The following is a 72,089-nucleotide window of genomic DNA, read 5'->3' as shown; positions in this document are numbered from 1 at the left end:
TAAGAGAGACAGCAATAGTTCCTTTTAATCGTATTTATTGTGTTAAATAAAAGTGATATACAGCTTTCTTTTTTTGTCTTGAAGTGATTTGTCTCATACTTAATTATAATTTAAGTACCAATGACTGGAACAGAAAAATAACAGCCCACCTGAAAAACACCGTAATCTTCAGCGACCTTCTGCTCTGTAGGCACCCAAGTGAGCCAGGTGGCAAGGCCAAAGTACTCCCACTAGCTCTATGCTGGACAGCTTCACTGCCTGTGAGCTCCTGTAGCTCAGTTCAGTATAGCTTAGCTTGCTGAGCAAGGAAGCTGGTGAGGGAAGTGTCACCAAAGGTATGTCTGCCCTGGTTCCCTCTCAGCTGGAAACTCCCCTCTGGACCAGGCCCTCAGGAAAAAAGGCAGAACAGAGTATGGTTTTCTTACTGCCCTGTGTAAGAAGAAGTGGATGAATCCTCTTGCCTGTTGAAGAAATGTCAATGGCTAAATTTATTTTTAGTTGCACATGGATCATTTCTGTGCACTAAATGGGCCAGTAATCCTGGCAAGACAGAGTCCCTTGTTAGCTCAAACTGTTTTTCACTGTCTAGATGGTGAAGCGTGTAGGGTTGCATCATTTACAAATGACAAAAAACTATTAAAAGGTGTTGCATGTACAAAGATAATTTCTTATTAAAGCATATTAGCAGCAAAGAGTTCTTGATGGTAGATTGGTAGATTATTGTGTCAGAAAAATTCATTACATGGCATGTGTGGTAATTTTGATGAGTGAAATAGGAAAAATATACATGCTCTTGAATGATGAACAAGATGGGGAATAGATAGTCTCCACAAATGATGCATCTCCTTCAAATGAGAATATTATAACTTTAGAATAGACAAGAAAAAATGATGCTTCCTCAGTTCTCAGGGACTGGATGGTTATGATTTGAATTAAGCAAAACATATTTTATTTGTACTTTAAGTCTGAAAGCAAGATATGCAGTTGGCTTGAGAAGCAGTCTTAGTAGGAGAATATACATGTACTTAGCTTCTAAGGCTGAAATCTTATGCAGAATTTATTTCTTTTTCAGTTTTGCTTTTGAATTTGAAATGTAGCCTTCATATCTGTTTACCCTAAGTTCAGTCATTCATATACATATTGACACAAGTATTAAAACAGAAACATCTGGGGGCCTTTTCAGTTTAGCTTGAAAACATTCTATTTTATTTCTCTAGCACGATAATAGGACTGATGTACTGTCATTTTTTGCAATATAGTAGTGAACTCAGAAGTACCATTGAAATTTATTTCATTTCATTTTAATATTATGGCTTTTCATCTATATTCAGATAGAACATTTACTTGTTTGCTGCCCAAAAAATTTCTAAAAATAGTTGTAGTACTTTTAGACTAATTTTTACTGTTCTTATGCTCACTTAAATCTTAACAACTCTTAAGATCCTCTTTGGAGTCCTGCTTGTGTTTACAGTGGATTCCTAACTCATGCCTTGTGTTAGCACCTAAAGGCTGGGTGGGGACTCAGGAAGTCTTGGAGATGACAAATAGTCACACAACATTTATGGTTGCATAAAATCCTTGTGACAGTTAAGTCATATGCTTCCAAAGACTAGGAGTGTTAGAAAAAATAACTAGGGAATGATTTTTAACTAATTTTTACAGTTGATTTAACCAGAGGAGATAAAGAGGAAGTAGTAGCATGATTAGATAAGCATTTCACCTGTATTTAACATGATAAACACAGTGAGACCGGCAAAATTTCAAGCTGGAGTTTTAGGCAATATGCTAACCAGGGGAAGAGTGCCCATAGGGATATTTCTGTTACTCGTTCCCAAAGGAGCTTCACTTAGATAAAGCAACTGATGTCATCTTCATAGAGTGCCTTCTGGCAAGAACCAGGAATAAAAAGCACAGTAGATTTAATATAGCTTGGCTGTCTTCTGACCAGTAGGTTATTCTGCCAGTTAACAGTAGGCAGGGGAAAATAGTGCACTAAGATTCTTCAGCCTTCCTCACAAAGCTTTAATTTCCTAAACATGATGCAGTTTGAATACACTGGGCTGGAAATGTCTCTCTGATCCTATGAAAATGCAAATCTGAATAATAATGGTGAAAGCATAGGCAAGAACAAAATGTATACACTCTTGCAGTAAATTTAAAAAAAAAAAAAAAGATTCTTAATACTTCACAGCACTGATAATTTAATGCATCAACATTAAAGATATTGATTAATTACTACCCAAGGTTTTCCTTTTTCACAGTGTTGCATTTAAATGATTTTTAGTTAAAGACATTACTGGTAGACCGATGATGATCATATAGAGAATACTGTTTTATCAAGTAAAAGTTATTGTTGTTCACCTTCGTGATTTAATGTGCAAGATGGCCTCTTTTTAAGTACAAAATATCGTTGTATCTGTGTTTTTGTGAAGAGGATTACTAGAGAATTTTATCTCTACAGTTGTCTCTAGCAATAATTTCTTTAGATTTCAGCTACTAGCATCTAATACATAAATTGTAAATGAACCTGAATGAAGAAGACAGACACGGGTCACTCATCCAAGGAGTGCAATCCAAAATCGTTCTTTAAGATCAACATCAGAACAAATGAGGACAGATTTCTTTCATACAGAGTTACTTTCCTTTTAAATGGAAATGAAATTATTTCTGATTTATGCAGTTAATGTCTTGAGCAGGTTTGTGACCATTTGCTTACCTGGTTTACAAGAGGTGTATTTCTCCTCTGGGCTAAATGTTGTACTCCCTGTAAAACAAAGGTTATGGCACTAACACAGGCTGCTTCCTCGAGGCCAAATTCTACCCACAGTTTCTTGAATGCAAATCATTGGCATTACGCAGAGATAACTGAAAGCTGAGTTTACCCTTGAGTGCTCAGTTCAGTTTAAATTATTTTGCAGCTTCCCTGCTGATGGCTAAGAAATCATCCAGCCCCAGTAGTGTAGCTACCTTTTATTCAGTATTCCTTTCACATATGTAATATAAGGTTTGGTTATAAATATACATGTTGTAGTTTACAATTGCTGTTGAAATTTGCTGTTTTATACAGTGCAGGTATGTTGAAAGCAGTATTTGCAAACTCATAATTAACCATTCCTTTTGTTCAGAGAATGGAATGTGGGATACATTTTCAGGTAACAGTATACCATAACCAAGTTGTTTTCCACAATTTTTCATACAAAAGTGATTGGTTTATGGAAGAACTATACTACTTAATATTCCTGATCATCATTATGCCACTGCATTAAGTGTCTTGTTCTTCAGATCCAATGTTGCCTTGCTCTGAGCACAAACAATTCAACTCCCCACTGTAAATCCTTTCTAATTAGGTTATTTTTGTCTTTTAATCTTTTACTCTGAGAGCTATTAATGATTTTGAACTGAGACATGTATAATTTGTAATAATTTAGCTTATCTGGTTTTAAAAGACCATTTGTTTTCCTTTTAATCTTTAACAACCCTGTTTGGATTAAAGACTGAGTACAGTAAATGCCAAAGGTAAAGAGAATTCTGGTTACACTATGCAATTCTTAAACCCAGTGTTGAGGTCTCCAGCTGCAAAATTGATGATGTCACCTATAAATGAGTTCCAAAACCAATCCCATATCAAAACAGAAAGCCCAGAGTTCTTGAATGATAAAGACATAGTACATTCATTTATTCGTTCATTGTTATGTTGTTGTACCAAATACCAAACTGGGTTTTATTATCCTCCCTACTTGAACCACTAGCTCCAGCTTAATTTTCTGTTATGAAACGTCTCAAATTACTGAGAATTTCTTCAGTCTGAGCAAAGTGATAAGCACAGTAAAAGGGCTGCTCTGAAAGTAATGCCTCCTATTTTATTTTGTTGGCCCACAGCATCAGATGTGGATGTTGGCATTACGGCAGTAGAGGCTGAACCTTCTCACTGACATTATATTACAATTTTTGACCATGCAACAGATGGCAGCAGGAGCAGTTTGACAAAATGGCATCTGACATGAAAATATGTACAAAGCAAAGGTATGGAATTTAATTCCTTCACAAAATAGAAAATGACACTCAATCACATTCATCGACACTCAACCGAATGTTTCTGGAGACCAAACAGTGGATATAAGCACAGTGAGGTGGTGGGTAGTGCATTTCAGCAGTGACAACAGTGGTATGAAAGACAAGCCGTGTTCTGGATCGCCATGCACACCTGTCACACTATGAAATGAAGAGTGTCTCAATCAGCTAATCTGCATGAATTGGTGGATTATGCCCAGGGAATTGCATCCAGACCTGAATATCAGCATCAGTGAGTTGGAAACAAAGTTCATGCTAGGTGAATCTTGCAAATGCTCACACAGGAGCAGAAGAAACACCATGTGCAATTATCTCAGTACCTGCTGAAACAAAACAAGGCTGGTGGGAGCAGTTCCCCAGATCACAGCATTACTGGTGATGAGACTCCACTATGAGCCAGCCAGGTGATACGTTTCAGTGATGGCGACAGTGGCAGTTGGTCACCTCCACTGGTGTGCATATTTGTACTAGTCCAGCATGCAGGCTCCTGTTCATCACTGGCAGAAGTGAATAGCTAATAATGACTATGATTATGTTGGAAAAAAAAGTGTTTTGTAGCTGAGAATTTGCTCTATCAGACAGTGTTGTTGTGCTCTTTGAATCTGTTGTATTTTCTGTGCAAAAAATTGGAGGCATTACTTTGAGAGCAACCTGCATAGAAGGGTCAGAATTTAATTCATGGAATCATAAAATCATAGAATTACTCAGGTTGGAAAAGACCTTGAAGATCATCAAGTTGAACTGCAGCCTAACCAGTAGCCTATCTCTTAAAAAAACAAACAAACAAACAAACAAAAAAAAAAAAAACCACAACAACAAACCTCTGCTAAATCATATCCCTGAGTACCACATCCAAACGGCTCTTAAACACATCCAGGGATGGTGATTCAACCACCTCCCTGGGGAGCCCATTCCAGTACCTAACCACCCTTTCTGTAAAGAAGTTCTTTCTAATATCCAACCTAAACTTGCCCTGGCTCAAAATTAATTTTCATCACACTATTAGATCAGGTTGTTAGGTGTTTCCTGCAATGTGAAGTATAAATATAATAGTCAAATAGTGTTTAAAGTCCTTTTATATTTGTCATATGTTTTAAAAAGCTGTGTAAAATGATTTTTCTATTTATTGTAAACACATAGATTTAAGCAAAGAAGTATATGTGCTTTGAAAATTTCTGGAAAGAAGCTGTCAGTGAAGAAAAGTTGTTCTTTATTGGAGTGCATTGTTTTACTCAGGAACTTCTTTATAAACCCTGGGGAATTACTACATTTTGCATTATTTCTTCCTATGCATCTATCAACTATTCACTGCCAGTGCTTGCTATTTTTTTCTGCCAGTTGGAAACAGCCATCAGCAAGATCCTGCAATGCATTATGTATTTCATTACCTCTGGTCCATATATGAGATGTTACCATGTTAAAAAGTGGGTTTTTTGTTAATTAACATTTTATGGCAAGATAGGGTCATTTAACAGTTTTGGATAAAAGCCTGAATATGGATGATCCTTTAATATAATGTGCTGTAGAAGAATTTTTACAGCAACGTCAAAATCAGCCAACAATTATATTGATAGTTGATTAAAGGTTTGCTTAAGTTTAAACTGAGCTTCTTGATGAAATCAAATACAACAACGGAAGTTTCAGATATTTTTTTATTTGTTTAGTCTTTCAGCCACTTCAACTGTATACAGACAAACAAGCACAGGCCCATGAAACTTGGAGAGCTACCAAGGGTGCCAGTGCGCATCAAACACCACTTAAACATATGTGCAGTCCCACTTGTTTTTAAGTCAAGCATGTATTTAGATCACATTGTTTTGAGAAGAATGAGCTGTTTTCCATTTTATTTGCCCTTGAATTCTTGGAAAGGATTATTTTACACACTAGTCCAGTAGATTAGATGATACTAAAGCAAATTAAGAAAAATGGTATTTAAAGTGATATAATAGGTATGATATATAATGTCTTATTTATGTCCATCTGTGGAGTATTCTGTTTTTTGCTGGCCATTGTTGCCATCTTTGGAAATATCAGGTGAGTAGTAAATAAATACCTTAATGAACTTGTGTGGGTTTAGATACATGCACTGAGTGTAAAACTGGATTTAACTGTAAAGGGAAACAACTTTTTTTCTGAAGACAGTAGTATTTTTCTTTTGCTTACTACAAATCTGCTAAATCTAGACCTTGATTAAATTCCAGATATTGGTAATTTCACAGATGGCTATGGTGGGTTTGAACAGTGCACAAAATGTGACTGTGCTAGCTGCACTGTGATTGGAGGCCTGAGGGTGTGTGACAGGTACTGCAGGATAATGTGGGTCCTTGCCAGTGACTGGTCCTGTACTGAAGCCCTGAGCCAGGGTAGGGACAGTGACTGGAGTCAGACACAGCTCTGCTATCCCCTGGACTGCCAGAGGCCCCAGGCCTGGCTAGTGCCTGGTTGGGCCAAGCTAAGAGCAAGGGCCCTAATGAAATAAGCCTAACAAAACCTCAGCACAGGTATATGGGGGACCCAGACAAGGCATGTCACTGATCTTTCTCTCAGTTTAACTTTATTCAGAAAACATTATCCTAGATAATTTCAGTTTTCTATATTGCAGCACATTCCAATTGGTTGTATCCTGTCCAACAAAGTAATCTTTTTAGTGTTTACAGATTCCTTCCCAGTTAACATGCATAGTATAATGATGCATTTCTGAACACAAGCTTTCGTTAGCACAGGAAGTGTTACAGACTGGAAAGCTGGAAACAGTGTTAAGGTGTTTTTCTGTGCTGGGAAAGACTTGAAGAAAACATCTGTAGAAGAATAAAGAGATCTGTACATTACTCTTTTTATAAGGATAATCACAAAAGAGAAATTATCCATCATCCTAAACTCATGTTTCCGTAGTCTACAACTGCACAGAAAAACAATAAACTATCATGTTATTTTTTTTTTTTTTCAGTTTCCATTTCTTTTTAGAATGGGATGGTCAGAGAAATTGAAACAGAAGTGAAAAAGAATTTTCTTATTGATGGAGCTACCTGATAATTCTGACTTACTGGGGTGAGGAGTTCTAGCACATGCAGACATAATGCCAACTGTATATCCCAGCACTGGAGATCTGCCATGAACATTGTGGAAGACAAGAAATGTTCTTCATGCTTGACGGTCTAGAGAAAATGAACTGTGCTTGTAACATCAATGTGTTTTTTATCTTTCCAGCTCCTCTGCATGCTCCAGCAGGACATGATGTTTCCACTGCCACCACTCAGGAAATACCTTTTTTTCTCTCCCTCTCCATTCAATCATATTTGCCTACATATCAGTGTTGTTTTGTTTGTTTGTTTGTTTGTTTTGTTTTTAGTATAGAAGTTCTCTCAAATTGTGACCCTTTACTCTACTTGAAATCTGAGAAGAGGGCTATTGCTTCCTTCAGTTCTCAGTCACTTAAAAAAGAAATAGCCTGGTTTTGAAAATCTCCTTTTCATGCAGGATAAAACCCTCTGGTTTAACGATTATCTTTCGTCAGAGCTTAGTGTCTAAATCTGGTGAAAGTAAGCAGAAAGACCCTTCTTTAAAATGGGAAGAAAGGTGGCTTAAAATGTAGACCTTAATATTCTAAAGTTCTTTTTTATTAACTTCACTTTAGAGGAAAAAAAAATTCTTATGACTTATGTCAGGATCTTTTGTTCACTTAATGAATTTTTCAAGGTATTAAAAATAATTTGTGCAATGTGATGACTATTAAGCTACTAGGTGAGGATGGGAGTAGAATGTAATTTCAATTAATATCCCATCTGAAATAAAAAGAACCATTCTCAAAGATAAAAAAAAAATAAAAATAAAAAAAAAAATTCTCCACTGATTCAGTAAAGAACCTCATCTTTGTTGGAAACTAAGCCATAAGACACGATGAGAGGAGAGAGAGCAGGAAATATGTTCAAGACCAATGTTTAATGCTTAAAGAAAGGAACTTTAGTGAAGCAACCAGGCAGCCATGCTCCTCATATATCTACACTTGCATATGCATATGCACATTTATCAATCCATCCATTAATCTATCTATCTATCTATCTATCTATCTATCTATCTATCTATCTATCTATCTATCTATCCATCTATCTATCTATCTATCTATCTATCTATCTATGGATATGTTCCTTACCTTACTAATTTCTATGGACGTTGTGATTTTGGACTGTGAGATCAATTCTCAGAGCACTGCCACATGGTGGCTTTAAGCAAGTTTACTTTGGAAGTGTTAAATGTGTGAAGTAATCTTCAAGATATGCAAATTAAAAGCTTCTGGGAGCACTCTGCATGCAATGAAAATATAACCTTCTGCAGACGGAAAACGCAAGCTTACTAGGAATTAATAACTGTCTCAGTCCTAAGGAAATAAGAAAAATTGATGCATCTAATTCTTAAATGTAATTAACAGGGAAGGTCAGAGGGCAAGGACATAGCATGCAATTAAGCCTTCCTCAATCTCACACTATGCAAGGAAACACAATACAAATTTAATAATGAACAAATCCTCTGTTTCCTTATTTTTAGAACTCACATCTACATGAACTCTTATGGGGGGATCTTATGGGGATCTTACTTTGTACTGTAGCATGTTTTGCACTTCTGTATGGAAAACTTAGGAAGACTCTAAATGTTCTTCACATCTTTCTTTTGGTTTCCTCTGATCCTTCTACCACTGAAGCATTACTGCAGTTCATTTTTCTGCAGGTTACTTGAGATTTAGTGCTAATGCACATGAGGCATAACTGTAACGAGGCTGCTGCTAACATGTGAAAGCTGTGCTTTGAAGTGGTAAGGTAATGAATACCTTTGTTAGTCATTGCTAGATACATTCTTTAGCTTTTGGACTTTGAGCTATTTTAGTAGGTGATATTATTTTATTTATTTATTTTTTCTCAGTCTAGGACAGATATTATTCATTACATGACTGTACACAAATGAACAGAGGGAACAAATACTTCTAGTCTAGATTCAGTGCTGATACTGTTTTGAACAAGAGATTGGAATAGATGACATTCTAAAGTCATTTTCAATCTGAATTAATCCATAGACCTAATATTTACATGCAGATCCCTGTTTTTGGAGTTCTTTTAAGAAAACAAAACATTTCAGCTAAATATTGGATTTCATCTGCAGTATACTGAAGTTCTCAGAAGTGCTCTGGTTTCTGTTTGTTCCCCTCTTCCACCACTTTACTTTCTACTGTCTCATTTTCTGTCAAGATTTCCAGACTTGCCCTTGTTTTCTGCCTTATAGCAAATATGTCTGAATAAGATCCACTTCCCTTTTGCTTTTGCTTTCCAATCTCTCCTCCATGGCTGTGAGTCTGGAGAGTAACATGTAAAATGATACAAAACCAAATGCAGTTCTACCTGGCTAACACCAGTGGAAGGGAGTTACTAGGCAGCATCAACTAAGATTTATGCTAAGGGGCTCTACACTCTGAAACCTTGAGAAATGTATCAAAAGGGCAATTTCATATGACATATCATCCACTAAACCCTCGTGTCAGATCTCCCAACCCTAAACTGTGGATAACTGTGAGTGACAAGCTAACAACTAAACAGAAAACTGTATAGTCACATTAAGGATGAGTGCAAAATTGATCTCCTTTGTCTTTTTTTGTCATCAGTGGAGAAGATTCTGTGAATGTTACAGGATTTTTTTTACTTCTATTTTTTCCATGGGCAGGATTCCTTGTGAGTAGAATGAAAATTGCAGTGAAGGCTCAGTGCTCTTGTCCAAACTATATGTTAATATCCAAACTGGGCTAGCTTAAAAATGGGGAAAATAATAATAATAATAATAATAAAAAGATGTGAGGAGAAATATGATAACATTGACTAATTAGAAAATGGGAGAATGGAAGCTGTTTTTGCCAGAATATTGTCTCCGTGTCTTGGTCTTTTATTCTATAATATTTGTATAATGGCAAGCAATCATTTTGGAAATCTGTGAAATTCCTGTTCAGTCTAAAATCTTCCTGAGGAAGGCAAAAAAGCCTCTGCAGAAATCAGTTTTGGTCCTGACTAAGACAGAAACCAGAACTCAAGAAGGTGATTTTTGTCTCTTTTGGAAAAGGCAGATGTGTGAGATGCAAGGCAAAAGAAGGTGTGTGGTTACTGGCTTTTCCCCTAGCCCCCTGCACCTTCCTTTTCAAAAGACTGGATGTGAACTGAATTTCATAATTTCATGCATCCAGCTGCTGTTGCTGCTGCTAATAATAATAATAATAGTTTTGTTTTGTTTTGTTTTGTTTTGTTTTGTTTTTTAACTCTCCCTAGACAGCAGTACATTTTACTGCACTGAACTGAGGAAGAATAAATAGCCAACATACCAAGCAGGAAAGGGGAACATAAGGGATGTCTAAACTAGGGTGAGATGTGAGTAGGCTGAGTTGCGTTGAGAAAAAAGCATGCTTGCCCACATGCAACAGAGCCACTTCTGCCGCAACCCACTCTCGCAGCCTCACACCTGCCTGTTCTGCCTCGGCTTTTGTGGGGGCCCTCATGTTCTGCACAGTCTATTAACAAACGGGGCTGATGCTGCAGGCTGCCTTGTGGCTTGTGCAAGGTGTGCCCTGGCTGTGACTCTTCCTGAAACGAAGGATGGGTGATGAGACTGCAAAGGCTGCGGAGGGTGCATAGCAACTTGAAGAATACAGCCCTAATTAGGCAACAGCTCTGTGAAATGTTCCTTTCTTTCTCAGCTTTAAAACTCATTTAACCTTTTCATACGTGTCAAAACATGTCAAGTATTACGAGCTTGATCTCTTGAGATCATGCTAATTCATGACTTGGTTAATCTTACAGCTCTCTTTATTGAATGATTGTGGTATATTTTATATTCATTTTTTTCTCACTCACTTTCCCTGCTGTAAGTTGAGGTTATGTTTGTTTTCAGGGATATGACTATATTTTGTCTGACAGTAAATATGTGGTTAGTTTGAAATATCTGTTATTCTGTGCTTCCCCCTTTCTGCTAGAGAAAAATAGGGAGGTAGAGAAGATGATCATCTGCAGTTTTTGTATTGGCAGGGGAAAGAGTGTAGATATTTTTTACTGAACATACTGCACAGAGAAAGGACAAAATCCCAAATGAATCAGAAGTAATTTACAAACAAAATCACAGTAAAATCATCGTGATCTTGAAGAACATCAAGAAGGTAGTACAGACAGATTTGGTATTTTCAGATGGATATGAGAAAATGTTTTTTTAAACTTGTGGATTTAGTGGGGAGAAGGATTATCTTTAATATTAATAATCTCTACATAGCTCCTTAGAACAAATGGTGATAGGGGAAATAATCTTACCTATACTCAGTAGCGCATATACTAAGACTGATATTTACAGTTCTTTAGGCTTATATTAATTTTACAGGCGAAACCTTGCCCTTTTTTTTTCCCTTTGTGTTGGTATTTGCAATTTAATATGATCACCAGGAGCAAACTGAAGCTCCTGCATTTTTTTTTTTTTTTTTTTTCCTTTTCTTGCAAATCTCATAGCTAAAGAAAGATAGTGATAATCTGACCATTATTTTTTTAGTCTTTGCATATAAGCAAGGCTCGGTTTCAGCCTTCTTATTTCCAAAATTAACACAGGTTTTCAGAAAAGCATCAGCTTCATCATGCTTCAGACATCAGTTTGAGATATCTATGCAGAAATGCATCACAGCCCTCCTTATCTAAATGCAGTGAGTCAATAAGTCTATTAATACTAAGTGATCATTTTTTCTTCTTATAGTGACTGAAAGGATTGCTTGCACTGAGTGCCTGCATGTTATATCAGGGAAAAAAAAAAAAAAAAAAAAAAAAAGCAGCTGACTTTGGTAGGAATTTTGTCTGAACAAAGACTACAGCCTGCAGTCCAAATGATATTCCTTTTGGAACATATCTGTTTCATTTTATAAAGTTCCTACATTTTGATATCACATACACATGAGAGTGTCGTAAACTCGAGCGTCAAATTGCTGCTGTTGGAGACAAAGATGTTGTCGTGAGCTGTTCTGTGCTTGTTAAGATTCTGTTTTGTTGCTTACATGAATGACTTGGAAGGTGCTAGTGCTATCTGAAGTTCAGCAGAGTAGTAAAAAGAGTTTTGTGCAGTGTAGAGGAGGAAGAATAACTGCTGCATTCATATAAAAACTTTTTCTTTATGTGAGTGAATCCATCCATAACAGCCACCGCTCTGTGCTGACACAGGACAAAGGTCTTGCTAACGCTGCTCCTATCCAGTACAGTGAAGGCTTTGGGCATACTACACAACTGCAAGTTGGCAAGGTCACAACACTATTAACCAAAGCTGTCTCTCAAATCTCAACTGACCTTAATACCAAAGCAGAGATTGCCAGAGAGTCTTTACTGCCTTTGGGCATTGATCAGTTCATTTTCAAGTGATGGGAATGTAGGATTTTAGGCTTGTAGCACAATTTGAAAATTGAAAATTTCCCAGTATGTAGATATTGAAGAAAACAGCATAGAATGATAGATTTAAGATAGAAACGGGCTTCATGTCTCAGGTATTAAACACGGGCCTTTAGTGTTTGCTTTTAAGTGTGTGAATGTACATAATCTCTGTATATGCATATAATTTTTTGGCATATCAAACTAGTTTATGCAAATCTTGGCAAAAGATACTAAAAATGGCCATTTAAAAAATAAATATCTGGAGCATGTATTTGCTTTACCATTACTCCACCTGCTGGTAATGCACTAAAGTGGCTGTGAAACCAGATTTTAGCCTAAAGAAAAAGGAAATAAAACTATTCCCAAAGTGAAAGCATCTAGTGATTAATTAAATAGTAATTCTAGGGAATGAGGGTTCTAAGAAATAACTAATAGCCATTTTAGATGGTTGGTAATTGAACTGTGTCTTTCTGTCCATAACTACACGTTAGTGGTATACCTTTTCTTAAATACATTTAAGCTGAATTTGGGAGGAGTCAATACTTTAGTGGATGAATTTGTATATTTTTTAACAAAATAATGTGCACATATATTATTAGGATGAGGGTTGAATTACCCTGGAACAGAAAAATATCAATTAAAATTCTTCACAAAGCTTTTGCAATGTGTGTAGATAAGGTATGACACTGTCTGAAAAATTATGGTGGAGAAAACTAACTGTCACGACTGGACTGTGTTCAATTACTTGTGGCTGACATTTACAAGGTATGATCCCCTATCTCGGTGCAATTGCTGGAGGACCCTAGGCTCCAAGAATGGTTTCAGACACTCCCATGGATGTTGTCAGTTCTGCACGTGACACAGCCCTCCTTCAAGGGCAGTGGGTGCTTGGTTGCTTGAGATATTTCAGTGATGTTTAGGTAAATCAAGCCCAACTGTATGCTCAACCTAGGCTCTGCTGCAGGAAAAAAAAGTAAAAAAACAAAACAAACAAACAAACAAACAAACAAAAAACAGAAAAACCAACAACCCTTGCTAATTTTAGAGGATCTGTAATCTCCACTGCAGCTTAGTTGTTCCCTTAATGGCTCTCATTCCTTCAACTTTCACCAAATTCATGCATTGCATTGTCTTACTGGTGCTACAACAGGATTTCTTACAGAGCTCATCACACTGTGAGTTTTGTGAGAAGGCTCTTCATCAGAGAGTTCCCTGGATAAGGTTATCTGCTGGCTTATATTGTTACTACTACTACTAAAATAAAAGAAAGAAAAAAAAAAGATAGTGAATCCACTGTTATTTAACAATCTTAACAAACTTGACTGCATTATATATATATGTCCTACATACACTCACATTCAAATCTCTCATTTACTTCTTTTAGGTTATGATCTTGTTTTGTTTGTTTTTTTTTTTGTTTGTTTGTTTTGTTTTTTTTTTTTTAATAATTGATTAAAAAAAAAAAAAGACGCTTATTTTATCAAATTTTACAACATTGTAACTATGAAAAGCAGATTTTTTTTGCTAATGTGTTGTTGGTCCTTACAAAGAACTTGTTGTGAATGTCTTTTCTCTGCTTTTGTAATTGAAAGAATGATGAGGGCACAGTCACCTTTTACTGTCATACCTACTGACACCAACGAGAAAAGGATCCCTTTAGCAGTTGCTTTAAGGAGTATTCATTTTCCTTTTCTGCCTAGGGTTGCATAGCCACAAGAGCAAGGCAAAACCCAATACCCCCATTGAAGAGATTTACATTCCACAATAGACTTATACTGTTAGGTGGCTCCAGGTGGCTAGAGTCCTCGGCTAAGCCTAAATGTGGAATGGAAGGGAGGGATGTTTTCATCATAAGCCTTTAAATCTTTTCATTTTGATTAGCAGTAGAGGAATACAGTTAACTGAACTGAATGGTAGGCACGCTGTGTTTGCGTGACAAGTTGCCATGATTCTGGAACATACAGTGGTTGACAGCTATTAGCCAACTCTGGCATGTTCTATTTTTCTACTGTAGGTAGCAACCCCCATTTGGCTGAGCCCCTTCTAATACTCACATAGCTGACAGTACAGTGCTAGTGAAACCGTATCCTCACCTTCTTCCCAATTGCTAATGCCTTTACTTTTAGATAACGACTGAAACCTGAAGATGGGAAGCAATACAGAAAACAATCCAGGGATGTAAAAAGAGAAAGACAGGAGTCTGCAATAAATCATTTGGTTATCTTCTTCATCTTGGTGAGGTAGAGTAGTCAATAGGAAGACTGGAGGCTGAGAGCCAAGGAGGGAGCAGCATGTTGTGAGATGTCATTATAGGACGAAGTGTAGAGGGGCAATTAGGTGAGTTTGCCCCTGCTCTGTACTGCAGTGCTGAATACAGGGCTTATTCTCAGCAGTGCAGAGGTTAAGAGGCACAGGTCTAAATGGTCATCCAAGGGCTGTGCAATTAGCTTTCATGTGGAGCAAAGCCAAAGCCAGAGAGCTTGCACCTGTGGATTCCTGATGGAAAAAGCACTCTTGACTGAGCATAGTCTAAAGTGAGGTGTTTTTTCTGCAGTGCACAGAAAGGCTGTGCACTGAATGCAAGAGAATCAACACAGCTGGTTGCTAGCATCTTGATTAGGGATGGATGAACTGGTTTGGATAAAACAACAACTGGTCTGACTGTGCACGGAGCTCCAGCAGAGCCTGAGTTTGGAAGGAGCAAAACAATATGAAGCTTATGTTGTTATTTTCGCACTTACATGTTAACATTTTTCTGTACAGCCTGGTTGTAGCAAAACAGCTGAAAGACTGTGCAAGAATGGCACATTTCCTGGCTAGTATTCCTAGTCTCTTGATCTCTCTTCTTATCACCAAACATGTTTCTAGACAAGAGACATTTTCTCCTGAACGAGCCACAGAACATTTACATGTGTGCCACTCTCTACTTTAGACTACGCAACCTGTAGCAGTTGAGAGAAAACTGTCAGTATCATCACTGTTCCTGAAAGGCATTTTGAAGTGCCTGTGAAATTTTAGCAGAGGAAGTTAGCCCGAGAATTGCCATGTGTGCCAGTGTCAGTATTTCTTCTTCAGGTTCAGATGCTTGCATGAGCTTGTTAGCATGGCCACTTTGTATATCACAGCCAGAGGGAGGAAGTACTTATTTTTGCTCAGTCATATAAGCGACATGTTGGCAAGACATAGCATTGCAGCTTTATGGGAACATTGGGAAAATATTTGGATTCTGATTTAAAGTGAGCATTCACCCTGGCACTGGAGATGGAACATGGTTTTTTTTTGTTGTTGTTGTTGTTTTTCTTTTTTTTTTTTCTTCTTTTGTTTTTCCTTTTTTTTTCCTTTTTTTTTTCTTTTTTTTTCTTTTTTCTTTTTTTTTCTTTTTCCCCTTTTTTTTTTTTTTAATTCATCTCTGTCTTTAACACAACAAAATGTAGCATTGTCAAAAGAGGTCTCTTATTGTGCAGTTATAAATAAATTAATGTATGTTCAGTATTCTTACTGTATTTACTCACATATGCCTTTTTCAGAGTCTTCTTTAATTACACCAAGAGAGAACAGAAAATTATGTTGTGTCCACTCATTTAAATCATGGGTAATCTTTTGAGAGCTATATTTTACAATGAGAGCTATTTAATATACATAACCGTTTTTTTTCTCTATAATTGCACAGAAGGGATTTTTTCCAGTAAATTAAAATTTCTTTGACACCAATTATTATGCAATATGAAGATGTAGTATTTTACCTTCATTTCATTTCATCTAAATTAATCTGATGATGATTAGATTTAAATAATAAAAATAATGAGGTATGTTTCCTTCAGTAAATTACAGCTTTGTCATGTGTACTTCTCTTTGTATTGAACTTGGTGACTTATTTGCTTTTAGTAGTTCTGAAATATCCTGACACTAATTATATTTTGAAATATAACCTTCCAACTATGTTGCTTCTGTTTTTCCCTCATTTCAGATTCGTTTAGAGGCATTTGCTTGTTATTTTATTGCTGAATATTGAAGCTGAGAGCCATATTACATATATCAGTGTGCTTTCTTTTCCATCTTTAGCTATGTTAATTAAATTTTGTATCCTCTATATTGCTCATGATTTGTAATGTCTATTGCTGAATCCAAGGCTCTGCAGTGTGAAATCTATTCAATATAAATATTTTATTTGACTATTTCCTTTCTTTGTGGCATACTAAATGGCCATTGCAGTATAGAACAAACAAACAGACAAAAAGAGGAGGAAATTGTTCTAACACGTTCCATGCAAAGACAACAGATTAAGCATGTATTTCAGAGGCCTGGTGTACCTCTTCTGTGAAGAAAGGTTGGAGTTGGACTTCTTTAGCTTGGAGAAGGATCCAGGGGTACCCCACTGTGGCTTTGCAATACTTTAAAGGAGCTTATAAACAGGAAGGCTACAAGCAATTTTACAGTAAAATTTTACTTATTGTCCATTGGACAAGGGGGACTGGCTTTAAAATAAAAGAAAGGAGATTTAGGTTAGATGTTAGAAATAAATTCTTTACTCAGTGGGGCTGGTAAGGCTGCCCAGAGGAGCTGTGGGTGTCTCATCCCTGGAGGTGTTCAAAGCAGGGTTGTATGGGGCCCAGGGCAGCCTGAGCTGGTGGAGAGCAGCCCTGCCCATGACAGGGGGTTGGAACTTGATGATTGACTTAAGATTCATTCCAACTTAAGCTATTCTAAGATCCTTATTCACTATTTTTATATTTGTTACAATTTTGTACATTTTTCTCATATCCTCCTCAGTCATTTTATTTCCATGGCAGAGCTTACCAGTTTAGTTCTTCCTTGTACAAAAGCTGTCCCAGGCTTTTGATTTCCTTGTCATTTTCTGTGTGTACTTTATGCTATTTTATCCTTTTGGAGAGTAAGGAATACACAGCATTCAAGATACGGGTGTATAGTGGATTTATATGACAGCCTAACAAAATTCTCCATTTTTATTTTATTTTATTCTCTATTAATTTTGCAAGAGTTTTTAACACATGATTTGTCTTTTTCAACTACTGCTGGGTAGTGAGCAGCTTTTTTATGGAATTTTCAGTCATAATCCAAAAACCATACTCTGAAGCTGTAATGCCATCACTTTGAACATAGAGTTGAGATTATGTTTCTTCCATTTGACTAACTGCACTTTTACCTATATTGAACAGCATCTGACATTTTGTTTCTTAGCTTTTTATTCTCATAAGATGCTTCTAGAATTTTTCATGACTCTTGTCCTTTCTACTTTAATAAGTCAATATTGTCAGCAAACTTTGTCAGCTTCCCACTCACCCCCCTTTGTGAGGTTATATTTATGTCTATATAAAACAACAGGGGTCCCAGTGAAACTCCACTGATGATTTTCTTTCACTGCTTGAAACCCGGTCATATTATACCTATGCTCTTTTTTCCCGTCATTTATCCAATTATCTAGCCAGGATTTTTTTGCTTGCAGATGGCAGCCTAGTTCTTCAAAAACTATTAGGGAAGGAATTTGTTGAAAACTTATTGGAAGACAAAATATTTTATACCAAACTCTTAGTCTGTATCTATATCAGTATTGAAATCCAACACTGAAAATTCTAACGTGCTTCACGTTCGAACAGCCACATTGGCTTCTTCCAATAGATTTTGTTTACTCTACTTTTGACGAGCCCTTTAGAATCCATTTTCCATCTTTAATTATTTATTTAGTTGGTTGGTTTATTTTTATCACATTTTTGTTTATTTATTTACTTATTTTTATTACCATGTTTCTCATCTCCAAATACCAGGTTAGTCGGGAACTTATTCACCATTTGTCTTTTTCATTCTCAAGCTCTCTTGGAACTCCTGGGTGGACACCATCTGGTCCTGGTGTGCACCTACTCTTCATTTTGTCCATTTGTGCCATCATATTTTCTATAATTATTTCAGTTTCATCTGGATCCTCTGACAAATCTCCCAGGCAGAAGAATTCCATCACAGGAATCTCTCCAATTCTTTCCATAGTGAAAAATAGTATTAAAAAATAATAATAAAATAGTCTTCTTTGCTATACTCTCAGTTTCTCTGAGAGCATTTTTTATATCCTCATCATTGCTCATAGATTTTTTTGTTACCTTCTTGTACCTCATATGTTGTAGGAATGTTTTATTGTTAGTTTTCCTTCTGAGGAGAAAGAGCTGGCCTAATGATTTTGAAAGCAGCGTTTTTAATGAGGACACAGAAGAGAGTGGTCGTAGCAACAGCACCCAACTCATGTAACTATTGCTGACATTCTGACTCAGTCATTCAGTCTTTTGACTCTGAATCAAATTAGTGAGTCTTACCTGATCTGAGTGGTTAACTCTGAAAAACAGATGTTCAAGCCAGACATAAATGCTTCCACAATCACAGCCTGAGATTTGCTTAGTATGTTCATTTACTGTTCTTGTTCCCTTACACAAAATTGAGGAAAGATACTTTACAAGCCTGTGAATGGGGATTTTAATTGATGTATGATTTCATAAACTTTTATTGAGTAAAGAGTGGCATCAATTACTCATTTTGGATACACTGATTAACGTGCACCCAACTATGTCAAAATCCTGGCTTTGGGATGTAGATGAGAACTCACAGATCTACACTGTCAAACACAGAAGAAAATTTCACCTTGAAAAGCAGGTGTATTTCTCTTATTTTTTGACATTCATTAAGTTACATGTCCCATGCCGGAGACTGTCAATGATATCATTCTCACTGCACAGAGTAAAGATTATCTATACAGTTTGCAGCTGTGGAATAGGTAAGTAAGTGACATGATATTTGATTTTGATTTGTGTTATGTTTGTGTGCTTGGTGGTTACCATCAGCACTATGAGTTCTGTAAATAGATCTACAGACGCTTTAGCTACCCTGTCGTCTGTTAATTCTTACCAGGGCATCTCTGTTCTGACAAGGAAAGCTGAGTTGCATTAGAATATTAACTGAAAATGAGAATTAAGGTGTATCTAGAAAATATAGCTGTTCATAAGCAGAGGTCACAAAGATCATGTATTTTCTACTTTCTAATGTATCAGTAGCAAAGATTCTTGGGTTTCTCCATTTGTAAAGTTACTATAAAGAACTCCAGAATTGTTAGGAAGTAAAAGGAGGGAAAAAACTGGGGTACCAAAGCAAAATAATTTATGGGCCTCTTTCATGCACATACTGGCACAAATAACAGAAGTGAATTAAAGTTAATCTGCTTAGAAAGAGGCAAAATTTAAATGAGGTAAAACAGAGGGAAGAAAAGGAAGCAGAGATAGAAGAAGAATCACTCTCAAGGCATTTAGTTGGTGAAGTGTCCATCAGTTAGCTGCTAACATGGTACAAGATATAGCAATGTATTGATTTTATTTTATAGGTAAAGGGAACCCTCATGTATGTGTGTAAGCTGCATTTCTGCAGGTTAACCTTGGGAATATATTTTTAAGATATAATTAATGGGAGCATCTGTGAATGATTTAAAATCAGAAGAGATACAGATATTTCACAGAGAGTAATTCTACCCCAGTCCTCTGCTAGTCAAGAGATAAGAGTTGAGATGCAACTTGAAGAGAGACCCAGGGGAGTAACATGCATTGGAACTTCATATACAGGAACAGGAATGAGTCCCTATTCAATGAAAAGTCCTCTTACAAGGTTATGTTAAAGAAAAAAGTCATTTCACATTTATTCCAGTTAGGGGAGCACTCTAAAAGCTCCCGAAGAATATGAAGTACAAGAATTAATTAAAATACTTGGAAAAGGTGCTTCTGTCTGGAAGATGAATAGTGCAACTGGTGATTTTACAGGGGCAGCAGTGGACAGGCTGTCAATTTCTACCTAGAAAAATAGTTTTCTCTGATTCTCTTTACAACTAACCTAGTTACGTGCTAAAGCAGAACAGCACACAGCAGCATACACAGATGCTTTCTTATAATTCTGTGTTTATGTACCTTCAGGACACCTACATATCTGGTGTGGGTTAAGTGCTGATTTGTACTTTATGCTGGTGTTAGGCGCCCATTGGATTTCATGTGTAGATAATGCAGAATTCAGAGAATTGGCAACAAACAGAATTAACGCTACAGTTCATCTAAAAATCAGATTCTAATTGGCTCTATTGCTTGACAAACAGCATTTCTTTGATGTAGGTGTTCTCAGCTGAAGCATGGCCTTAGGTGTCTTGCTCCTTTGTCTAGTAGAATCCAGGTAGTTTGGGGATGACCTGCACCTATGAAAATCAAGCTCTGAGGCCTCACAAATGATGTTGACTCAGTGCTCAAATTGGATCTCCTGCCCAGACTCTCAACAGGTTTCAGAGAATGCTGCTCACCAACTTCTCCAGGAAGAGGAGTGGGAGAAAATTCTCATATCAGCTTCACTCACTCTGACTGGGATAGGCTGCTCATTGCCAGTACTCTTTCCAGAAGCATGAGTTGATGAAAACTTGGTGTATTTGTATTATATCTCACTTCTAAAATCTATCTATCTTTCTTAACCTTCAGTGCTAAATTTGAGTTAGAAAAGATTCCCTTTCATAGGAAATGAAACATCTGATTCTCTTGTCTCAGTCTCACCTGCATATAATCTTAAAAATTTAAATATATTTTGTATATTGACTGGATGACTACAGCTGCCCATAAAATACTAGAGCCTAATATTAAGAAATCAAAGGCCAACCAAGCAAGATTCTCATCCTTCCAAATATTATTTTTCTATGAATCATTGGGCAAATCTAGATCATCCCCAAAGTACTGCTATTTTTTTTCTCAGCTGGAGATTCTACCTGAGATCACTGAGTAATAATCTAAATTTCCTTCAACTAAGATGTGGATAAAGATTGCCAATGTGAATAGAATCTGACTGGAGAACACTGTGTTCCTTACTAGTTGCAAAGAGAGAAGTAGAGGATTGGAATGTTTAGACTTCAACCAAAGAAAAGATAATACATTTCTCCACATCTAGAAAATATGAAGGCTGCTCTGAAAGTAATGCCTCCTGCTTTATTATGTTGGCCCACAATGTCAGATGTGGATGTTGATGGTGTGGAAGCAGAGATTGAACCTTTCCAACAATACTCTGTTATGTTTTGTGGCTGAGTGACAGATTGCAGCAGAGGGGCAGTCACAGACACAGTGGCACCTGACATAGAAGTACATATGAGGCAATGGTGTGGAACTGAATTCCTCTGTGTGGAAAAAATGGCACCCATTGACATTCATCAACATTTGTGGAGACCAAACAGTGTGTGTGAGCACAGTGTGGCTGGTGTGTGCTGTCTTTCATCCATGGTGACAGCCACAGTGGGTCACCTTCACTGGTGCAGATTATTATGAGTGTGGCACGCAGGCTTTTTTTTCATTGCTGGCAAAAACACACAGCTAATGGTAGTGACTATGTTGAAAAATAGTGCTTCATAGCTGAGAATTTTTTTCTATCAAATAGTGTTGTGCTTTCTGTATCTGTAGCTTTGATGGAAATAAACAAGAGGCATTACTTTCAGAGTGACTTACACAGAGTTCAGACTAGAAGCTCTTAAAAAAAAAAAAGAAAATCAGGTTTGGTAGTTGTTCTCAGTGTTGATTTCAATTTGCTTCTCATGTGACTGAAAAATGACTGGAAAATGAAGCAGAGAAACAAGCTTTGTTAATATTTACAACAGTAATTCAAGTACACTAGAATCATTTCAGAAAACATACTGATTTTAAGGAGAAAAAAAAAAAAAAGAAAAAAAAAAAAAAAAAAAAAAAAAAAAGAAATGCTGTCAGATAAGTTATGGGCCTAATATTGAATGGGAATCAGCCATAACTTCGTGGGGACTTCTCTCTTCCAAACATTCCCTTCTCTCCACTTAAGCTAGTCCCAGGCTACACAGGTTGAAACCATTATAAATAAGCCCTAATCAGCACAGATTGAAATAGCTGTAATGTTGTTCTAACACTGAGATCACACATCAGTCTAGGAGCTTCTCAAAGATTTAACTTATTGATCCATATTTATTCCATTTTCCCTATATCCAATATCTTTAACTCTGTTGCTAATTATTTATTATTTATTATAGCAAAAGCACAAATGCTCCAGTGATCATTTTCAACAGTTCAGAACCAATAATCACTTCTGTTGTAATAAACTGTTGAGTGCATTTAATACAAGAAAGCTATTGGTAAAGAAAAATCTTCAGTGTTCAGTTGTTATGGATAGTAGTGAGGAGTAAAAAATGATCTTTGCAATTATTAAAAGTCTGAATATTTTTGACTGAATAAAAAAACAATGAAAGCTTTTATTTTTTCCTAAAATACTCTTGAGTGTAACCTATAAATCCCACATGTTTTTGCCTCTAAGTTCCTCAGTCATGCGTGAAGTCTATAGAAAATGATTGAGGAACATGAAGAAATTTGTAATTTTTCAAAAAGCTATTTAACTTGCCAAAGAAATTAATGTTCTGTTTGTTGTTTTGGATACATCCAAATCCCCTCCCCCTCCCCCAAAAATTATGTAGAAATGTTCCAAATCCTTTAGAATATTTCGAGTATTAGGAGATAAACTACAAAGGCATAATTATTATTATTTATTTTCTAAAATTAAAAAAGAACTTTGGAAACTTGCACCACCTAAAATTCAGGAGACTGTAGTGGACAGGTTCTGACACCAAATTATTTGTGCTGCTTCAAGAGAGTTCAGTTCTTCAGAGTCTAAGCTAGAAATCATGACGATTCTCTAGCATCTGCTCCAACTACTTGCATTTCCCTTAACTTTAACATTTCACTGATTTGTGGAACAAGTGTTCTTGTGGCATTATTTATTGGAAGCCTACAGTGACTTGAACCTGCACTGCACCCTTTTGGCAGGATCTTCATCAAGATCCCTTTCCTTAATTGTTTCCATAAAAGTTGCAAGAACTTAATCTTTCTAGCAGTCAGTGAATATGAAAGACAGTCAGACATCCTACACATCTTCCTTTTGGTCTAGAACTCTTACATCTACTACAGAGTGTGCACTTAGAACCAGGTATATCAATTTCAACAACTGTTGTACCCACACAGAGATCACTTATTTCTTTGTATACCCAAGGACTCAAATAGACCTTTTAACAGTTACAATGTGTTCATGCTTCATGACCTCATCTTCACATGACTCACTGTTTTCAAGCTTGAGCATTCCGGTATTGAATCTGTATCTAGCAATCCAAATCTTCAGATATTACTCTGAATTTTTGTTTGTCTTAAAAATATAAACTGATGGGACAGTATTTATCTGAGAGTGTAATTTCCATCTTTAACAATCTTATATTTTTCCTTGCTGTCACTAATCTTTCTGCCTGCAGATATGAATACTTTTATGCCATTGTACAAATCATGGATAGATGTTAAAATTGTTGTAAAAGGGTGTCCACAGAGGTGCATCTTATAATGTAGGAACCTTGCATCCCACTATAACATTTTGATTCTTCAGACTTCAAAGTTGGGTGTAAAAGTAACTTTAAGACATAGGTGTGGGAAACGAGTTCTCCGCTTGAAGGAGTTACTGTGCTTATTAAAATAGTCCCCCATATTTGTGCTTTACGAGTGCATGGCTATTGAGATGCCCCTTCAGCACAATGCGTTGAAGGACATCAAGACTCATTCTTCATGTCTTAGTAAAAACAGATTTACATGCTTTTACATGAGATCTTCATAGTTTATCCAATATGTAGATTCCTTCTTGAATGAATTTTCAAGTATTATTTTACATTTCAAAATCTTTGTCTTGCTATATTTTCAATTATTATTTTGCATGCATTTCTTTTCTGTTCCTTAGACATTTAATCAAAATAGAATTCCCGTAATATCACAGCTGTATTTGAAACAATATCCTATTTCAGTCAAAAGTGGTGAACATGAATTTCTCGAAGCAGTCCAACATTTATATGACTATCCACCAGTGAAATTCTTTATTCTTTTCCTGTTATGGTCTTTTCTTCAATATAAATGCTAGTAGTTGTTGTATCTTGTACAGATTTCTAATACTGTAGTTACTCTGTATAAAGTTTCCTTTTTGCCTTCTGGCTCAGAAACACCTTGTAGTCAGTAGAAAGATTCTCATGGATTCTGATTAGCAGTGTGTCAGCCCTCTTCATAATTTGTAGCTGTTGTTCTCAGAATCCCCTTGCTTTCATTTTATTTAGTATCTATTGTGTAATTTGTGTCCAATAGAGTTTACTTTGGCCATAACCTGTAGCAATGTGGAAGCAACAGCATGTTCAAAGCAGAGTGTAAGTACATTGTTGAATGGTCAAGAACTGGAAATGAAAATAAGACTTTCCTGAAGTTTTAGAACACACAATGTTTGTATGAAACAGCTTTACACATTTGGTCTGACAAATCATAGTCTTCTTTTCTGTTGCAAATCACATTTCTAGAGATGATGTAGAAAGGTCTTTTAAATCAACTTTTTTTTTTTTTTTTTTTTTTTTTTTTTTTTTTGAAAGACACCTCATATCACCATAAAAACAAAACAAACGATCAAAAACAAACAAAAAACAAATCAAAATCTCTGTAAAAGCACCAGGCATAGAGTGCTTGAGATAAAGAAAGATTTGTTTACTCTGCTGAATTAATGTGTGGCAGAAGTGACTCTCAGCATGAGCCAGCCCCTTCCTGTATATCATCACAGCTGCAATGTGAGCTTTACCCACATAATTTCTCTGGGTCTTGGGCATCACTGTGGTTCAGCTGGCACTCAGCCATGCTCATACAGTGAGTGAAGATAGAGAAATCACACTGTTCAATCAAAACACTGAATTATAATGGTCAGGAGTGGGCAGTGACATGATTTCTGACTGCTGTCACAAATGTCAAGGTAAATATATTTACACAATACTGAGTAGAAGTCATAATTCAGGTAAAGTGAAACTTAAGAAAGACCTGGGAGAAAAGTTGATGCTTCTTTCATACCCATACAGTTTATGGAAGTCACTGGGGCAGTAATAACATGAAGAATGTTTCAAATCAGGCTTGAATTCATTTTACAAGTCATACAGTGGCAGATAACCAGAGCTATATCTTTTAGGCATGCAAAATAATGTTCATGATCTAAGCAGTTACTCTTCCACATTGTCTTTGAACAGATTCCTGAATTTTCCCAGTAAAAGTAGTTAATAAACTCTACTGGATTCTACTAAATTGACATTTTCTTAATTTAAATTATAAGATGACGTCAGAATATTGAAGCTGTTGCTGTGGAGTGACTGGAATTGAAGAGGAATTTTTGACAATGCAAGGAGAAGAAATATAGATTCTGCTCCCATCTCAGATCCAGTCTCTATTAATAACCCTGACACAGACATTGGTATCTCAAATGGACAATGAAGCTGAAAAGCAGACTTAGACATTTTTAGGCCAAGTGAAGAGACAGACATCTTTCTCTGTTTTTCTTCTCATGCTTTTAGTCCACTTGGGCTTTTTAACCAAAACAGCTACTCTATTCTGTTCAAATTCACATTAAAATAACCCTGAAGCAAGAAAATGATGTCCCTTTGTTGAAGGCAGTTCCTGCTGGGGAACAGTCTGGCTTGCTTCCTTGGGTAGCTTCTATAGACATGTATTAATGGAAGCATTCCCTCAAGTATGAATAGGATGGAAGAAAGAGTGGCAGGGAAGACATCAGTATTAGCCTTCCCACCCTCCTCAACCCCTCACTCTCTGAGAGAGACAGACAGAAGATGTCTACATTTTACTTGTAGGGTATGAGGGCTCCTTTTTTACCAACGAAGCCAAACCCCAATTTTTTGTTGACTTTTCATTTTCTCCCTCTCTTCTGTTATTTTTACCACTTTATTTTCCTAAACCATAGGCATTCTTGAGAACCTTTTCTGTATGTGCTGGGTTGGGGAGTGTAGAAGCATATTCCTATGTGCATAAACTTCCCTTGTGACTCAGAGCCCCTTCAGATAGGCTTATCATGCAGTTTACTGTCTGTGCTACAGAATGACAGCTGCTGTTGGAAGCAGCTATATGTGAGTGGCAGTTCAACCTAAAATGCTGATAGGCTGCTGATGGACTGCTGCTGTGTGATGCAGTATCATCTCACTCTATGGTTTCTCCAATGGGTGTGGGGATCTCCCAGTTGGGAGGGCGGGACTAGGTTGAACTGCAAGAGTTTGCATGAGTCTGGGGTTTCATTTATCATGGTAAGTTATCCTGGAAGGAGGTGTAAAGAAGGGAAGTGGGAAGGGTACAAGTGAACTCTTGAACCTTTTGCAGATGCGCCAGTGGTTATGGTTTTTGCTGCAGTGATACCTAAACAAAGAAAACTGGGAAATATTTTTCCTAGAATTTGCACTAGATATAGAAGAATTTCAATCCCTTCTCAATGTGAACAAAATCAATTCTATATTTTCCATCTCTTTGAGGAGATTATTATAGGCTGCTTTGGAAGTAAACTATGCTACATTTTTCATGGTGAACCTTTTTCCATTTTCAGAATTTTCTGAAAAGATTTTAAGATTTGTTGGGCTACAGAGAAAAAGAGAATGGCAGGAATACGGCTATACAGCCTTTTGGTTAAGCATTCCTATGAAAATGGTGAGATAGAGGTTTTTGTCTTTGCTTCTCAGGATATTGCTTTATTTTGCAGCAGTGTAAAATAGATTGACAAACAAATCTTAGAGGTGATTTATTTATTATTTTTTTCCTAGTCAATATAATTGACTTAGAATTCTAAATCTAGGAATTCACAGGGTTAATTTTTAATGTTGCAAGAACTGCTGATATTTCTTTCCATGTTAATATTTTAGGCTTTCCTTTAAGTCAGCAGCATTTAAAGAGATATGGCACTACAGCAAAAGCATGAGAGACTGTTGTGAAAAATGTTTCCTAAGGAACTTCCTAAGACTTGGCACAGTGCTCTGTTAGTTTTACTGTATTTCTTTCCATAATATTTTTCTGTTGTTTTTTTTTTTTGTTTGTTTGTTTTGGTTTGGTTTGGTTTGGTTTGGTTTTTTTTCTTCCAAAAACACTCCTTTCATTTTGTTTATCTGGCTGAGATGAGAATATTTCCTCTCAGAAATATTTACTTGTGCTTGTCCATGTGCAAGTCTTACTTGGAGGCTTTTTATAAGATGTATGCATAGTACATAGAAGATGTAGGAAGCCAGGAAATATTATAGTTTCACATAATCTAAATTCAGATATCTACAATATGTAGATCCATGGTAGTTTTCTAGATCCCACTTATCATCCAAGGAGAGAAATGTCACTATAAGAAATTATTTGATTCATTCTCAGTGACAGAAATTGAATCAGAGGGGCCACTGCCTTGAAATAAATGCTTCTTTACGCTGAATGTGAATATCTCAACTTTATCTGGAGCTGTACTGAGGTGTTGCCAAGTAGCTGTGTTTATACCTCAAGTATATGAGGCTTAACTGCATGCCTGCTGTTGCACTGACTAGTTTCAAGAATCTTCTATAACATAAAGCATAGTGAAACTGCTTACTTGGCTTGGGAACTAATTAATTAGCTGTCTCTGTATGCCTAAATACTATAGCACATGCTGTTACCTATCATGCACATTGATAATTAATTTTAAAGTCTAAGGTAGTATAAAGACACTGATGGAATCACAAAACCAAGCTGAAAGTTGAATCTCTTCGGTTGTCTGAAATAGTAACTGATCATCCCATTCCTCTATTTATTTAGTTGCTAATAATATATAGCAGGTCTCCTTTTAATACTTGGTGGTCCCCACACACCTTCCTTTACAAGACAGTGGGAGGAGATTGGTGTTTTGAATACAGTTTGAAAAGACTGTGATTTGAGAATAAAGATAGCAACTTTGTGACTTATGTTTAGTATCTTCTGTTTTCCCATTTGATTGGCAAGTATGTGACCAACTAGCAAGGCTGCCAGTCAGGGAAAAGGGGAGAGGCTATAGTTACAGACTTACTGAGAACCACAGTCTTGAGCAGAAGAATGTGCAGAATTTTGTTAGGAAAGGAAATTTCTCCCCAGATACAGAATCTCATCAGAAACTAGGAGCCACAAATGGCTGCCTCTTGTAGAATAAAATGCTGTTAATCAGCAGTTCTGTGGGCAGCCTGCTTCACTGTGCTCAGGAGGTCTTTAACTCTTACCTGACTGTCTTTGTGCAAGATAACAATTCTCTCTGAGCTTCTCATGCAGTTTTCTCATCCTTAAAATGTGGTAGTGGAGGTATCTAAGATTTGAAGCTGTGGGAATCCTAGGCCCTGATCTGAATATTAGTTTTCCTGTTACGCTCTTGGGGCAACCTGATTCCAGATGGATTGTTCTATTCCATGTCTAGCACTTAGGCTGAAGGCATATGGGGTATGTACATTCAAGACATTTCAAGGTTCTCTGGACAGGTCAGTAGATCAATATTACATGTCCTGAGGTAGCTTTAAGAAGCCAACATTTGACATGATATTGTGCAGATATCATCTGGACTCCCAGACAGCTAGCAACTGTCACAGGCATGCTGACTAATAAAACTTTCCTCTTCATAGGATTAGCTTTTGTGTTAGCTCTGCTATGCAGCTAGAGTTGCACTTTTTCCAGTGGCAGACCTTACTCTGGTTATTGCAAATATAGCTATGTGGGCACCATGCTCCACTGCATGGTGCATGTGACCTTTTCACAGTTAGATTTCATTTCAAGGCAAAAGGAAACTAGGCAGAATTACTGCCCTGAGCATTTGATTATTGCTTTCAAAGCTCCAGAAAACACAGGAGACTGTGTAACCAGTCTTTGTGTGTGTGTGTACGTGTAAGTATTTCCAGGCTGACATTTCATTGCCAAAGTGCTGATTGTGAGGATGATTTTATAAACAAACAAACAAAAGAGGAAATAAAGATATATACTAAAGTGTAAGTTCCACCTTATATTGGTATAGGGTGAATAGAGTAGACCAAGCACCTGAATTCAAACAAGGAAGGAGAAAAAAGGAATCTCACTGAGTGGTAAATTTAAATGTGCATCAAGAGAAGAGACGAAAAAAATATGGATTAAAGTCTCCCTAGAGACAGGTGCTGTAAATCATAGAGTCCTTTTGATAGCATCAGTTCAATAACTACAACAACAAAAAAGATTATTTTTTAATAACTTGGTCTCCAACTAGGCCAGTGCCTTGTAAAATCAAGAGAATGACTGACAGGCGCAAATATCTTTCAAAAGAGACAGAGTCCCTTTTTAATAATGCAAGTTTAACTAAATTATAAATCATTTCATGGTCTTTGCCCACAGCAATCCCATGTCACAGGCCTCACTGATAGTAACCTGTAGCTCAGCACCTATGATTTCAAAACAGCTTCTCAGATACAATCCTTCCCTTTTTGTGTGTGCAATTTCCCCTTCACTTTTTCCTCTGTCAGTTTAATTGCTTGGAGACCAGATTCCAGATCAAATACCCCCATGGACAAATATAGAGAAGTGATGCTATTTCTGCAAGAATGGAAGTATTGGAACTTCTCATAGGAATTATTCTTGTTTTTGAGGATCACTTTAAAGGTTTGCCAGATTGCTTTTGGTCTTTATGTATGTTTTTTAGGAGATGTATATACAGGTGAAGAGTATTAATCTGATAGGTTGTTCAAGTAAGTGCAGTCACAACTTCTGTACTTGATAAAGAGCATGGATTGTTCCATCTAAATATCATCCCCTTGACAAAAGACACTGGGACTCTTTGTGCCTTTTATGCATTCTGCACAGTCACTGGGGACTGGATGAAAGTGGTTTCCTTTCATCTTTCTTGTTCTCAACTGCTCTTCTGTACTTGTTCACTGGTTATACCAATACTAGCAGTACAGCAGCCTACTATGGCCACAGTTGTTCTATAAAGCCAGATTCAGTGGAGCTAGCTTTCTCTTCTTCCTCAGTTCATATTAAATACTCAGAGATATTCAGCAGTGAGAAGAAATATGTTCCAAGGCAGCATTTTCTGCAAGCCTGCTGCCCTATTTGGGGGGAAAAAAAAAAAAAAAAGAAAAAATAAAAAGTGTGGGAGACCACCTCCTTGTGTAATGTTGTTGGGAAGATATGAATTTCTCTCAATTCTAATATTTTACAGAATATCAAAGAATTAAGTATGATTATTTCTGAACACAAGAATATCATATGAAGGCCTGGTAGTAAAAATAGCTGAAAACTAGGGAAGTGAAAAGTAGTTTTACAAAACACAGGTATTCAAAAATCTTGAGAATACCTCAAAAGAATGAATCTTTGGTGTAGTTTTTATATTTGCTCTCTCCGTGTCATGTGTTTGCATGATGGTAATTTTTTATTCTTGTTCTCAAAAACATGCAGTCTGGAAATTCCTTTTAAAGGTAAATCAAATGAACTGATATATTCATAAATATTCTGTGATCCCAGCACAAACACATCTACTAACCAAAGTAGAACAACCCAGTGCTGAGTGAGACAGCCAAGTTGGTAAGATTGACAGTCTTGACTGAGCTCCCTCAAGTTATATTTCTGGAAGCTTTTCCTGATTTAGTGAAAATGTTGCTTAACAGGAGAAGAATAGCATTCTTTAGCTAGCAAGTGTTTGAAATATCACATGTAGTGGAACTGCTGGGTCACAGCCTGAACCAAGTGAGAAGACATGTCTAACCCAGGGAACTCAGGTTCAAGCAATGCACCTGAGTAAAGGGGTGGTGCCAGGATCCACCCCTCACCCTCATTTTAAGGGTTAGCAGCATCTGTGGGTAGAGGCTGCATTTTTTTTTATTTTTATTTTTAAGTTATCATTGGTTGTTGGAGTGAGCCTTTTTTTTTTTTTTTTCTTTTTCTTTGATATCTGCTATTGTTCTGTAGTGCAATTGTGTTTGAAGGCACTGTCATCACCTTCTTTTGCCATGCATTGTGTCACAAATAAAATCTTTATTACAACACCCTGCCAGACCCTTTTTTCCTCTTTGTATGCTTGTTCTTATGACTTAGATATCTACATAGTCAGCCCCCTTTCATAGGTTCCATAGATATAACGGATTTTCAGCTGTACTTGCTGTTCTGAGTTGAAGTATTTTTCTGCAGTGCCAAACTTTGTTCCTATTTTTGATGGGCCCCCCTTCCTCCTGAGATTAAATTCTGTTTTCTGTTCTTAGTGGAGTACTGGATTGGGATACAACTTCCTTGACTGGACTAGTTTATTCAACAATATTTAAACCCTGTTTGAGTGTGCCTGTGTGTGAGAATATGAATATTATATTACACAACTTTTTACAAGTGCTTAAAGGAATTCAAAAACAAGAAGCATGTTAAAGATGTCAAAAGGATGGCTTGTTCTAGAGGCTTCTACATCATTTATCTTCTTGTAAATATGGTCCTGGGAAAAAGAAGAAAAAAAGCCAACCTGGAAATTTAATACTGTTGCCTGGCTTATATAGGGGAAAAAATAAAAAAAATAAAAAAAATAAAAATACAGTGAGGTGCTATATTCCCCTAGCTAGCACTAGTTTCTGAAATGTTTCTAGTGGGTAACAGTTTGTCTGGGGGATGATGTATGTTACCTTGTGGAGGCAAGAGTGTACTGTCATTTCTGCAGTTTGTCCAGAGAATTTTTGCCAACTGTACTATTTTTTTCTGAAGAGAGCACAGCTACCCATTGCACTCTGATAGAGCAGGATATGCTGATATAAATCACACTGTGGTTCCTGAGCTCCGATGAATCTCATAAAATGAGAGGATAGCCTGCTGTAATTAAATTGTGAGCAATCCCTACCGAAAAACATACTTCCCTTAAGGTATAATATGTTTTTAATAAAAAGGATGGATCTCAATGCAGTGTATTCCATTCCAGCTCCCAGACGGTGTTTAGATATGCAGAGTGTTAAATCAAACCCTTGCAATAATAAAATTTGAATTCTGAGGTGCTGTATTTCTTTTTCATGAGGAACTAATTGTACCGTATCACCGGTATGCTGAAGAAATGTTGCTTAAAGATCATGCTCCAATATCAGTATGCACTTTTTGAAGTTCAAAATGCATATTTTGAACTCGGAGAATAGCACTTGTTAATGATCAGTCAGTTTTGTTAGGTGATGGATTTAAAAAGTAAAAACAAAAGAAGCCTATCAAGGTAGCAATTGGAAGTATGTTGGTATTTTCCATTCTGATTGTTTTACTTAATCATTTTCAACTTTAATATACAGCATACAGAATTACTAAAGATGACTGATCTAATATAGTTCAGCTAATTAAGAATAATGAAAATTCTCCATTCAAAAGGCTCAGACAGTATCTATTAGTACCAGGGGCCTTGGTTTACAGAAAAGAAGTCCTCTAGAGAAATTTCAGTAGAGGCTGTCGAAGTGTTTGTCTTTTTCAGGGGAGCTTTGTTTTCAATAATGAACACTGATGTACCACTGGAAATGTGTGCATGTGTGAAACTGTGTCTGCTACCACACACTTGAGAAAGCTTTACATGAAAGTGTACATTGTGTTTGGTTTTTGCTCCCTGGAAACAACAGATAGAATTATATATTTAAGTATGGCTTTCTTTTCTTGCATAAAGGACAAAAACAGTCATATTTGCAGATGGGAAAATAATTTTTTGTTTTCACATTCTGGTAGACAAAAGCTTGGTTGTTTTTATTTTTATTTCTAAGAAGTATAGGGTCAATTCATTCTTATCTAACATTTCTGAAATATAAACTGTACAAGAGTACTTCAATTTGGAGTTGAATGGAGGCATGTTTAAGAGGGAGTACTTTTCATGTTGGCTAGAAACTTTCTCCTCCTCTCTTGGATGATAACCTGAGCATTTACTGTTGGAATAAGATGGGAAGTTAGGAAGAAGGAACACTATTTCTTTTTTTACCATACTGTGTGATCCCCCAACCTCCTTTACCAAGGTATCTGTGCAATTCTTTTTCTCTACTGTGAATGTCTTCACAAAACTTGAGTAGAATGGAACATCCCTGCTGTTTGCATTTTATTGATGAGAGATGAGAACTGGGCTACATCTGTGATCATATCCACAGGTGTCTGCAATGGCCACTCATTTACAGAGAAGTGTTGTGGTCAGAGCACTTGAAAGGGAGATTTATCCTGATGAGGATGAATTTCCACCTCTCCTAGGAGAGCTGCAAAGGTAATGCTTCTGGGTATTTGTGCTGGGACAGGAGGGTGGATTTTTTCCCAGTGTGGGGGTGGCTACACAGTGTGCGGCACAGAGAGGAAGATTTAAGATGCTAAGAAAAGATTATTAGAATGTAACTTGATGTTATGACCTAATGAAGACTGGTATTCATCACAAGTGTTCAAGGATGTGGTCAATGCTCCAGGAGCTACACAGGAGTTTTTCAGCTTGACCATCTTGTAGTGAAATGTGTAAGTTGTTATGGGTGCAGTGCTAAGAAGATAGGTTGGCTTTACATGGCTAAAAATAGAGTGAATCAAATTGGGATCAGAAGTGCATTGTGAAGGACTACCTGATTCCTTGTCAGCCTTTTTCAAGGCAAGGATTGAAGAACTGGGTGCTTTTACTTTACCTTAATTATTGGCTTGTTTGTGTGGTTTTAAAAAAGGGAATCGAATGCAGAATGCAACATCATTCAGTGAAGATAAAAGATGCCTCAAACAGCAAAAGATAAAACTAAATTAAATACTTAACAAAATCAAGAGCAATTCAGGAAAACTATTCCTGAGTAGAGATTTGTGAATATTGATACCTGCTTTGCCCTTTTACTGTTTAGTTTTCCAGCTAATTGGATGATGCTCAGGGATTCTAGGACTGTGGCTGTCACTATGTGGCAGCAGTATTCATGCAACAAGGTCTTAGGGACATTGTCCCATCAAATCTCACAATCTAAGAGTGGGCTTTGGGGATGAATAAATATGGCAGCTGCTCTGAAAGCAATGCCTCCTATGTTATCGTGTTGGCCTATGATGTCAGAGGCTGGTATTGGTGGTTTGACAGTAGAGATTGAACCTTCCCACCAATATTCTTTTACATGTTGTTCATTTGTGATGGATGGCAGAAGAGAGCAGTCTGACAAAATGGTGTCTGACGTGGGAGTACATATAGAGCAAAAGTATAGAATTGTATTCCTCCACCTACTGACATTCATTGACACTTGCTGAATATTTATGGGGACCAAATAGTGGATGTGAGCACAGTGAGGCATTTCACAGTGATGCATTTCAGCAGTGGCGACAGTAACAGTGGGTCATATCTGCAGGTGCAGATTTCTATGAGTATAGCATGTAGGCTCTTGTTCATAGCTGGGAAAAATAAGTAGCTTGTGAAAGTGACTGTATTGAAAAACAGTGTTTTGTAGCTGAGGATTTTCTATATCAAATTGTGCTATTGTGTTCTATATATATGTTAAAGTTTCTGTGGAAATAAGTAGGAGGCATTACTTTTGGAATGGCTTACGTAGCTATGAAAACAGCCAGGAAAACCAAAGTTTTGTCAATGACTTGATAACTATCATTGTTTTGGAGGACTATTTATGAGTCAATAACTTACTCGTGCCCAGAACCACAGACCATCTGCTACTGAGCTGCTGCATTTCAATAAAGGAATGTAAGTTCAGTCTCACCCTGCTTTTCAAAACAATTTAAGGCTAACCATAGCATCCTACCTCTTTGATTAGTTACTTTCAGTCTCCTCAGTTTATTATAGAATGCATGTTCTTTAATTGCGTGGGGACCAGAGTTGCAGACATGCTAGTATGAGTTCACAAACCTCAAGGATTAAATTCCCATTGATATCAAGTCTCTGAACTTTCAGCATTCTTTATTCTTTTCCTGTACTCTTGTGCAGTGATCCTCTGTATTTCTAAAGAGCTTTGGAAATTCATTGCATCCATATCTGCATTTTAATGATGGGAGAAATGATCCTTGACTGCAGTTTGTTAAATACTTTGGCACTCTTTTGAATTAAAGATACTATGGAAATGTAAGATCATCACATGGTTTAGTTTCCCAAACATCTTCAGCATGTATATGAATACTGACATAAAACTATAACATAAAATTGCTGTGGTTGCAACTTCAGAAATTTCCTCTGTTCCAGTTTGTTTAACCAAAGCTTGTTTAACATTAATTATTTAGCAAATTTCTTTCTTCTGATCAGCATACTCATTAATAACTTAAAATATAAACTATCATATATTAAGCATGCAAATCAGACACTTTATTCTGACTGGGTCCTCATTCTCCTTCTTAAAGTTGTGATAAATAACACCTTCTGCAGTGAGTCAGAACTTTCTGTCAGAATTGCTCCCTGAGAAATGAGCAAGGCAGAGGGAATCAACGGAGTCTGCCTCCAACTTTGGCCTCTTTCCACACAACTTTGAGGTTTTGGCCTTTGCTTTCCTTTTAAAATGCTCTGTCAATAAATTATATTTTATGTTGGCTTCACATGGAGATGGTGATACAATTTTTGGTTGTGTGGTATTTTGGCAGTTTGATTTTTAGCATATTTAGCTTACTGCCACAATAAAGCTTCTACAGTTTAGGAACAATGGATGTTGAAGACCAGTCTGCCTGTTCAAGCTATTGCATTGTGAAAGGGAGGCCTGAAAATGGAGATGCCTGTGGAAAGAGTGACAGTTTTATGATGCTACCAGACTGCTTTCCACATCTAGGAAATGAGTTGATGCCATATCTTTGTTCAATAGCATACTAAGGGTAGATATCTTCACAGATAGAAGATACCAACCTTCTGTGGAACTTGAAAGAGTCACAGTGAATTATAAGCAGAAGTGTGCAGAGAAATTATCTCTCTGTGAAGAATATGTCATAGGTTTTGAGAAGAATTCCCAAAGGAATTCTGAAATATTAGGAAAGACTACAAGAACTATTGAACTCTTGGGAGGACTGGAGGCTGATGAAAACAGCAATATATGCTGGGTAGAGTTGACTATGAAATAAACTATTGTTTTGTATAAACAAATCCTGCAAGCAGGAAAAGAAAATAAATTTAAAAAAAAAAAAAAATTGCATGTAGGATTAAATACTTTGATAGAAATGATTAATCTTTGTAATGGAGAAAAAAGAGGAAAAGAAAAAAGTTTAAAAAGACGATTCAAACAATTTGGTGTTTTTTTGACACCATTGAGAGCATTCAGTTTTTATCATTCTAAACCCCATCGTAATGATTTTTTAGATCTCATCAGGGTTTAACAGGCATGTTGCTCTCAGCCTTCAACACAGCACCTCTGCTTGTTATCCACTGCCAGTACGTCAGTGGTGAGCATATTGCAATTCCTTGCATTTTGACTTAATATGAAGCAAATAATTTTAGGAATTTTTAAACAAGAATTGACTTTAATAGCTGAAAATTGCATGCTTTTACTATTTTTTTTTTTTTTTTTAATGTAAACCCTTATTTGCAAAAAAGTTTTTCAGCACTTTTAGCTAGAGCTGCATCACTGCCCCTATTTCAATGTATGCTTAAGACTGTAGGGCCCAAACTATAAGATTGTGAAACAGAGGAAGACCTGTACAAGGAAGAAACTTTTGCAGGAAAGAGATTGGACTAGATTATACACAGGATCTTATTTCAGATGTAAATTCTGGAAGTCGGTATTTGTATAATGGCACTGGCACAATATTGTTAAGTACAGATCTCTAAATTCTGAAAATCCTACAGTCTGTAATAGGATGAATTAGTTTTTCCTCAAAGATCTTTGTTTAAAGTGTATGTTAGTCTCATCTGATTATCCTGTTCTGTTTTGTTTTTTTCAGTTTCCATAGATGATATTCCTAGGTTTCATACCTGTGATATATATCAAAAGAGAAAGGGTCTGAACATTGCCTTTCATTTCAGAGCATTTGGATAAATGCCTATTACATTGCAGGTTGCATTTTCTTTTAAAATATGTGTTTGTTTGTCTGTCTGAGTATGGAAGCTGCTTAGTGCATTACAGACGTGAAAACTATTGTTTTCTTTAATTCCTTATTTTCCTTTTGTCCTGATTGCCACCTCCATCAGAATTTATCAGCACTGCTCTGTGCAGTGGACTGTATGACCTAAATTTTATGACCTTGCCTCCAAAATCTAATTCTCCAGTAGAATTTCATATCTCTCTGTTGATGTTTTAAAGACATTTTTCTCATTAGCATGGCAGGAAAGTATGTGGAAGCCAAGTGAGACAATATGCAATTTTGCCTTACACTCAAATTCCTTGCTGCAGTGCACTCAAGTAACCTTCTATTAAAATTGTATTTTCTCCCCATACCCTTGTTTCCTCTTTTGCAAACAAATAATCTATCAGTGCCAAGGAGTGGTATATTTTGTCTGTTTTTGATTATGCCTGTTAACTACCAGCTTTCAGTTTTGGCATTTTCCTGTAGATAGTAACCATAGTGCTAGCAAACCTTACCAGTCATTTAAAAGAACAACAAAACCAAACAAATGAGAGGCATTTTCTTTTTTCCGCTGCAAGATTATTTAAAATTGTAATATTAGGAAGAAATGATATTCAATATTGAAATATTAACAGGAAATTGCATACAATAAGAATATAAACAACTCAGCGTAAAACTGACTTTTAAACAGTAAATTCTTATTCCAGACAAGTACTCGATGCTTTTAACGCCTATGAGAGTGGGAGGGCATGAAACAGAAAATGGTGCATTAACTGGATCACAGTGCCATCTAGAGGTCTGCACAGAAATCAAGTCCATGAGCTGGAGGCTCTTTTTATATTTAAGAGTTCTACAAGAAGTTGGTTGTTTTAACAAATGTGAAGCAAAAGATTTTTATCCAGATGTTTCTATATCCATTCATAGGCAAGAAAAGCGTCTTTATGGTAATGTTATTGTAATTCTATTTGATCATGTCACTTCTAGTAAGTGTGCAGTTTCCTGTGGGTCACTTGGAAAGCTGCCTAAATCAAATTTCCTTCCAGAAATAGATATGATTGTCATTTGAACAATTTTAGATACAAATATAAGGTATTCTTTACAATCATAGTCTTTTCTAAACCACATTCAATGATGAAAACATAGGCCTTGCACTCAAATGTATGCAAAAAATTCCATGATAGTAAAGGGTGAAAATGAAGCAAAAGAGAACAAAGGTCATCTAATGGATTATACTGTGGTTCAGGTCATTAGCTGAGCTGTACATGTTCGTGTTTTCACTTGTTAAATTTACTGATTCTGTTTAATTCAAAAGTCAGTGATATAACGCTCTTAAAAATGCTGCACCAGGAAAAAGATGTTTCTTCCTACTTAGTGTTCATCTCTAAGATATTTTCTGGAATGTAACACATAATTGGTATAGAAGTTTTGTTCCTGTTCTATATACCGCTGTTAACAGGAATCAATCAAGGGTATAGTTTTTGTTTTTCTTCGGGTAGGGAGACCACTCTACTTGTTATGTGGTATGCAACATGCTACATATTACATGTTTGAAGAAATGAGTAACATTAAATCTACCTGAGAGAAGGGAGAGGAATACACTGGTAATGAGGTACTTATCAAATGCATGGATGTGGTACTTAAGGGACTTGGTTTATGTGATGGGACTTGATAGGTCAAGTTAATACTTGGACTTGGTGATCTTGAAGTTCTTCTCCAATGTAAATGACTGTATTATCCTATGAAAATGTATTATATTCACACATTTCAATATTTTCTGCTATGAAGAATTGGCAGATCTTGAAGCTCTGTATGGAGCAGTGTGGTGCTTTTCTAGTAATTAAAAAGGAAGAACGGTTTTATGGAGCAAAAAGTTAGGAAATCCTAATACACAAAACTTCTTTTTTCTTTTGTTTATCACTACTAAAATATGTATAAGCTTTACTAGCTTCAGAGAACTCATTTACTCTTTACATTACACAGTGAAGTACTTCATTAGGTGCTTAACCTGTTGAATGCACTGGCTCTTGATGAGAGAAGGAGGGCTGACTTGTGTGCATGCTAAACTGGATATAATTACCTTTTATTTCTTTCTTCTGCCAGCTGAGTAGATCATATCCCCAAAATGCTCTGCTGTCTCATAGGTGATCAAAACTCATTCCATGTTTTCTGTCAAAAGTGTTCTGAAAGACCCAAGTTCCCACCAACTTTCTCTTCTATAAATGACCTTTAAGTATCTCATCATCAGGAGCATCCCTTCAATATTTATACGCCTCCTCAATGAATGAATGAAAAAGTGGTTTAAGTGAATATAATTAAGGTAACAACTCAAAATTTTGTGGCAACTTTTCAATTTTAAGAATGCAAATATTTTAGTTTTGCATACAGAAACTTTGAAAGCACAGATTATGATGAGACGATATACAGTGCTTGTTATTGCAACATGAGTTCTAAAGCCAACAATACATTAATGATGTTTCCAATGGGAAAAATGTGAAATTGCTTTGGAAGTCAGGTTGAAATCATCATGTGGTCACACTGTAGAATTTACTGTCTTTGATTATATTTGCACTGCTACATTCTTCCATTCTAGAATTCTGGCTCTAGACAAAATGGTACATAATGACTTGCATCCACACAAAATAAAGGTATCTCAACACCACCTAGTACTTGATCCAGACCTTCCCTAGACCCAACCTTTATAGCTTTAGCAAAGTTATTTTTATGCGAATGGCTTTTTGCCTAATTGAAATGTACGAAAGAGTGTTAAGGCAGTCAAGGAAGGTTTTTGTTTGTTTGTTTCTCTAGATGGTCTGTAGTACATGGTTTAGAAGGCAAAATGAAAAAGTATAGAAAGATTTTAGTGTACAGAAGATGCTAAGGTAGCATTATATTGTATAATATCTGGAAAAGCAGGGTACCAGGGCTTGGGGTGAACTGTGGAATGAAGTTGATAACAAAGAAGGCAAATCCTTTATTGTGTTTGCTTCTATGTTCAGTGGTTGAAAGAAAGCATTTGGATGCTTATACATAAAATTCAGTCCAAGTGTTACACTCCCAGGAGGTGCTAGTTGCAAAAGTTTTTATGAGCCTGTGGAGAAATCAAAGGCCAAAGCACATCAGAAGTGTCTGATGTATCTTTTATAACCTCCAGGGACATGGTATCTTGACTAACAATAACAAAATATTTCAAAACCATCTAACATCAGATCAAGACTTTGTGTTGCAAAAGAGGTAGTTTAACAAGTCAGATCATTCTGATAACACAATGATCAGAACCTTACTCATGTGATGACGAGTGTTGTGTGTCAGTGAGACTGGAAACTGTATTGTCAGAACCCATCTGTTACCATAGATAATGCAGTTAACATGTTGACTGTAATTAAAGAAGCAGAGCTGTCCTCACATATTAGATGCTTTACATACGCTCTCATTTCAGTCACTGAAATGGGCTGAAATGTGCACCAGCTGAATGATGTTTCCATTATTTTTCCAAGACATCTACACTGTACATACTGTGCTAGGAAGAAAAGAAAAAAAAAAAAGAAAGGAAAAAAAGAAAAAAAAAAAAAAAAAGTAAGCAGCTCCTGTTGGCTGCTTCCCAATGTAAGCTGATAACAGATGTTCCAACAATGTTGTGACGTTATCTAGATAGTTAGAGCAACAATCAGCTATTCGTGACACAGTATTGTCAAAACGGGTCTGGACCTCATAATTTCTTTAAAGGTGGTTTGAAAAGAGTTGAAAATGTCATCAGGATTCTACATCTCATTAAAACTGTTGTTACAGTTCTTCGTGATGAAGAAATGCCTACAGTTTCAGTGATCCATCCATGTTATGAAATGATACATATGTCACTGAAAGTTGCCAAGCCTGGTTTGGCAACTCTTTGCTAGTAACTGTGAAAACTTCAGCAGCTAAATGTCCAGGTTTAGCCACAAAACAAGATACTGTGAGGTTTTACTGTTTTATTTATTGGGAAAGGGGGTGGATGGTGGAAAGGGGAAGCAGGAATGTCAGGGTGGTGAAGACGAAGAAAAGTTGTTCATTTTCTACAGGGAGATGTTTACTATTCCCATGAGAAAGCCAAGAAAAAATAAGATTTATGATAGATTCTGTAATTCTAGGTCTATGGTATTGCATGGGCAGAGAGAAGCACAAGCAGGGGGTAACAGCATTTGAGATAAACCTTCAGAAGGTAAATCCTTGCAATTTACCCCCTACCTGTGAAGTGCTCAAATGGAAGATTCCAAAATGTGTACTTGATAAGATATTAGTGGGTGTTCTGGTACAAGTCAAGAGGATATTAAATATGCTCATGTATGAGATTACCAGCTGAAAACTGAAGACAGTAAAATGTGATTCCCCCATGTGGCTGAAACTGTGTAAAACCAGGTATTCATTACTGTCAGCACCAGCAAAGGAATACCTGACATGTTTCAGCAATTTCAGATAGTTAGCGAAAGAATCTGCTCAGCTGCAGGTGATATTATCAGAAGTCTGCCCCTCTGGGGAGTATGTCAATCAACTCATTATCATTAAAAAAAGAAGCAGAGTGAAAAGTTTGAAATGTGTATTCTGCTACCCTGATTTTACAGTGTTTTTTATATGCTCTTTATTCATTAGAAACAAATAATCTGCCTTTGTTAGAACTGATGTAATTTTGAAACACAGGCAAATATCTTGGGTTTTTTTTTTTTTTTTGTAGTGGCATATACCTTAAGCTAAGTATTCTGGAATGTGTAAAATTGCAGGGGAGAATTTTCTCATTCTGGATTACTAGTCACATTAATAAAATGAAAATTTCACAACGTTATTTAGATCATAACTATTTACAAAAATGAACTCAAAACACAGCTCATAGGTGATAATTGGTAGAAGGGGTCATGAAGGGGTCTAATGATGGACAAGAAGGAAGAAAGAAGAATATGGGGTATATCCAAGTGTATGTGTATGTTTCGTGAAAGGTCCACTTGATAAAGTTTCAGGACAAACTATAAAATTCCAAGATTAGGATAATTTTAAATGTAGTATTTGAGATCAAATAGGAAATCATAATGTTAAATATATAGAAGCACTCTAGAACTCATTATTCAGTCATGGTGGACAACTCACTTTAGATTTCATGATTACTTGAAAAACACTTTGTGGCTTACATTTTGCAGACATTGCACTTAAGATATGCTGTCATTCAAGTTTTGTAGGAAACAAGCTATTAATAGTATAAAAATCTCACATCTATTTCATAGGAAATCAGCCAGGATGCTTAACAGTAAGGATCGTGTTAAAATGTTCAAGTGAGATTGTTCAAGGATCCTTTGCTTTCTTTTTTCTTTTTCTTAACTTTGTTAAATTGATATATGATGATCCTTGGCCTTAATCACTTAGGGGACAAAACAGTGTTAAACAAATGAGAAAGAGTAAAAGTTGCATGAGCACAGCTTATCCAATTCTGAAGCAAATATGATGATGTGTGTCTGCTAAGTTAACACCCTTTGTGAGGGAAAGTAAATATTACAAAGGCTTTTAATTAACATGACCAGAGCACTTGTTACAATGGCAGATAATAATAATAATTAAAAAAAAAAAAAACCAAAAAACAAAAAACAAAAAACAAACAGAGAAAGTTCTTATTTCTATCATTTTTCCTTAGGAAGAAACACTCAGAGAAATACAAGTAATGAGAATGAAAGTAAAACAAACAGGAGGTATTTCTCTCAGTGGCAATGACTGTACATAGGTACCTCTGTAAATAATGCCCATAAATTTCCCATTTATTTCCATGGAAACTGTAACAGATACAAGGAGCAGAATAACACTATTTGATAGACCAAATTCTCAGCTCCAAAACACTGTTTTTCAACATAGGCATAATCACGACCTGTAGATTTTTACCAACTATTAACAAGAGATACTGTGTTGTGTACCAGTGGAGACGATCCACTTCTTCTGTCATCACTGCTGAAATGTACCACCCACTGCCTCACTGTGCTCACATCCACTGTTTGGTCCCCATAAATGGTCAGCAAGCTTCAATGAATGTCAGTGAGTGTAATTCTTTATGCATTGAGTAATTCAGTGACACACCTTTGTTTCATATGCACTTCCATGTCACACAGAAACAACATGTAATGGAATACTGGTGGGAAGGTTCAGCCTCTATTGTCAGATCTCTGACATCATGGGCCAACATAATAACATAGGGGGTATTGCATTTGGAGCAGTCTTCAATCTTAAATATACCACATAAGTATTTCATAAGAGATGGTGATGGTCCACTTGAAGAATATATCTAGATAATACCTGAGTGAGAGAAGAAAGTGGGAAGGAAAAAAAAACACCTATATTTGAGAGACAGAGTTGGCATAATTATGTAAAGGAAAAAAAGAGTGTCATGGAGAGAGTAACCGCACATCATTTCTTAGCATTTTAATAGTCTTACATGCTTAAAGCTCAAAGAACGGAACTATTTATATTTATATTTATGTTTATTTACATTGTTGTAACACCTCACAGGACATCCAGGTGTTAATATGGTATTGCCTTTTATGTTGATAAGTTTGTCCTTGATTGGGTGTAATTTTTTTCTTTATTCTGAAAAATTGCAGTCTCCTCAACAATTAACCATATGCAATTATCTCAGTCTATTTTAATAGGAGTGTTTTTCAACATCTCTGAGCAGTCAACTGTTATAGAAGTCTGTTTCTTAACATTTTTAAGTCCACATCTGATTGTCTCATTCTTTCATGTTTGTGTTTATGTGTGGATTTTAATTCCAGAGTGGCAAATGAGTGTTGTCATAGAATCATATAACCACAGAATTGCTTAGATTGGAAAGGACCTTAAAGATCGCCAGGTCCAACCACAACCTAACCAGGGTAGTACCGTAACTAACATCCCTCTGCTAAATCATGTCCCTGAGCACCACATCCAAACGGTTTTTAAACACGTCCAGGGATGGTGACTCCACCGTCTCCTGGGGAGGCTATTCTAGTACTTAACCACGCTTTCTATGAAGAAGTTTTTCCTGATATCTAACCTAAACCTCCCCTGACTTGAGGCCATTTCCCCTCATCCTGTCACCAGTGAGAAGAGACCACTCCTGCTCTCACTGTCATCTATCAGGTATTTGAAGAGAGCAGTAAGGTCTCCCCTCAGCCTCCTCTTCCCCAGACTAAACAGCCTGAGTTCTTTTGTCATTCTCTCTGTTTCTGCTGATTACTGACTTAGTGATCTGCTGTCAGTGTCTCAGCATGGCAGTTCTTCCAGTGTCTGAAGGAAGCCTACAGGAAATCTGGGGAGGGTCTTTTTATAAGGGCATGTAGGGAAAATGTAAGGGGAAGTGACTTTAAACTGAAACAGGGTAGATTTAGAGCAGATATTAGAAAGAAATTATTTACTGTGGAGGTGGTGGGATACTGAAGCAGGTTGCCCAGGGAGGTTGTTGATGCAAGGCCAAGCTGGATGAGACTTTGAGCAATCTGGTCTAGAGGGAGGTGTCCCTGCCTATGTCAGGGAGGTTAGAACTAGGTGATCTTCCAACCCAAATCATTCCATGATTCTAAAATTCTGTGATTCTTTGTTTATTTCCATTCTCTTTTCCTCTTAATCCTGGTTACTGTTGCCACTTTTACAATTTGTTGGGAATACTTCTAATTCTATGTCTTCTTTTCTAATTTCTCAACTATTTGGTAAATTTCATTTCTCTTTTTTCAACATTGCCTTGATAGCACACTCTTATGTTCCTGTCCAGGAATATGCCCTCTATGTATGAGCTGTGTGGCAATCACTAAACAAATAACATCCAACATTTCTTCCAACACTTTAGTGTATTTAAATATCAGCTGAATCTCCAGATCTGAGAAATTTTCTTCCATGAAGTCCATTGATGATAAATTTACACTATTTATGGCTGTGTGTGCTACATACACTCTGTATTGGCACTGAATGTCCATGACTATCGATAGAGGAAGTGTGTGGAATCAGTCAGCATTTTTCAAGTTCAAAAACTGCTCAGGTCTGTATGTCACAGAGAGATTTTCAAAGGTATTGAGCACCAAACTGGTTCAGCTCCCTTAGATACTAAGAGCTTTTTTCTATTCATCTGAAGCAGTGCTCAGTCATCACTGGGTGCCTTTGAAAGTACTGTTCATTCCATATTCACCACTGTTTTCACAGTTCCAATTTTTTTTCCCCCCTTTTGTATTTTCTAGTACATTTCAGCATGCATTTGTCTTCTTCAGTGTCTTATTGATACGTTGTTCAGTGTTAATACTTTGTCTGATGGTGGCTAGTCATTTTTTCCACGTGTGGATAATTTGTGGCTTGATCAGGTTTACTTCATTATATGCATTTAATTTTCTCTTTTTTTAATGTTTTTTTCTTGCTTGTGGAGATTTTCAGCACTAATATGCCATTACTGCCCTTATGCTGATTATTTGTTAGTGACTTGCTCTTGCTATTTTTATTGAAGAGATGTGTCTATAAAGACTTTAGCCCTTTTAAGATGTGTGTGAAAACTCAAATACTTCAGAATTAAAAGCAGGCAAATTATTTCTATGTACAATTATACATTTTTGTATGTACAAAAGCGCAAAACTTCTTATGGCATGTTGAAGATAATGTGCACTCACATAAGCGCCAACATATAATATAGTAGTAAATTACTTTGATTTATTGCACTCTAATTGTGTGGAATGCCCATGACATATGCTGAAAGTAATATAATTTAACTATAAAAATTATGTTGCTAAGTAGAATTAGGACGTGATTGCTAGTCCATAATGTCCCCTTAGAGCAGAATAATGTTCTATTTATCTTTATCTTAACAGTACATTTTTTTCATAGTATCATGAGTTCCAGATCGGGATTGAACTTAGTCCTCATATTGTACCTCCCAGGTTCTTTGCTGTGACCTGAGCAGGTAAGCATCATGTGCAATTTTAATGTAAGGGCTGTACTTAACAGGTAGTAAAGAATCAAGTGTGTGGTTGTGTGAAAAATTTTCTTTACGGTAGTTTTTCAGGTCATTGCTTGACTTTGCTTCAGTGGATAAAAGGCAAGATAAGTTCTTATAGAAGTGGTAAAATTCTACAAAGTGTATTTTTGAGTTTCAGAAACAAATAAGCTTGATCTGGTAAGTCCATGTTTTGTGCTCTAATGGAGAAAGTTGGGTAAAACAGTATGGCTAAAATAGGAGACTGGTAGGCAGGAGTTCATTAGGTCCCCTACCTTACTGTTGTTATTTTTTTCTGTTACTTTTGGTCACCCCTCTAAGGTTAATTTCTAATTTATCTTGTGTTTCTGTATTAGAAAGAAAAGAGACTGTAATTATTCACAGCTATTTTACAAAATATACATCTAACACTATTTGAAAAGTGCAGGGTGCCTGCTGATAAGCCTGATATATCCTGCAGCCTATAGAATCAGTCTGTATGCTGATATCACACCTCATGTAGTCCCACAGAAGACCTTAAGACTGGGGGTCAGGTGTGACTGTTTGAAATGCTATGTCCTTGATTAGATATCTTGATTTGCAAAGGAATGTGCTGCACCCTCTACTCAAGGTAGAAAGTCTGGGAGCAATATTTTTTCCTTCAGACAGTGAAAAAGGGAGAGACAGTGGTTCCCAGAAGTGCAAGAGTCCTGCATCATTCTCAATATCAGCAAAACAAGCACAAAAGGTACCTTCTGCCAATGTATTCCTACTCAGCCAGTGGTGTACGAAGGAAACAACTAACCCGCATGTATTGCCAATAACAGTTGCTTTAGGCAGCACATTAAGCATTGCATTAATTGATGTATTAATTGATTTATGAATACCAACTTCCTGATTATCTTAATTATTACCATCATACTGGGATGAGGAGAATGGGCGCAGGGCTGCATAAGCCTTAGTGACAGAGTAGAAACGTTTCTTTTGTTATGTACTCTGTGACATTCACTAAGGCAGTACAGAAGTGGTGCATTTTTCTCTGCTTGATTAATGTGTTGGATCACTTTGATCAGTCTTTGCAATGTTCAGAGATGCATTAGTGTTTTTTGGAATGCGACTTCTCTGAAAAAGACGGTGGTTTAGTGAATGATGGCATGAGGGGACTGGAATGAAAATGAAATGAAAGCATAGAGGAAACCAGAAAGTGGTGAAGTGTTAGGAAGCAGATGTTCAGTTGTAGTGAAGTGTGTAAGGAAAGCTCTTTTGCTCACTGCCACATCTTAGAGCTCAGAAGCCAGCTTGCCTGAGGAAGGACTGACCAGATCCCTCTCCTGACATGAACTTCAAAATTCAAATACTCACAAGGAACTAGCTTGTGACTTTGTGCTGCTCAGCCAAGCAGCTAATTTAACCATAAACACTCCTCCCCTGCTGGCTCTGCTTTTGCTTACAGGAAAGGTGCTGTGCCACTGGCAATGGGCTCTCAGAGAAAAGGAGGCTGTGCATCCCTGACCAATCCTTCTGTGATACTAAGCATGGCGGGCAGTGCAAGAGTGTAAATTGCACTCTTCAAGGGCCACAGGAGAGGGTATGCGTGAGACAGCTCAGCTACATTTTCTTCTTGACAGGCTGTGCATGAAGGTTTAGGCTGACCCAGGCCTCCTCTCTTCCTCTGCAACATCATTTGCTCACCTTCACTCTGCAGCCTCTTCCTCCCATCTGTCTTTACAGCTCCTCTCCTCCCAGTGGATCAGCTGGAGCTCTGACTCATTCTACTTTTCATACTGCAACTCAGAACAATATTTAATCCCTTGACAACCACCTCAAGTTGTTAATGGACTCTGTTTCTTTTCCTTTTGCCCTCTCATCGCAGAAGGGGCAGAGAAGCATCTCTGGGGTCTGTCAACACTTTGCTCAGCCAGTTGATTGGACATTGCCTCTGTGTCAGCAGCAGGCATTAGTAGAGAACTGGGAATGTGGGAAACAAATCTATTCCAGCTCTGAAGTGGTACATAGTTACAGTTTAAGATACAGATGCTGCTCCTTCTGTAGGGTGTCATGGTATCATCGCTAAGTAGGTGCACTGGGAAATTAAAAAAAAAAAAATAATTATGCATACACACCCACCCCTCTTCCACATACCATTTCAAACATCCCATTGACTGTTGTTAAGATGAAAAGGTTTGTTGTTGCCTGAAGCACAACAATGGAGTGAATCAGAAGCTGTGATGAAAATACATAATAATAATACATAAAAGTCCATTATTCCTAGATGTTTATTTCCTTATCTTTTCACTTATATCTTATACTGATTTGTAGCAGTTAAAGATATATGTGAACTCCATAAAAACTGAGATCTAGTAATCATGCTCTGTATTTGTTAGACAAATATATTGCCAGATGAAGTTTTGTTCTTGTAGAGGTTGACACGTGAAGTCTTGAGGGCATCTTAGTGGTCAGGCATGAAACTGGTGTACATGGGCTTAATAGCTGGAAACCATCAATATTTGGGCAGGGAAGGAAGATACTAAATCTAATTGCACCTTAGAAAATGCTGCAGTCATTTGTAGTCTGGGTACAAATCTGGTGAAAAAAACACCTTAGACTTAACAAGGACAGTGAAAAGTGACTTGGAACAAAAACCCCATTAGTTTTAGTGACATTTGTGTTGCTGAAATCTCTTAGATACTTTTAAGAATCCCTTTCTAGGTTGGCTAGAAATGTAGGAAGAAGAATCACAACAAGTATCTCTGTTAAATAACCCTCATGAATTTCTCTTTCCCTGTTGATTGTAACTGACAATGAGTATTCTTTTGTTGGTTGAGTCACTGGCACTGTCTGAATAATAAGGGGCAAGAAACAGAATACTTTGCATAATATTTATCTTTAATCTGTATAGATTTTTTTCCAAAAGAACTGCAGCTGAAGTAAGAGACCATTTGTTCCTTAGAAGCAATGCCATAAGCATTAGCTTACTGGAGAAGAAAGAATCTGGTACAGAGGAAAGGAGGTTGAAAACCGAGGTTCACAAGACAATGCAATGGTTCAGCTTAAAATGAAAGCATGGGGGTGATCCGCTTTTTGTCATTCTGCTTACCTTCAAATCTGGACTATTTTTCTTAAATGCTTTATGTTTCACTTGTACATTAGTAAAGAAAAAAAGCAATAGTTGAAGAGCAATGCATCCATTTGGGCTCTTAGCAAATGCACCATGACTCTTTTATATTACAAATGAATAGAACAGAGAACAAATTTAATGTTGCACAATACTTTACATGAAGTCATCTTGTCTATAGGCAGTCTGTTCCTATTTCTTATCAGTGAGGACTAGCCAGTCTCCTTTTTCTATAAGACTTCTTTCTTGTAACAAATTGTAACTGTGCTCTCCAACTGCAACACACACGCACACACACACACACAAAGTGGATGAAAAGATGTTTACTCTTTATAAATGCTCGAAAGACAGCATTAAGATAAGTTAAATCTCCTCATATTTTTCCAAACATATTTTGCCACATGTGTTTTATCACACAGTTTTTATTCTAACATCTCTAGAGGTATTGAATCCAGGCCTCCCAGTGCATCTGGAATGGCTTATATTGCATTACTACAGATTATCCACTAATATGTAGTTTGACTGGTGGAGTCACTTTAGAGTGGCAACCTTTGTGACTTCAGAGGTGCAAGCAAATCAGATGATCAGCAGTTAGGGACACAAATTAGCTTTTATTAACGATATTATTTGTAAAAATCAACGTTGATTACTATTGTTCATCTGTACTTCTTAAATGAAATTATTAATGTGCAGTACCTGTACAACTAGCAAAGAAGTAGTAACAGACACTATACTTTCTCTGTAGGAAATAATTTGTCTAAGCAGATGCCTCTTGATGGATTGATATGATGATAGGTTGATACGATGTTTACATACTGCTACTTCTCTGCATCTGTTACACAGGGAACCATGTCTATCTACCCCAGCTAACTGAATCATTCAGAGTTGTTTTTTTTTTGTTTTTTTTTGTTTGTTTGTTTGTTTGGTTTTTTTTTGTTTTTTTGTTTTTGTTTTTGTTTTTTTTTTAATTTGATGGTGTAGTAATGACAAAGGCTTGTTTAACCTGGCCGTACATGATCTAAAGTGTTATTTCTGAAAATGTGGAATGTGACTCTTTGCATTCCATGGAATGAGAATGAGCAGATTAAAAATTGCCAAGTACTTTCCTGTAAATGAGGATTTTTTACTTCACCTTTAGTGATCTCTAATACTTCTTTCGTAAGGTCTCTGCTAAACTAACAGTATGGGTATCTAGCATCGATCTTAACTTGATTTATGGTCAATAGATGACCAAGCAAAGATTTGTAAAACTACTTAACGTTAAAGAATAGTTACAAAACCTTCTTTCCCATCAGATAGAATTTTGTTAGTCTAATGATTCTAGTAGAAAAAAACTTGTCATCATGTTCACCAGATAATAAATTATCTGCAGCCTTTCCCAGTCTGCAATCAATATGTTATTCACTATTTATTTCCCAATTTTAATCAAATCTAAAGACAGAAAACTCAGAAAAGCTGACCCAGGACAAAACTGATGATAACAATGACATTTATTGACATTTCTGAGGCAGAAGGAGATTTAAATGAAGTTAAAATACCTTTCAGCAAATGACAAGGGGTGTAATGAAAACCCAGTGAACACAATAAAATATGCTCTGCCAGCTGGATGCAGTTCAAAGATAGAATTTACATAAAAGTAGGATAACTTTGCTTCTGTGTCAGTTTATCTTGCTGCTAGAAAACTGTCTGCTTGCTGCAAGTTTGTGCAATAGCATTGTGCTGCTTTGTCCATGGATACTTACTTCCATTATTGATATTATTATATACTGAGTATATATTATGATTTACTGGAGCAGAAGAAACATTCAAAAGGGATGAGAGAAAGAAACAGTTCTGAACAATATTCAACCTGAAGAGCTTTAGGTACTGTTTTGGTCATTTATGACACATATACTTTTAACTGCAGTTTGACTTACTAACAGAGAAATTTCTTTATGTGCTTCTCTCTTTCTAGTGTATGTATGCATCTTGACATCCATCCAACCAGGTTTGGCCTTTGTATTCCTTACACATTCTGCCCACTGTTCCACTAGGTCTTCTGCATGTTACCAAGACAAGTCTTAAATAAAGCTGCTTTGCTTTTCCTAGCCTTATCAGGGCATCACTGTTTAACATTACTCTTAACATCAGTTAATTGAAGCCTTGATAAAATCTACTTAATATTCATATATTCATAGCCTATCCATAGAACAGCATCTTGATTTTCTCTGCAAGCCACAGTTCTGATGTGGCTTGCAAGGCTTGTAAACATTTGTTATCTAATCTATTTTGATTTCTGTTTTGAAATTACTCATTAGAACAGTCTAATGCCACTATAAAAAAAATCTATGACAAAAGACAGAAGCAGATAGTATAAGGAGGGAAGACAATGGTGGCAGGTGTAACTGGTTTAGCTGAAAGCAAGCATGGTAGTCATAGGTTCGTGGAACACACTGGTTACAATAGAAGGAAACAAAATGAAGTGTTGATTATGTTTATCTACTCAAATGTACAGATTTGTATAAATACTTAAACATGCATATAAATATACATAAACACTGGCAAATACATAAACATATTGGGTCAGTGATGGCCTTGCCTGCTTTTCCTACTAACAAAGGCAGCCTCGGGAGATCCTGAAGACCACATGAAAATTCAGGCTCTGTTACATCCAGTTTCTGAAGCAGGTCTGTGGATAGAAAATATGTATCACAATAAGCTTGAGAAGCCATTTTCACAGTAGGGTTGCACTGTGAAAAGTTACAATAGAAATATGCAGAACATGGGTGTTTGTTCATAGTCTCTTCAGAACAGGAACTGTTATTTGTTCTCATAGAGCAAACAAACAAACAAAAAAAACCTTAATTCCAGAACACAAATAATAGATTAGACTTTTGGAGGGATGGAGAGGGTATGTACTCAATTACGGCTTATTATTGTGTACTATAATGGTTATCATAGGGGATGTTTAAAAGAAAAGTTTCAGGTTATTATTAGAACTGTAGTAGAGCATAGAATAGAAACAGTGCAGTTGCAGACCTGGATTACACATTGGTGCGTATCATAGGAGCAGTGTAATGAAAGCCTCTGTTTTTTAAACTCAAAATCATGGTAAAATAAAGGCAATACTTATAAGATCATATTTGTTCATAGTAAAGAAAGGCATCCAGTGGAATTCTGAGCACTGGTCAGGCCCTCAGTAAATATGAGGTCTGCTCTGAAAGTAATGCCTCCTATTTTATGTTGGCCCACAGTGTCAGAGATGGGTGTTGGTGGAATGGTAGTAGAAGATGAACCTTCCCAGCAATATTCCATTAAATTTCTTGCCATGTAACAGATGGCAGCAGAGGGACAGACTAACAGAATGACATCTGACATGGAAGTGTGTAGAAAGCAAAGGTGTGGAACTGAATTCCTCCATGAGGAAAAAAAAAATACAGCCATTGACATGCATTGACACCTCCTGAAAGTCTGTGGAGACTGAATAGCGCATGTAAGCAGAGTGAGGTGATGGGTGGTGTGTTACAGCAGCAGCAACAGTGGCAGTGGGTCATCTCTGCTGGTGCAGATTTGTATAAGTGTAGCATGCTGGTTCTTATTCATCACAGGCAAAAATGTATAGCTAATGGTGCCGAAAAACAACATTTAGTAGCTGAGAATTTTCTCTATCAAATAGTATTATCGTGTTCTTTTTACCTGTTGTAGTTTCCATGGAAATAAATAGGAGGCATTACTTTTAAAGCAAGGTACATACACATGGCAATTGTAGATTGTTTAATAACCTTCACACTGAGAATAACTGGAATAATGAATCTTTTTCTTGTTAGTGATCCTGTTTGAATATATAAAACAGTACGTATATAATTACTACTTTATATTTAATATCACAAAGCAGAAAAAACATATTGTCAAACAAAATTCTCATTTTGGCTTTTTTACTAGGCTGAAGGGGTACTTGTATTTGTCTAACTACTGTAATGGTTCAGGTTGGAATGGTCGTTCAGAGACCATCTAATTCCATCCCCTTGCTGTGGGTAGGAAGAACTTCCACTAGGTCAGACTGCTCAGGGCCCCATCCAACCTGGCTGTGATAACATCTCTAGGGATAGTCATCCACAGCTTCTCTGGGCAGCCTGTGCCAGTGCCTCACTGCCCTCTGAGTGAAGAATTTCTTCCTAATGTCTAACCTAAATCCTCCCTCTTTTAGTTTAAAGCCATTTCATTCCACTATTTAACTCTTTGCTACTGTATAGCTGATGATTTGCTTTTAAAGCTGTTGCTTTATATGAATTTTGTGAATACCTTTAGTGTGCTGGTAATCTGTTGAAATATTTTTATAGCTAGGCAGCTGAAAGCATCACTTGTTCTTTTTTTTTATAGGTTGCTTTTGCTACTTCATATTGTCTTGTGATCTCTTTCTGTCCTGATAAGGTTGAAACCACAATCAAATGAGGTTTAGATTGATTTTATATTTGTGTGTCATCCTATATCATACAGTTTGTGAAGAAAGTTACTCCAGTGCTACTGTTGCTGTACCTACTAGAGTCATTATAGCATAGTTCCATTGTACTGTTTTATGAGACCATAATCTGCTTCCTTATGAAGCAACTAGATTAGAACCTCGTAAAAATGGCAAAAGCACCATTACCGCTGTCCTACAAGTTTTTATGTGTTGCTGAGTTTTATCATTATTATTGTTGTTCTACCTTTAGTATAGTCTGGTGAAGTTGTGGTCAGCAGCAAGAATTCCTTGGCTAAAAATACCTCCTTCCCTAGCCAGAAACATAACCCCTTCTGACAAATTAGGAAATTTATCAGTGGTTTTTGGAAAGGATAAACGCCCAGACTGTAGGCATGTTTGTGATGCTGTTGATGGGGATGTGTGAGGATAAATAACTTTGCAAGTTTCACTTTTTAAGTGGTTGGAATACTTGGCAGTAAAACTGTCAAAATGATAAAAGAGAGATACATATTTCCACAGACTTATTTAAATATCTGTACTGATATTCCAGTGCCAAGGTTTTATAGCTGTTAAGGAGCCCCTTAAATACCCATACTTGTCACTTTTGACATAGATGCTTATTGGTATGTATCAGGACTTTCAAAATTAGAAATATTTTTCTGAATATCTCTATTTTTGGATGATAGTTTAGACAACAACAGTCATTAGCATGTTAAACTGCTGACAGAAGTGGGCTCTTTTTGCTTTTAACTGGGGCAAGAAATTAGACTGATACACATTTGCTCTGGAGAGATCTTAAGGAAATGGAGAGAGTACTGTCTGTTTATTTATGTGTATATTCATCATTCTAGGGAAGCCATGAAAAGCCTTTGTTTTTCTCTAAGTATGCCCCTAATATTACAAAAGAGAGGTAACTGAAGGGGCAACATTCTCCAGGTTTTAGTGACCACTTCTGCTATTACAGTTTTATTAATTATGTCCCTTATGTCAGGGTGAAAAAGGGAAATCCTCAGGGCAAGACAACAGGCAATGAGTCTGCCATTACAGGTTTTGAGGGGAAAAGGCCATCTTTAGGGCAAAGAGCTATAGTTTTGGGTGAGAACATCTAAAATCAAAGCATCTAAGGAGCAAGTGGCAATGTTCCTAACCATTTTCCCACATAGTCCACAAGTACTGGCACAATGCTCACAGCTGATCACCAGGAAGGCCTTTAGATACAAAGACCTGTGATAGTCCACATTAAGCCAGTATGCTACACAGCACAGTCCTACCCAAATAGCTGATTTATTTTTTTGTGGCCCTCTGCTTAGTGACTTCTATCTTCTACTTTTTGTGCTATAGTTTCTGTATCAAAAAACTTCTAATATACTTTTTCTTCTGTTGAACGTGATGTTTTATAGTGAATATAAATTACAAATGGAGACACAAATAAGAATATTCCTTTTGACATCACTTTTTATATATCATCATAGAGTGACTCTTGAGCACCAGGTTTGCAATCTCCCTCTGTTTTAGTAGGATCATTTGCTTTTCCTTAACCTGTGAGACAGAAGGCAATTTCAGTTTCAGACTCAATATCTTAGGGGGCCTTTTGGTTTAAATTTATTGCAAGATGGGGAAGTTGCCTTGCTGCAGAGTAACCTTGGATGTCTTACAGGTTTTGCAGCTGCAATATATAAGGGCAATGTCCTGAATAGGTACAAATTTAACTAGACACAAGAAATTGCAAAATCCTTTTTTTATCACCAGCTTTCAAGTCCCTTGATTCGACCATCAGAATAAATTTTCTATGATCTCATAACTTCAAAAGCTCACTTTGTTCCCCTCTTTCCCCATCTGTTTAACCAATAACCTACACTCACAAACACTGAAAATCACATTTCAAGCAAAGTTGCTTTGATTGGCCTGGAATGTACTGAGGATCCATGATGTATTAAGATTTGTGTGCTGATATTATGCAGTTCAGAATAAGAGTTGCTGCTGCTTTGCTGCTTTCTCTTTTCTTAAAAGTGGATTTTCTGAAATATATACATATTATTCTGAAATATATATATATATATATATATATATATATGTATATGTATATATGTATATAATACCAAAATAGAATTATAGAATTGCAGAATGGACAGAGTGGTTGGAAGGGACATTTAAGCCCAGCCACCACCAAACCCCTGCTGTAGGCAGGGCTGCCACCCAACCAGATCAGGCTACCCAGGGCCCCATCCAACCAGGATGCTTATCATTAAAAATTGAAGGAACTGGTGAAACACTGATGTATCAGATAATAATTTTTTTTAAAAGATATTAGACCAAAGATTTCCCAACTATTGTTACAAGCACTTGGAAAGTAATGTGGAGACAAACAGTGACAGAACAGATTTTGTGGAGGAAATGTTGTGCATAAATAACTTCTACTGTATGTAAGAGAAATGCTGAATCCCTTGTGCCTTGACTTTGGCTAGTCTTTTGATCCTGTCCCTCCTAGTATCCTTGAAAGTAAAGGAAACATTGTCTGCAAAGATCTGTGACAAGGTGCATGCAAAACTATTTGAAACTTCTACACAAAAGGTAATTATCACTGTTTCCCTATCAAAATTGAGAGATATATTGAACTGCCCTGAACTGCCCTCTGTTCATTAGCGACCACCATCCTTCAGGCATTAGCAAGCTGAGAGATTGGAGGCTGAATTTACTGGCAGACATGAGCAGAATTCAAAATGATCTTGACAACCTGGGGAAGATGAGCTGAAATGGAATAGGGGCAAGAAGGTGGTACTTCACGTAGGCAAGCTGAATCAGCTGCATAAATAAGGAATGAGGAGCAGCTGGCTAGGAAGCTGTTGTACAGGAAAGGGTCAGGGGTTGTACTGAACCACGAGCTAATACATATGAGTCATGAGTTAAAAATGTCATACTGCTGTAGTGAATCCAAATACCATACTGGGAGGCAGCAAAGCACTTGAGGTAATCTTTCCATTCTTCTTCACTTTGATAAAGATTCAAGGGCCTCAGGGCTAAAGGACTGCATTGAATTTGGGGCCATCTCTTAAAGAAAGATCTGGATTAGCTGGAGATATCCTACAGCAAATGCACAAGGATGACTAGTTCTCTGGAAACCATCACCCAGGAGCAGGAACTAAATTGAAATTGCTTAGCCTAAAAATAAAAAATAAAAAATAAAACAAACAAACAAACAAACAAAAAAAAAACACCAGAGAAACACATGATGCTGTTTATTAAACAAAACAAACCAAAAAAAAAAAATAAAAAAAAATTGGAAGGAAGAGAAAGATGGATCTCATCTCTACTTTTATGGGGAGAACCCACAGGCTGACTGAGGCAGGGTAAATTCAGTTTATTGGAAGATGCAGGAACAGGATGAGGGCTTTGGGATGCGAAAGAGTTCAGAAGAATTTTGGCTAAGTGGAATCATTCCAAATGTAATGCAAAAGGTGATATAACAGCTCTGATAGGAAGTTAAGAAAGTGAAATATTTAATCTTATAATCTTTCCCGCGTGTTTAAAATTTCCAGACAAATTTCTGCTGACATATAGAAAATGGGTATTGACAACTTAGAGTGAGATAGGAAGGAAAAATATGACAAGTAACAATGTGCCAGGTCAAACTCACCTGGAAAACAAGAATAGTAAAGGACAGATCATTTATGGAGAACAAAGAAGTATTTCTACTTTATATACATCAAATTGTTTTCAGGCAATCTTTTTATTTCTTCTTACTTTAAAAGAGAAGGAATTAAGTTTCTTCTTCTGAAATTTTAGGAGGCTGAAGGCACTCGAGGTCCTAGATCAGCCTTTGACACACTGATAGGCTTTACCTAAAATGTAAAGTGGTATTTGCCTGCGCACACACTTCTGTACCTACTTTGGCTGCTACTGCATAATGAAATATGCATAATCAGTGCTGTATGACTGCCACTGTACTGGCCAAATATGACTAGTGAGAATTATGTTGGCTCTTACTGTAATTACAACTTTGTTTTTCTTTGTAGACATGTTCTATTATGTAGAACTCTTACAGAGTGCTTGTGGGTTTTGAAGGATGATTCCAGTTACACTGGGTAGAAATGGAGTACCAGTCAAATGTTATATTTGATTTAGATCCTATTTGAGAAATGCAGTCTATCTTTTAGATTGTGGTAAAGCAGCCATTTCAGTTAGGAGAACTTCAGGTTACGTTATCAAAACAACATAGAAAGTATCTATCCTTCTGAACTAAAAGAAAGCAAAACAAAACTGTATGTGGCTGATGCAAAAAAAATACATTTCTGACTCCTCAGCTGATTGGATAGAGAACAGGTGAAAAGGAAGGTTCAGGAAGATAGAAGAGGAACAGTAGGTATATTAAGCAAGCCCATCAAAGGCTTTGTCTATGACATTAAGGAAGGGAACTTGAGTTGTGGCAGCAGAAAAGGGCTGTTTTAATGTGATGTACATGCTTGTTCATATCTGTCACGACTTCACGACTTCAGTCTCTTTGCTGCTATGTTTTTTTTTTTTTGTTTTTGTTTTTTTTTTTTTTTTTTTTTTTTTTTGTGAAGGGGAGGAAAGTAGCTGTTTATTGTTCAGTTACTGATAATCCAAGCAGCAGTTTGACTATCTACTTCTGTGCCCTGTGCTGTCATCTCTGTGGCTCAGAAAAAAATAAAATATAAAAAACACTGTCAAGCCAGATGATGTTGGGTGGAGATATCAAGGTAAAGCACATGGAGCCATTAGGAGAGGCTTTTTTCAGAGCTGAGCTGTGTAGGTCTAATTCAGAGTCCTCAGTGTTGAGCAAATTTTTAGTACATTCCTCTAGACATGTAGGTTTTGGAATGACTTGTTTGCTCTTTCTTTACTGATATTTTCAAAAACTGTTACTTTAAAGTGCTTGGACACTGCACATATCCATAAAAATGACATTCTCAGTGAGATCAAGAGAGCTCTACAGTCTCTTAAAATAGTGTCTGAATTCTAAGCAAGAAAAACAGAGAAGAGAAAAAGAAAAAAAGGATCTTTCACTTCCTTTAGATTGTGAGGCCGTTTATCATTTTATCATTAATCTTCTTATTCTGGGGAAAGATTATGGGAAAAGTGGTAGCTCTTCAGTTACTTCATTATCTCTTTACTCATGTGTCTTCTGAGAAACTTCAGTGTTTTTCTGACCCAAACATAACAGTGAGATAACCTCACTTCTTATTAACGTTGACAGAGGTACCTTGTCTCAACAGACTCCATAGATCTCTTTTCCTTTGGCACTGTACATCATAGAGTCCTTGTAGGAACATCTCAAGGATATGCAGTAGCTGGCTTTGCAGCTGTGTCCTTTAAAGCTTTTCCATCTTTCATATCACTTCCTCCCAACCTTTAGAAATGATGTTACTAATTCAGCACATTAAGAATTTACCATTCCTGGAGATGCCATGCCAGCATCCCACCCTTAAGGCACTTAAAAGAATAGCAGTATTCCACAGCTTTATTTAGTGTAAAAGTAATCTGATTTTACACTCATATTTAAATAGGATTGCTTGGATGTGGAAAAGCTGGAGGAAATTCAGGACCAAGAACGCAAAGAAGACACCTTCACTCCAATGCCTAGCCCCTATTATATGGAACTCACAAAGCTGCTCTTAAACTACACCTCCAACAACTTTACCAAAGCAGACAAGATCTGGACGCTGGTGAAGGACATGTGGGACACATGGATGGCCAAACTACAGCTGTCTGCAGACATCTTTGTTAGGCAGCAGGAGGCTCACAGCAAGCTGGATAACTTGACGCTGATGGAGATCAACACCACTGGGACTTTCCTTACTCAAGCCTTGGATCACATGTACAAGCTCTGGACCAACCTGCAGCCTAATGGGACTGTCAAGTCCCAGGATGTCTGAGCTTTAAAAATTACTTGGATTCATTCCACTACCTGAATATTCACAGTGTTGTCACATCCATCCATTTAAATCCAGTGACATCATAATGGATTGGGGGGGGGGGGGGGGGGGGGGGGGAGGGGCAGGGAAAGAGAGATGCACTCAGGCAAGTGGCTTTTCAGCTTAAGTCATTCTGCAGAATTGTTTCTTCATAAAAGCTAAAGTACATTAAATCCCTACGGTGCAGGAGCCGGGCAAAGTTACTCTGCGTGCTTAAAACAGACATTCAGCACTGGAAATACACTGAAAAGAGCGGAGAAGGTTTGTAAACTGTTTATGCTCCTGGAGTTGGGAAAGAGGTAGTCAAGATTTTTTATATCATATGAAGTAGTATTTTCACAGTGATAAAATTCAGGTTAGTTATCCATTCTTTTTACCACAACTTCTAGAAAGCAACAAATAAGTCATACCGGTGCAGCAAAATAAAGAAATATAACCTCAGTATCTCTCTTCCTTTTCCTTTTTCTTTTTAATTAATTAATTAAATACTTGTATTCTGCCATTTAATTATGCAGTGTCAGTTCACTATCATATTGGTAATTTTGTTTCCTTTTTGAGTATTGTATTTTTTGTGGCTTACTGCAAAGTGTGTTTTGCCATCTGAGTTGCTACTGCACAGCTCACATTTTGCCCTCCTACTTACAGTAGGAATATAAAGGTGTCTCCATGGGACAAAAATGAAATCATGGATATTCAGGTCAAGAACGTCGCAGAAATAGTCAAAGCAGACCAGTCAAAAGGTAAAGAAGATCAAGATAGTATCTGCTAACTTCCCACTGATCTAATTATTTGGAAAAAAGAAGTAGTGCTGGTGTGTGCTTATGTGCTTGCAGTAAGTTATTTGTTACTGTACATATATTTGCACATGCAGAAGGAAGAGCAGAACTCTTGGATGTAGCTGTAAGTACACAAAATATACCACACAAAGAGAAATTCAACAGATGTCAGGATGAGGAGGTACATGGGATGTAACTGAGATTCTGTGAGACATTTGCAGTGCTCTGAAATTTAGCAGGATTGAATATAGGGAAGACAGAACATGTCCAATATAGTAGGAATTTAGAGCTGAGATAATACATATACATCTTTCCAATTCTTTTCATTTTCAAACCCCTTTTCCTTAAAAAAAATAAAATAAAAAAATAATTAAAAATTCACATACATAAGACAGAAGAATGGATTTTTAAATCAGGCTGTTCATTTAAAAACCTAGAAACAGAAGAAGAGCTATTCATCATCTACTATTTCTAAAAATCCAACCACAACTTAATATTCAATTGTCATAAAGCAGCATTATCAGAAAATGCAGATCTTGGCAGCAAATTAAAATCTACAAATCTAGGTATGCAACTGAAATAAAACCTGCTGCATAAAAATACACTTTGAAAACAGCAGTGATGACTGTCAGACATCCCAGCTCTTAAAAGTAAATTCTCATAAATCTTTAGTTCAAAGGATATGTAGAAAATTCATAAGGCTGCAGTTTCGTTTAGAAACTGTTTTACTGGTTTAAAATGTTCTATAATAACACTGTACTTTCACAGGGGTTAAGGAGCAAATAGAATAGCTGTGTTTGATTCATGACTTCTGATTTCTTTTGTCTTGAGAAGGGACAGCTCATCTTTCCTTGTGGGTTGGTTGTGTTGATCTGTACAGAGATGTCCTTTTTGTGCTACCTGATTAAAAAAAAAAAAAAAAAAGAGAGAGAAAAAATAAATAAATGAATAAATAAAAAAGAAAGATCTTCCCATATCCAGTTTCTTTATTGTTCTGGGCATTCATGCATATACCTGAACAACAGAAGACCCATATGCCCTTCAGCCGCTTGTAGCTTCTACCTTACTGGAACACTGTCTGGTGTAATTGATTTAGTGATATTTGTTTCTCTGTTCCTACACTGGCAACCTGAGACCCCTTGAGAAGCATTTTTTTTTTGCTCTTTAAATGTGGCCTTCCTGTGGGCTCTCTTTGATTGTACATTCCTTGAAATACCTGAAAGCCTACACTACTCTTCACATAATTTCTTGGAAAAGAGTTTAGGAAGCTAGAGATTCATCTTTCCCTCAACCAATTAACAAATAATTTTTGTATTCTCAAGCAGATTTGTCTGGAAAGAAGGTAACCTCTCTACTTCCTGAATGACTGGCCAAGAGTTAGAGGATCTGTAATGCCCACAGGCTGCTTGTGAAAAAATGTTTTGTAGGCTTGAGAGGGAAGGATGGCAAGGTACCAAAACATTCTATCACTCTAAGGCTTCGTATCACAGTACTGTAGATTATCACAGACTAGAAACAACAAAAACCATTATCTCAACAATTTTTGGAGGCTGTATACTACCCTGACATACACACATGGCCAGAAACCTTCTCTATTTCAAATGTATACTGGTAATAAATCAAGAAGACTGTGGCCTTCCTCTTATCCCTAAATCAGGCTATACAAGCAGTGTTCTTCCCAGGGATGTTATGAAAGCGTAGCTACAAAACATATTACCCTTTCCCTGTTTGCTGTGAAGAGTTTGTGCTAACTCCTTTTCTAGTGTTTCTATTTGATAAGACAGTAGGGGTCCGAACTGCATTCTTCCCTCCAAAGCAGTTCATATTATTAGTTTATATGTTACTAATTGCAATTGTCTAGCCATCACTTGATCAAAAAGCACACAGTTCTGTAGTCAGACACACTGTTAAAATTTTGTAGGGCCTCTCATCTAAGCACCTTTGGTAGGCTTTCATAAATGCACTTGCACCTGGACACGAAAAATTAGCAATCACATTTTCTAATGCCAGTATTCTTTTAACCTCTGCTGGTAATATTCACCTTAGCTTAGAGAGATGATACAATATGCCGTACATAGCAATAATAATAGAAACTTTATCTTTGCTAGCATCAGTCTGACTCATGATACATTCTTGCATCCTTTCATGACACTTAAAGTATATTAAATTTTATCTGTGCACTCTCTCAAATATTAGCTCTTTTTCAATAAGTTAGATACCTTTTTTATGGACCCCAAAATGAGGGAAGCTATTGCAATCTGAGATATGCAGAGAATGTAATCCAGAAGAAAGATCCCTGCTTGTATATTCTGGAAATGGCATGTTTCTTTTTATGTAGACATTAATACATGCCGTCTTCAACCAGCTAACACTGATTTTGAGTGAAATGTTCCCACCTGAAACAGGTGCTTACATAGCAGAAGAAAATTAACAGCTCTCATGTTTATGTAGTCATAGGAAAAAGTCTTCTTAGGATACAGGTTCTACCTCTGGCTGCACTCCTTTTCAGGAAGCTATTTCCTTCTGACTTTCTATGGCAAGATACAAGGATTGGCTGTGCATACTTGAGTGACAGCCCTTTTCTCTGTGTATTTTCTGACCTGTAACTGATTCCCCAGTGATTGACATCTGCATTGCATGAGCTAGACTACAAGTCTTCTGGTGATATACACCACTCTATTTTTCCACTGCCAAGGTTAACTTGCATTCTGCTTCAGACTGTAGTCTAGATTGCTCTGTTCCTGGCCAAAAATTTGGCAGGCTTTGCCAGTAATGTCAGAATAGTGCTATTACTTGGTGTTTCTTATGTCCTGAGGTATCTTTTTTCCTCCTGCAGATGCCTGCACTGAACAATTTAATTTTCTTGTTCACTTCAGTTAGCTCCATATCTCCTTTCTCCTGTCCTCAAATGCTGTTTTATGTACTTATGGAATGGATACTTACTGAATGGATGTTTTCAAAAAGGTGAATATTTTAGGAATACTGAGAAAATCCTGTAGTTCAGAAAAAAAGATAATTGTTTACATTTGGCTGGCATCTTAACATGCAGTGTAACTTCACCTCTGTGCATTCTGAGGCACTGAGTCATCCAAGAGGTAGGCACATAGGGATACTGGTTGAGCTTATCAGCAGGCACTAAGTACACAGGACACTTGCTACGAGCACCCAGCGTGTACAAATAGAAAATGCCCTGCAATCATGACTCACAGTGACACCAGGATGACATACTGAGCTTCTTCATTGGATCATGATCAAAAGACTGAAAGGAGCAGTTCTCAGGAACATGCTGTAATAAAGGTGTTGTAAAGCATTCATTAGTGGTTTGCCACTAAAAGGGAAGAAAACAAATATAAATATATCCTGTCCTGTAAACGTGAACTTGGTTTCTCTTTCTAAAACCTGAAAAGAACATAAATGATGTTTCAGCATTTCTTCTATTCCTCTTCCTTTTTTTGAAATCTTTTTTGAAGGGAAAACTTGTTCCAATTATATCCTTTTAAGGTAGCAAAATTCTTTAAAATAAATTGTCAGGAGAGATCAAAGACTGAAACAGCAATGTAAGAAATGCAATGTCATATCCTATAAATAATGAATTTTTCCTTAGCACATTGCTAAATGTAGCAAGGATCTGGCATTTTGATTGAAGCACAAGAAGCCTTGTTGTAGGTGCTGGTTTTAAATGCTTAAAGAAAAGAGAAGAAAAAAAGAAATTATGAATATATGTATGTAAAAGATTTCATCATCTCTTATTAGCTGTAGATTATCTTTCACAATCCATTATTCAATTAATTGTTGGGACTGATCAGACTCTATCACAGATATTGGCAAAGATGAATAAAATGCTGCAGGCAGTAGAGAAAGTACTTGTCAGCACAGTGACTCGTCTATAAACAAGATACGGGTAGCAGTGATATCTGTTTGGCTGTACAGTGCTATTAAAATAAAAATAGGGATCCATCTTACTTCAGAATGCTTTTTTTCCTTGTTGCTCAGAATTTTCTGGAGTGTTGTGGCTGCCTTTCTTTCTGTTAATTTCAAGTATCACACTGTTAGCAGGTCAGTTGCTTTTCTGTAGATTATTTCAAACATGCAATATACTAATAGTTGTCCTGAGTAATAGTCAATTACTTTTTCTCTGCCATCCCCAAAATTGAGGTCTGATTTGAAATACGAGATTTTTAAACATCCTGAAAGGATATACCAAGTGGCATCTCCAAGAGAATTTACTGTGGACTGAGAGGAAACTTTGCCTCCTTGCAGAATTTCCTCTCTTTCCCCATACACACCTGAGCTTGTATCTGCTCTATTTGCCAGCCATCTTGACAAATCAGTTGGGAGGCTGTAGGTGGGCTACAACATCACTACTGCATGTTACACAGCCAAGGGCTGGTAGACATTGCTGTTAGTCATGTCAGTGAAAAGCAAAGCTTGTAGTACAGAGCTTAAACATGCCTCAGTGCTCAGCAAAACACAGCTGTGAGCCAAAATTAAGGCACTATGTGGAGGTATCTTGCCCTTTAACATTTTTCTGTACCTACATGTCACATAGATCTGTCCCGGAAAGAGTACCAGAAGAGTTTCTGCAGATCTTTCAGAAGAATAGCAGCAGGTCATTACAGCACAGAGCTTGTAAGAAATTGAGATATGTGATTCACGTCTGGCTGCACCATTAGCTGTCTGATGGGTGGGTCACTGTCCTCGTGAATACAAATCATTGTAGGTGAGAATGTTCCCATCTAACAGTAGACTAACCTAAATGGAGACATCACAGAACTTCAACTAGGCAAAAGTAGTATTTATTTGAGCACAGTAAAATAGTACTATAGCTAGTAAAATATAACAATTAAACAAGTATTAAAAGCACACATTCATCTATGTCAGTGACAATACCTATCTAGACAGAAAGAGTAGAGTGTGGGGATTTTTTGTTGTTAATTTGCTGTTTTTGGTTTTGTTTTGTTTCTCCTAACTGAACTGTCTGAATCCCCCCTCCATCTGCAGTTTCCCAGCATAAGTTAGAAAACTGTTGAAAATGAATGAAGAAATCAATACATTTCTATTTGGTTAGTAATTCTATACTTCAGAATATTTTATTTATTTATCTTGAAGCCTCATGATTTAGGCCTTAGAAAGAATATGCGATCCTGTTGTGTCAGTTCTGATTACACTTGTTCCTGAAATTGTTACTCAATAAACCAAGACTTAGAGTGAGAAACCTCAGAAATTATGTAAGTCCTACCTAGTGAGTGCAAATTTGTTCAGGAGAAAAACAAGTGTCCTTACTTCTAATATGGAGAAGGCACAAGGCACAGCATTATCTTAACACTTGATTGCTCTGCTGGCTTTTAAAAAAAAAAAAAAAAAAGAAGTCTGCAGCTTTGGGGTAGTGTTAAGGCTGGCTCTCTGAAGAAGGAAAATGCAAGAACTTGTTGGCATAGGCAGAATTTTCAGATATATGCAGGATTAGAGGTATTTTGGCAATAGAGAGAGTGAATCCTGTCCCTGGAAAAAAAAAAAAAAAAAATCTTCTCTTCATGAAATTAGTTGCGATCTCTTTTTTTCCTTTCAGCCCAGACAGCAAAGCCATTGGTCACTGTGAGATCATAGAATCATCATAGAATTGTAGAATGGCCTAGGTTGAAAAGGACCCCAAAGATCATCCAGTTTCAAACCCCCTGCTGTGTACAGGGTCACCAACCACCAGAGCAGGCTGCCCAGAGCCACATTCAGCCTGGCCTTGAATGCCTCCAAGGATGGGGCATCCGCAGTTTCTTTGGGCAACCTGTTCCACTGAGTCCACCCTCTGTGAAAAACTTCATCCTAATTCCTCCTAATATCTAACATTAACCTCCCCCCAATCTTTGTTTGATTAGACTTTTTTTTTGTGTGTGTGTGTGTGTGTGTGTGTGTAGTCTTAGTAGTTTTTTTAATAACATCCTTGCCTTGCAATGGAGTCTGTGGAGCTCTATATTTAAGAACAACTCCTTTAGTCCTCTGTAGAATGATTTTCATCCCTAGTGTCTGCACACCACACCATGGTAGTGCAGTAGGAACAGTGCAACAATAAGTGTGTGTAGGAGTATCAGTAGGAGAATATAATTAATCATGATTTTTTTTTTTTTTTTTTTTTTTTTTTTATACTGTCTTGCTTCCTAGGTAGCATCAGTAAGTTTCCCTTTTAATTTGTCCTCATAATTCATTATTGCCAGCTTCCATGTTGGAGATCTCAGTTTTTAATTCCAAGTTCTTTTCTTAGCTGTTTCCTCAAATGGATAGAGGGAAGCCTTGTACATAGCATTCCACTTTGGAGCGCTTGGAAGCAGGAGAAATGAGCAGATTGAAGTCAAGTGATTGCAAGGCAGTCACAGGTTCTGTTTTTTTCTCATCTGCATTACTCTATGAGATGCTCTTGTAGCTCTTCACTTACTGCTTTGCTGCTGAGCTCTGGCTCAAGGTAGGAAATGGCCTGCCAGAGGCTTGTGGTGACATCTTGATGGGATGCTTTTTCAGTTATTGTGTGCAGAAAGAAACACATGAAGAGATATAAAAACAAAACAAAACAACCCAAACTATCATTAATTGCACCTGTCCACAAAATAAGACCACAGGAATTGCTGTGTCCTTCCAATTAGACTACTTATCCATTGTGTCCTATCTTAAATTTTGGCCAGCATTGGCTTCTGTGTGTGAAACAAGGCACTGTGCAACAAGCAGCCATTTTACAGGAGGAGGTGTGTCTATTAATAATCACTCACTTATTCTTCTGATATTTTCTGCCTTTTTTTTTTTTTTTTAAATTCTTAATTTTGTATGCATATGCTTTTTTCCTCTTGGATGCTTAAAAAGTGAAATTCAGTACATTGTTTTATTCTAATCTATCCTCTTCTTTTAAAAATAATTTGTCTCTCATACTGTAGTAGCAGTTTCCCAGTCAACTTCGTTACGCTGTTGAAGGATTCACTTTCAGGGGGAAATATGTGTTCTCTTAATAGCAGATTATTTCTGTAGGGAGTGGAAGCGAAGGGAATTTGTCTGCAGTTCTATCTGCTCTTTGTCTGCGTGCAGTAACTTCTCAGGCAGGTCAGGTACTCAGTTCCATTGCTATCTGCTGTTTCTCTGTATATTTTCCTGCATTTTGCATTATCATTTGTTAAATATATACAACATTGCAATTTATCTTAGTCAGCAGATTTAGGACCTTTGTGTCTTTCTGCTCACCCAGAGAATTCAGAAATAAATTGCTGCTTCTAAGGGTTGCTTTTAATGCAACAAATGTTTTAGAGGAAGTCGAGAGGGTATTGGTCAATATTGGCTGGACTCTTCTGTGCAATAAAACATTTTCCACATGTTTTCCCAGGTGGTAGGAGAACCCTGATTCAATTCAATTTTCTGCACTTGCTACTTTTAATTTTTAATGTGTTTTTTTTTGTTTGTTTGTTTTCTTTTTTGACTGAATTCAAGCTCTGCTGGTTAAATTTTGTGTGTTGTTGGTGATGCAGACAGTAGTCAGAATTCTTTCTCTGTCACTTACGCATTGATTTTTGCTGGCATGTTTTACACAAAAATTCTTCTTCCTGAAGTGTTTTGTAGGTAAGATAATGCAAAATAAGCTAAGAAAATAAGGAACTGCATGCAACTCAAGGTTGTTAGACAGAGCTTCAGAGATATTCAGAAACAGAACCTGATTTTAGTAAAATGTTTCCTAAACTACACTGATCTACTGAGGTGGAAACTTCATTAAAATAAGATAAACATTTATTTTCCATAAAACCTGATGAAAATAGGGTCTTCTGAATAGAAATTGAGTATTTACATACAGACTTATGTCTCCCCTCATCCAACCTTTTAAACAAGTTACACCATTATGAACTTAAGCCTGTTCTTACGGCTGGAGCTTCAACTGACAGATCAACTGTCCTTGCTAGACCTACCAGTCACATAACTACTACCAACTCTTTCCTCTAAAGCCAGTAAACTGGCTCCCCCAGTACTTAGTTGAAACAGTCACTTCTTTCTGCTCTACCAGACCAGGACCAGAGCTCCCAGAACTGGCATGCCTGCACCAGCATTTTCAGACCTAGATGTGCCCACTGGATGATGTGCTATATATGCATGCAAATGCTCTGAAGTGACAACTACTTGACCATCCATTTGTGCATTATTCTCAGTAAGATGTGTTGTAGAGGAGGAAATAATACAAGAATGGTGGTATAATAGATAGCCAAAGGTTATCTATAGGAAAAACTCACCAATACCAAGGCCTTTGACCTAGATGGAAAATGCTGAGGCTGGTCACCCAAACTCCACAAAGAAGCAATCTCCAAAAAGAGGTGCTGCCATCATGGTGGCCAGCCCTTAAATGAAGTCTAGGAGAAGTGGAGTCAGGCTCCACCCCTTCCAGGAGCACAGATGAATTACCTTCACAGCTGACTGGGCGCTTGCCTCAGCTGGTTAATTAGATTTCAGGCTGTGATTACCAATTTCCTATACACGTGTCCTCCAAAGCAATAGGAGCCCCTCAGCATCCAGTCATGTTACACAGTCATGTAATTATATTAATGAAATAAATGATTGCAGGTGAAATATTGTTGTGAGGCTTGTGTAAAATTGTTTGTTTGTTTGTTTGTTTGTTTTTGATTTGTTTTTTTTTTTTTGTTTTTTTTTTTTGACAGAGCTGTAGCTATAGTGCTTCATTATTGTAATGAAGCTCTTGTCAAATGCTAGCAAAAGCTGGAAACTATCAAAAGGGAACGGAGCCCTTTTGATAAAGAAGTAACAGTTCCTTTTTTATTGTAAAATTAGTCTGTGTATTTAACAGATTGTAAATAATTGGTGAAATGAAAAATGATTGACTATCACTTTCAGGGGACAGTTGTATTAGTGAACTGATCTGGTTTACATTTAGAAGAATTCTCTACCATTTTATGTAGCAGCAGGGACCAGAAATATTCATTTTCTCACAGTAAGATGTATTTAACACTTTTCTTAATTTTGCGACAGTTAACACTGGAATGTGGAGGGATTGTTGTAGTAGTGTGACTCATGCTATATTATTGGGGAACAATAAGATTACTTGATTTCTGAAGCAAAGCTAAATCTCACGACTACTTGCTTTTAAATAACTGCAGACTTTATAAGAATTGGGATAATCGGATTCTAGAGACTTTTCTTTGTTACTGAACCAACAAAAAGCTGACACATCTATTTGCTATGTCTGAACAAAATGAGGTAAAAACCAGCAGCCCAGAGAAAATGACTTAGGTTTACAGATACAATTGATATTTGCATGTCTGTGTTGATATTCTCTGTGTGCTCTTTTAGTTACACCCAGCAGTAGTAAGTGAAGTCATTTTCTGGTCAGTCAGTGGGCAAGTACTAGCAGTTTATACTTCCTTATCTCTCCATCCAAAATCTTAATATTTACAGACAGCCTTTGTATGAAGGGAGATGTTACGTTGCCAGTGTGCCCGTTCCTGACTATTCATTATGTTTTGAGATTGCTATGTGCCACAAATGCAAATTTACAATATGTGACATGTCCCTGCCTCTACCTGGTGAGATACAGTTCTCTTCAAAGCTGTCTCCTCTTCAGATTGTTGTAAGTCTTCCAGTAAGTCATCTCTCTGCTGTATTGACCTAACAGTCACCATCTTAATACTGCATTTCTGCAAAGTTCAGTTTCTTAAGCATCTGTGGCAGGAGAATACAGTTGAAATATTGTGTATATGCCTTTCAAGTTTTACAGTTTTATTGACTTAAACAAATTTTTGCATACAACTGTTTACTTGAGCTCCAATGCTACAAAATTTACAAAAAAAAAAGAAGCAGATTTTACCCAGAATTAAGTAGCCAGAGACATAGGAGACACTAGGAAAATTATTCCTTCGCATTGAAAAAAATTAAGGTGTGTGGCCTTTGTGCTGTGTAACCTTTGTGGCTTTCTTCTCTCTTTGGGTGATATTTGTCCTTCACTGAATATCAGGTACAGTAAGAGACTATCAGGAAAGCAGAGGTCAGTTATGGTCGGAGGAAGGCTTTTATACGGCTGAATGGGGTGAGAGGGAGAGCACGAAAAAAGGAGTATCGCCTTGCTATAGCTGCAGAAAGAAAGGAAGCTGAACTTGGCCTGCAGGCAGAGAGAGGAGATGAGCAGAGAGACTGGGACAAAGTATTTTAGTAATGGCAAGGAAGGAACAGCAGTAGGGATAATGAGCTATACAATCCACAGAAATATTATACAGAAGTAGCTTCAGGAAAAGGAGGTTGGAGAGATGATTATGCAGACAGAAATCATAAAGCAGTAAGTATAAAGGACTAGAAATGAAATGCGTTGAAAAAAAGTCAGATATTTGTTTTATATTTTCATCTAGATTTCAGCTGAAAGACTTTTTGTTTAAACATTTGCTGTTTTAAGGATCAGAGAGGAAGTGCTTTGCAACATCCTTCTGAGAAGGGAGTTTTGTGACGTTTCCTGGGAAGCACAAGGATTTTCGAAAGATGGAATTGCCTCTTTACTGAGTTGAGCTTTCAAGAGAACTTGAAGGATTTTAAGATGTGAATACAGTAGCCAGTGTCATGTGGTTTAAATTCTCTGAAGATCCAGACAGGGCTTTTGCAGAAGTAATGTCTGGACACCGAACAGTTTTTGAAAGCCTGACTCACACTGTAGGCACAGGCATGTAAAAATCATCTCCTTAGGAAAAAAATTTTCTTTTTTTTCTCTCAAGAGATTCTTGTCTTCATTCTTTTGTTTCTGTTTGGACTTACTGACATAAAACAATCTAAGGAAATAACATCAATTTCTTCTAGTCTCTCCTGATGAATACACTGTCATTAGGGATTATTACTTCATACCTCAACCCAGAAACTCCCAGCAATGGGATATCTGGATGAAAAATGAATTCAGAGTGTTCTCAGAAAAAATCTCAGCACTCCTGGATGAACCCTGAACACCTCAATTGGATTTAGTGGAATTGGGGATGCTTTGAAATCACAGGAGAGGGGTTTATTGCTCTTAAAGACAGTATCAGCAAAAAAGCTTGATAAAACAACCACAAAAAAACTATGAGTTGCAATAGCATTGGTATAACTTCAATAAAATTCCTTATTTGTCTTACTGTGCTGATCGTTTTGATCCTAAACATAGAGGAGATTAAGAAGAGCAATTTACTTATCCAGTTTCTCTGTGGAAAAAAAATAAAACAATACCGAAAACCAAAAAAAAAAAAAAACAAAAAAAAAAAACAAAAAACCAACAAAACAAAACAGCCACACAAGAAAAATACTAAAATTTAAAAACTGAAAATGTAGGGAGCTCATGACTGTTTGCATCCAGCTGTGAGCCATTACTCACATGAGTAGTCACACTGATTGCTGTGAATCTATTTGTGAAAGTTGGAGCTTACGTCTGGAGGTAAAGCCAGCAAAAGATATATGAAACATAGGCTCCTGTTTAAGGAGTCATAGGAAGGCTGTCCTGCTTATGTTGGAGGACTTGTAGGTCAGCATGGACTTACTTCCGCAGTCCTACTCTCCAGTGGCAGCAACATGCACAATGTAGGATGGTATTTATTGCCCAAAGTTTCTGCT

General features: G+C 36.9%; 1 pseudogene; it reads left to right on the top strand.

The window, feature by feature from the left end:
- Window positions 1-33,551: 33,551 nt before the first annotated feature.
- On the top strand, window positions 33,552-59,732 carry LOC140265531 (DNA replication complex GINS protein PSF2 pseudogene; annotated as a pseudogene).
- Window positions 59,733-72,089: the final 12,357 nt, after the last annotated feature.

Source organism: Excalfactoria chinensis, chromosome 1 (assembly GCF_039878825.1).
Source record: "Excalfactoria chinensis isolate bCotChi1 chromosome 1, bCotChi1.hap2, whole genome shotgun sequence".
NCBI lineage: Eukaryota > Metazoa > Chordata > Aves > Galliformes > Phasianidae > Excalfactoria > Excalfactoria chinensis.
Note: the sequence above shows the minus strand (reverse complement) of the source record. Positions and strands in the feature narration are given on the sequence as shown.